The sequence below is a fragment of the Lygodium microphyllum genome, chromosome 12 (assembly GCF_053477565.2).
Source record: "Lygodium microphyllum isolate KBCC chromosome 12, Lygodium_microphyllum_v1.1.10, whole genome shotgun sequence".
NCBI lineage: Eukaryota > Viridiplantae > Streptophyta > Polypodiopsida > Schizaeales > Lygodiaceae > Lygodium > Lygodium microphyllum.
Window position 1 is genome coordinate 52,439,589 of NC_141146.1, and position 72,089 is coordinate 52,511,677.

The window sequence follows — 72,089 nt, forward strand, 5'->3', positions numbered from 1 at the left end:
ATATTACTATGCTATATTTATTGTAGCTTCTCAATTGTTGTTATTGATCTTTTACTACCAGTATACATTTCTTGCTCCTTAGGATGTAAGATCTTTTGGATCTCCTTTGATATTTGTACATTGCTCCTTGCAAGAGGATTTGCAATTTTCAAAATTTTAGGCCATGCAAAAGGATTTGGTAGATGCCAATCATCATTTTGTATTTTTGTAAGTATTTTCTTTTGGTCCTGGAAAAAATCATCCCACCAAGTCACATCTTGTGTGTTTGCATACTTTCTTGCTTTTTCAATTAACTACCTTCGTTCTTGTATACATTTGGTATGGTCAATCTCTCTTCCCTTCTTGGATGCTTCTTTGCCTTCTTTGATGGAATCCAAGGGCTCTTGTTTTGCTGCAAGCATTATAGTATCTGGGATATATCTCAAGAAATTAAGTCCCATTGAAGGCAACCACTTCTTATTGAAAGAGAATTGTCTTCCATATAGATGTATTCTACCACCTTCCTTTTTCTTCTTTATAGAAATGCATGTTAGAAGCTGATGTCATTTAACTTGTGTAAAGATTTTACATTTTTCTCCTTCGAGTCATATGCAAAAAGCTTGAAGTCATATGTTTCTCTTAGGTGCATGATAGCTTATTTTGGTGTATAAGTATCCTATATGATACACATCATTTCAGGTAAGCTAAAAGCATTGTGTCAAGATAGTCACTTAGCAAATGTGTTGAACATTTGATCAATATGATCATGTGTATGACCTAAGATCAACATGTACAATTAGAGACCAAAATATTAATTCCATAAGTGGCTCAAGGGACGTACCAAATCAATATCGTAGTATGCAAAAGTTGCTTATGTGAAAGTATTAGGTGTCAACATTTCCATCATGGCTGCATGACGAAAGACAGCAAGTCAAATCCTATAGCCAATAATATAAAATGACCTTTAATGTATCCCATTACCCATTGAAAGAGGGGAGTATGGAGGGTTAAATAACCATACACAACACGGTCCTAGAAGTCCTATACTCCTATAGGGATAGCGTGGATCTTCTCAGCATAAATGAGATTAGTGCTAAGATATTCCTATGATTGGAGCATTATTCTAGGAAGAAATAAGCGGTATCAAATGTATCCCTTGTGACAATACCATATCTTCGGTAATTTATGCCTCACACTAAACCTTGCCTCTTAAAATAATCAAAGGGAGAACGAGGGGAGTGTGTGTGCACTATTTGGGAGATCAACAAAGAGATGCATGATATAGGAAGAAAATCGATGAGGTATAGGATTTGGTCAATAATCATGCATGCCACTTCAATACTCATGTGTATAAGGTCTAAGTTGGGTTACTATTTTTCTACCAAACTAGTACAAATCTTAAGTAGAGAATCTAAATAAAGGGAACGAGGTTAGGAAAATATCCTCATGGTGATTAGCTTTAGCCAAAAACATTTTATACCGCCCTATTAACATGTGTAGGAAGCTTCAGAGGATAAGCCATATAATAATGTAATAATGCATATCAATACCCATTTTCAATAATAATGTAATAATGCATATCAATACCCATTATCAAAAAAACGAGAAGTGGATTGATACAATAGCTAGTTGCTTTCAATTTACACCAAGGGGCCTCTCCAATATATAGAATTGGGGGAAGAGAGGGAGGGAGGGATGTTTTCTAAAAATCATTATAGAGTTCCTAGGGAGGGTTGGTTATCTTCTAACATAAGAAAGAAATTTTAGATACCTAATGGCAAAGGTTGACTTAGTAAAGAGACGTATGTACCTACTTGAAGGTCTATTAGTTAGTACCATAACATGCAAAGAAACGTAATGTGTGTGTGTGTGCGTGCGCGCGCGTGCGCGTGTCACATTTCCCTTCAACAAATATTTGAATCATATAGATTATTGAAAGATTAATAGATTTCTTTAAATAAGTAATTTAATAAATCATATTACATTAAATATCATCACATATTTTTAAAATTTGCAATTTATACAATTAAGTAGTCATTAAGTTAAGTACAATAACACATGTTATTAAAATTTTAAAATAAAAATACATACAATTTTGAAGACATAATTAACTAGGCCAAACACATCAAATGATAAAAAGGATAAATGAATCTAAAACTTATTTGAAAATCATAATGTCCCAAGGCTCCTTGAAGGATAAATTACCAGTGAAATAACTATAAGTATACAAAATTGTGGTAATCCATTGAAGGTGGTCTCTAGGAGTAGCTTTTCTAGGCTTGAGTGGGTGAAGGGTCCAAATGTTGCATGCATCCATACAAAAGCATATGGTTAAGACCATCCATGCTAGTGCATCTTGCAGGTGTCGTCAGAGGACCGAATTGTCATCCTGGTCACACCCACTAAGACACAAGAAAAACCTAATCCAAATGACATGTACATCTAGCTATTTAAAAAATTAAGTCTGATCAACTAAAAAACGATTAGTTATTATTTGTCAATCCATAGTGGGAGCACTACACATGAGCATACTTTATTAAGAATAACAAAGTATATCCTTGTTTTATGTAAAGAGTAACCTAAAATAGCATCTTTCATTGTTGAGTTACTTGACCTCCACTTGAAAGAGTTATCTAAGCAACTCTTAGGACAAGACAGTACAGGCCTTCACCCAAATGGTCTTATCTAGAATTCAAAATTCCTATCTAAGGTAATCCCATTGTAAATACCAAGAATAAGTTTTTTCGTAGTATTTCTTAACTATATCTATAAAAACAATGTGAAAACTTTCCTTGAGGACCAAGTTCTTATGTCAAAGTGTGCATCCAATAAATTGTATGCCTCAATGGTCACAATTCAAACTATATAATGCCACTCAAATATAAAGACATTTAAACCAACAAACCTTTATGTTTAACTATTTTGAAGAATATAAGCTATAAATTCAAAGACCAAAGATGCAATTGCTAATTGATAAGAAAATAACCATTATCTAGGAGAATTCAAGGCAATCTTTCATAAATTTTGACCAATAGGACATCATGATGATAAGATCCTAAAACTTAAAGATATCCATTCTAAATCCATCAATTTAAGAGTAATCGATTAGGGTACGTTAGTAGCTAAATTATAAGTACATGTGTGTATGTATTGTGTGTGTGTGTGTGTGTGTGTGTGTGTGTGTGTGTGTGCGTGTGCGTGTGCGTGTGCGTGTGCGTGTGCGTGTGCGTGTGCGTGTGCGTGTGCGTGTGCGTGTGCGTGTGCGTGTGCGTGTGCGTGTGCGTGTGCGTGTGCGTGTGCGTGTGCGTGTGCGTGTGCGTGTGCGTGTGCGTGTGCGTGTGCGTGTGCGTGTGCGTGTGCGTGTGCGTGTGCGTGTGCGTGTGCGTGTGTGCGTGCGTGCGTGCGTGCGTGAAGATACACCATAAAAACGTATAAAGCACATCTTTAAAATACCCACAATTTTACTATTTGGATTAACCACCAATTTTCCTAGGGTAAAGAAACTTAAAAGGATTCTCAAATGCATTCACTATGCCAAATACATCAAGAAAATTGTAAATAAACTTTACAAACATATCTATAAAAGGCTATTATCATCAAGAGTATTCGAAAAACCTAACCTTGCAACCAATGTTTATCCACATGCTACTTAACTTTAAGTGCCCTATACGTGTACACCAAAGAAAAATTATGTGCCATGTTGGTCATGTAAAAATGCACTCTTCTATGAGAGGTCAAGTAAGAGACCAAGTGCTAGAATTTCATATCCTAGTTGTGTTACGCTAGAAAATTGCAAGTTTTTGAAAAAAGAACGGGAATTTAGAAGATTTAAGGGGGCTTAATAAGTTAAGCCTACTCGGGAAAGTAGTAGTAATCATATAACTCATCATACCTTAGTGTTTCCTTAGACCAAGTTTATCACTATTAAAAATAGCTATTACTATCAAACTATTATATTCTAGAGTTTCTACTACGAGGTCAATAGTAATAAGCACTAGTAGCATACAAGGGGTCAAGAAGCTCCATGCTTAGATGCATAGGAAATGTCTAAAGTTCGTATGTAGCCATATGCATGATAAGTATTTGGCCATCAATGTAGAAGGGCTCTTGCTCGTAGGATTGAAATGTGTAGAGGCAATTGCCTACAATAGCTAATGAGTCCCCATTACATTATCACACACTCACGCGCTATCATTGGAACCAATGTCAATGCTACCATACTTTATGACCATGGGTATTAATGAGGCAATACATGCATCGTGTGTCATGCATTTGTGACCAAATCAAACCCACTGCATTTATGCATTCTAAAGTACGTGCGCGCATGTGTGTGTGTGTGTGTGTGTGTGTGTGTGTGTGTGTGTGTGTGTGTGTGTGTGTGTGTGTGTGTGTGTGTGTGTGTGTGTGTGTGTGTGTGTGTGTGTGTGTGTGTGTGTGTGTGTGTGTGTGTGTGTGTGTGTGTGTGTGTGTGTGTGTGTGTGTGTGTGTGTGTGTGTGTGTGTGTGTGTGTGTGTGTGTGTGTGTGTGTGTGTGTGTGTGTGTGTGTGTGTGTGTGTGTGTGTGTGTGTGTGTGTGTGTGTGTGTGTGTGTGTGTGTGTGTGAGAAGTGAAGGATTCTCTTCTCAACCATCATGAATTTGAGATTGGAGAAATATTGTTGCCAATATATTTGTCTAGTGCAATATCAAGGCCAAAGTTAAAACTCATATGCTTCTTCTCAGAAGCCATCATGGATCTCTATCAATGTTTTATAGTAGTCTACGGACCAGGGAACACATAGTGTGCATAGAGGCCATCATGTATATTGGTACTTGTGCACTCAAAGATTCAAGGATATGATAGTAAGATACCCCACCCATAATATTAAACGATAATGAGTTCACACACAGGACAACACCTATTTTGAACATCTAATTGAACATGATTAATATAAGTTTTAAAAACCTAGCATGTTGAAATTGAACTTGAACTCCTAGCTACTCAATGAAGTACTTTCTTATTCATGTTATCATGATCATACGGGCGATTCAAGGCTCCATAAAGAGAGGCTTCTTTTGCTAATAGCAAAGAAGATGATGCATCTAGGCCGACTATATCTTCATCCTTGTGAAAACCTATCTTTGTGTACGAGACAAGTTGTGCTCCTATGAACTCCTATCACTGTGTATGTCACAAGTTGTGAAATGAAATATGTGAAATGCGGGAGTGGAAGATGTCCATCAAGAAGGAAATGCCATGTTTAGGTAACCCTAAATCAAGGGCATGCTTTGAGGTCAATTTAGCCCCGCCCATTAAAGTTGTAGCTATGAAAAGTAAGGAGGGTCTAGATTTGGGCAAATAGATTTGTATGAGTAGGGGACATGCCTATGTAGAAAGCCTTGAAATGGAGGTGCTAAAATTTGGCTATACTAAATCTATGCTATATTGATGTTCTATTTAAGAACCTTCCACTTATTGAAAAGGTAGAACAATCCTTACAGGCACATTGCATATCTATATTCTAGCCACAAACTTGAGTAAACTTAGGGGTGCATATTGGTCTACTTTGTCAAATATCATATTCTAGCTATCATAATTAGTAGTCTATCCACTAGTGTAAAATGGAATTGCAACATGAATCAAAATTGGCTAGGACCTTTGATTTCAATGCTTGAGAGAAGGTACAACACAATTATCTAGCCAAAGAATGTTGATGCCTTACTCATGGTGCTCAACTATCCCAAACAAGTGCTAAGGATTAGAGCTATCATTACTCATTGCTAGTTGGTGTTCTGGCACCCTATAGGTAAACAAGCAATTACGTATATGTTATGTGCAAGCACATGCATGTGTGCGTGCGTGCGTGTGCACGCACGCTCATGAAATATGTCAATGTAATACAAGGGCATGTGTGTACGCATGCACACGCCATGTGTAAGACTTCAAGGCAAAATAAGCCAAGAAGGTTTTGTGTGTGTGTGTGTGTGTGTGTGTGTGTGTGTGTGTGTGTGTGTGCGTGCGTGCGTGCGTGCGTGCGTGCGTGCGTGCGTGCGTGTGTTATCTAATATATGACATAAGTTTCTTATATGTAACATGTTTAGTATAAACATACCATCAAATGTTTATATATAACATATTATTAGAACATATCTAACGTATTGGTATGATATGTATAACATATTGTTATAAATATACATGAAAAATATTATATCAATAGATTGTCATTATAACCTATACGTTACATTACGTTGCAAATATTACATAACAATAACCTACATATCTGTGTATGATTGTAACATATTATTATAACAATGTTTTTATACTAGTACAAGATAGCACAACGGTAATGGTAGGCCATATTGATGGCGTCCATTAGGCAAGCCAAGGTCAGCTTGCATGTGGAAAAGAGGTAGATTGTGGGGATAAACTATCTATTATTTGTTGACAACGTTAATGCATTAAAAATACAAGCTTAAAAAGTTGCACCTAAGCAATCTAATAGAGGAAACAAGCTCCGTGTATTTTTCTCCAAATACAAGCCTTCTAAAAAAAGTTTGCTAATGTAATAACACATGGCCATAGGAGGTCTCTATTCTAAGAGTATTAAGGTTGTGACTTATTTTGAGTAACCAAAAAGGAGTCGAAATCCTTATTATATAGGTCGAGCCAATATCTAAATCTTGTTCAACAAATCTATTGTAAAGGGGCCCTTTGTAGAACAATAGCTTATTCTCAATACACACTCCAAAACTCAAGCATGTAACATCATAAATGTATTTAAAGGATGAACAAAGAATAGCAAAACAAAAATGTTTGCTTGTAATTAGAGTTGCCTAGTGAATTCCTCTTTCAAAAATGTGCATAAAATTTTTGACCCTCTAATTTAACACGCATGGGTGCCAAAGTTGAAACAGGTGCTCGACAATAATAAAGCACGTTTTGAACCACTATTCATGGGTGCTCAACCGCCATCTTGCCTTGTACCAACTATCCCTCTCCCACTTGTGTGTTATGACAATAAAATGATTTACTATTCAATCCCACTAGTACCCTAGCCCCTATTCTCCAATTGGCCCCTTTACCAGAGTCCTCAAACTTTAGAAGATAACCCATGCTCTCATCATTTGTGTTGCTTAGGTTGAGGTTTTCCCACTCTCTCCATTTCAAGCAAGACTTGCCACAAAACTTTTTAACTTGTTTTTGAACACACATCAAATCTTCTACCATCAAACACTTCGGCATTTCTCTCCAATCACAAAAACCAGAAGCCAATCCCATATCAAGGGTGATGCTTCCTTATAAGGAGCTCTTTCCAAGTAAAGTGCAAAGGTTGGCAAAACAAGACAAAGGTATTGAGCATGCTCAAGGTCCAACAATTAACTTCAGAATTGATGAAGAGATAAGAAAGGTCTTGACTTCTTTCCTGCATCTCTAACAAAAGCAATCTTTTATTCCTATCTTAGTTGCTCTATCTCTAGTCCAAAGAGCCTTGATGATGAGTCAAAGGAGGCAGCAAATTCTAGTTTGGATGATAGGGGACCATAGTCTATTTATATTTTCATTGCTTGTGAGTCCTTGTTTAGGATCTTATGAAGCTAGAAATTAGTTTGGAGGAATTGGAGATGGGCTAAAGGGGTCTTTCTTTGGGCTACTTGAAAGCTCTAATTTTATGAGGCCGCCATATTGGATATCCTTAGAGGTGGTCCATTAAGATTTCCTTTCTTTGATAAGCTATCATTGTTGGTTAGAAAGGTTATATCTATCTTGAAAGGGAAGCTAGGGTTTCAATTATTATCTTCACGTTTCCAAATCTCCTTCCAAAAGTTTAGTCCTTAAGCATTTGTCTAGCTATGGGAATTTCTTCTTCAAAGATGGAGTTCACTAGGATGGTCATCCACACATTATTAGAGGATATCCAAGGCAAGTAAATTTGGCTTGGTTTGTAAGTTGAAGGATGAGCTTACAATTTAACCTAGGCTTTCAAATGCCTTTGACTAAAGGGCTACAAACTAAAGAAATGCTCTCTTAGAGACGCAACTCTCCGAGGGGATTTCTAGGTATTGGCCCCCTTAAGCTTGATCTTATGGGCTTGATAGAGTAGAATGGACCAAGCATCATTATGAACCATAAAAATCTAGCAATCAACTTGCAAGCTAGTGTGTTAGCTAGGTTTTTCAAACCAAGTAGCCCAAGCCCTCCTTAACCTTTGAAGAGGCAACAAGCCTCTCAAGCTACTTTGGGGGTCCTAGGACTACTGATGTTCCCACTCCAAAATAAATTCTTGTAAATAGAATTCAACTTATTCATGGAAGGATTAGGATGTCTCCAACAAGCTAGAAACTACACAACACAAATAACTATGTTTTACCACCACTACCATGGCTTCTTGGTTGAATTGAAGTTGTTTAATTTATCAATCTTCTTCTTAATTTTTCCAATACCCAACATCCATCTTTGGTTCAAGATCACCCCTCAAAATCCAAATATACCAACTACCTAAAAATCCTCATTCCTTGATAGTTTTAAGTACCTAATCAATCAATCAATCTTTGTTTTGTGTGTGTGTGTGTGTGTGTTTTTTTTTTTTTTTTTGTGGTGGGGGGGTGGGGGGTCTCTTCTATCAAAGCCTATATCATAAAGGGGCCAAAGGGTACAATCTCGTTCCAATTTGCCATATTTTTTAGCCTTTGCCAAAATCTATTTAAATAACACAAAATCTTGGTTAGTCCTCTTACAAAAGTCCATGTATTCCAAAAGACAAATTATTGCATCTGAGATACATATTCCCTTCATAACACAAGCAACCCTATCTAATGGATCTTCGTTAAATGAAAAGACTCAAGAAGTGATATGATTGAATACTTCCCTCACTCCTGTATTCCCAACGTCCATAAAAATTTTATAAACCTTCCACCAAATCACATACCATAGAAGGGCCAAAAGATAAAATCTCATTCACATTTGTCGTATGTTTTAGCCTTTACCAAAACCTACTTAAAGAACAGAAAATCTTAATGTCCTGTTGGCAAGGGATTTAGCAAAAATCCTGCAAAGTGAAGTTAATCAAGTTATTGATCTCTAATTCGATCAATAGTATTTTCATCTTGATTTATGCCTTGTTTCATAAACACTCCTAGGGAGGGCACCATAACAAACAAATTCATTCCAACGTCGAATGAAGGAATCTCTTTTTCTTAATCAGGATGCAAACGAGGCCTTCCTCTTTTTCTTAATGAAGATTAATCTCTAATTTTATGGGTCTATTAATCATCTCAAACCACTAGTTTCTAGAAAACTTGAGCTTGAATGGCTGTATATTGATCCTCTTGTCATTAACTACTTGATCAATATTTTTAAGCCTCTTTTCAACTAACAGTTTTGGTACTTATGAATTCTTCTCTCTCCTATGATTTATGGCTCTCTTTTTTGTGTATGCAAGAAACTCCTAACTTCTCTTCATAGTCTCCACCTAGCCTTGAGTTGGCTTATTTAAAAGGGAAAAGCAATCAAAAAGCAATCATTCCAAATTTTACTTTTAGACTCTTTGCATGAATGATTCTTAAGAGATTGGTACCAACATGAAACTAACCAGCCCTAACAGTTTCATAACTGAACAAGCTTATGATCAGAGATTTAAGACTCAAATTTTGCATTATCAAAAAGATTTGAGAAATTTAAGAATTTTGTTGCTTGCAAAAAGATAGGCACCGCGCAAACCTAATGAGAAATGAAACATACCTAGTTTCTATTACCATCTTTTTAATTGTTGCTCCGATTAAGCATCGTATCCAACCTGACCTCCATAGGGTCAACATAACACTACATCTGTCACGCTCGTCTTTCTATCTCCTGAAGTAGATAAGTATGTATCTTTGATTTCTTCTCCCTATGTATCTTTGATTTCTTCTCCCATGTTACTATGGCATGCCTTGCATAGGGAGAAGCACTCATAGCAAATGATTCAAATGCCATTACCGACTTGCTTAAGTCAGTGCAAAAGTTTTGACACATATGCAGTGGTTTGAAGCAGCTGTCATTTGAAGCAGCTCCTCGTTGTTTGATGGTCCAACCCACAAGGCAGGCTAGCAATCAGACTAGTCTACAGCTGTAACATAAAACAATGTTTAAGCCAAAGATGAAATAACATGATTCATCCCTATCAGATTCATTCCTAACAGATCATACTTGAAGCCTTCATTTGAAGTTGTATCTTGAAACATCTTAAATATAGAACTGAATATGGAATTGCATAGCCTCTATAGAGCTCAAGTGTCAATGCATCTGCGAAACAAAATGATGGTACAGAGGCTGATAAATGCAGATGTTTTTAATTCACACAATTACAAAATGGGGAAGTCCGCAAGGTAGGTTGTTTTTCCTATCCTCTGCTTTTATCACTTGTATCAATATATATGGAGGCCAAATCTATTACGTACATGTCAAAAATCATCAGACATCTCATTATTATTTGAGTGGCTGCTTGACTGACATAAACTCACTCAGTCCCAGCAGCCCAAAAGGGGTGCCCTTACAAAAGCCAAGGTGGGGAAAAATGTGAAAAGAATGTTCACCATAGACCGCAGCATGTCTCATACATCCAGAAGTAGACGCCTTGGATCTTCCACTACATCTTTGATACGACGAAGAAAGTACACTGCTTCTCTTCCATCAATCAGTCGATGATCGTAAGTAAGAGCTACATACATCATGGGCCTGGCAACCACAGTGTCCTTCACAACCATTGGTCGCTTCTGAATTGTGTGCATTCCGAGTATTGCTGACTGCATGAGGCACAAGAAAAATAAGAAAACGTCCTAACAAAACTAGAACCTGACCAGACCCTTGCAGGGCCAAAAGGATATGCCCACCTGTGGAGGATTGATAATAGGCGTACTCAATAGACTTCCATATACACCACCATTGGAAATGGTGAAGGTCCCTCCAGCCATCTCATCTATTGAGATTGACCCATTGTTGGCTTTCATGGCCAGATCATTGATTGTTTTCTCAATTTCAGCAAAATTCATCCTTTCTGCACCTCGTATAACAGGTACCACAAGCCCCTAACAGCATTTCCGACGATCATAAGCATTAAAACATAGGAAAATTCCTAACAGCTTTGCCAACAATAATAAGCATTAAAACATAGGAAAATCATTCAATGTAGCATCTTGACAGCATTGAGAACAATAGCAAGCAGAAAAAACAGATATTCAACTTCATACCTTCTTTGTGCCCACAGCAATGCTTATATCAATATAGTCTCTGTAGATGATATCATCACCATCAATCACAGCATTCACAACTGGCTGTTGTTCAAGGGCACTGACAGCAGCCTGCAAGACAATTCAGAATTTATTTTGCAGGATTTTGCGATACCACATGATCCCTTGCCCAAACACGTTTTTCTTACTTTAACAAAACAAGACATGAACCCAAGCTTCAATCCATGCTTCTCTTGGAACTTCTCATTATATTGAGACCGCAGCTCCATTATGTTTGTCCTGAAACAAATTCAGGAAATGCATAAACGGGCAAGGTTCAGAACAGTAATCACAATGGACTTTGCACACTATCTGAAGAAACCAGCCTACCTTCAAACAACTGCAATGTACACTGAAATAGATTTAAAGACTAGTGTATGAATATGTCACTACACTAAGTATTGAAGGTGGATGGAGCATTTTCTAGACCAAACAACATAATATTGAATTCATAGTTTTATATATCTAGTGTTGAATGTCATTTTCAGGATGCATTGATCTTCTTTGATTTGGATTTGATAGTATTTTAAGTTAATCTTGAAAATGACTTTAGTATCCTAGAGATAGTCTAAGAGTTCACCAATCCTAGAAATAGGGTATTTATTTTGTTGGGGTAAAGATCAATGTGGCTGGCTGTAATTCATCTCATGCATTAACCCTAATTATGCATGCAAGGTAGTTCCATCATTGGTACGAGTAAGAACTTGTGCATAAGTTCACAGAGAAAGGATATCATCATTGCCTTATCCTTGGGTGAGAATAAGGATCACACATATAATGCTTTCAAGTACCTGGAGAATCAAAAATTTTCACAAATAACCACAACTAGGTATTATAACGTTCAGAATACCTACATGTCAATTTCATTAAAAGTGGTAAGAAGTGCAAAGGTATTTTGTGAATCCTTGAGGCGAGCAGCAACTCTCTTTCGCAGCCGTGTCATAGGCACCTGAGTTAGCATACAAGATTAAAAGAACATTATCTATGCAGTAGAACTTCTAGGAAGAGGGATAATCATCACACGTCAGGTAAAACCACATAAATTCATTGCCCCGTTATCATAATGATTCCCCAAGGAGCAAGCTTATTCAATTGTTACTTTTCCACAACATCGGCACCAATTCAGATAAGTACAAAAGCTTCATGAATCCAACCACTTTTGAAGACAAAGTACATAACGTCATCTGAACCCCACAGCATTCACCCTCAGAAACAAGTGCACATAACATACCCTGCGCTCCCTGTCCTTTGGTGGGAGCTTTGGCTCTCCAGCTTCTTTGGCAGGCTCAATTGGAGGAGGAGATGGAAGGGGCGACTGAGAAGGTTTAGAGGGGATAGCAGGAGCAGGTTTGGAAGCCTCTACGTTTTTTGGTACTTCAGCCTTCTCAACTTTTTCTTCTGCTTTTGGTTCTTCGGCCTTCTTGACTTCTACAGGAGCCTCTGCCCCTTCTGCCACCTTCGCAACTATGACTCCAGGAGAAACAGTGTCTCCCTCTTTCACTGTAAGCTGCATTCAACACAGCTATAAGTCTTGAAATCATTGATCAGAGCAAAGCTGCAGATCTGGCACAAATTAAGCATGCATGTCCAGGCAATCAACAATTAAAAGGCATTAAATTCAGAAGAAGTTAAAATTCTCCACACAACTAGAGAATCAACAGTTAAAAGGCATTAAATACAGAAAAAGTCCAAATTCTCCACACAACTAAGAATCAACAATTAAAAGGTATCAATACAAAGAAAAAGCCTGAATTCTCCACACAACCAAAGATTTACTTAAGACTTGAAATTTTAGGTTTGTGCAATCTCCTTTAGGCCAAAGATTAGCCCAAAATGCAAAACATGCTAGTGTATGAAGATTTACTCTTGTAGATGAGATCATAAGATATTCACATCAGTTACCATAGCCTTGTCTTGAGGGAGAAGTAGCACAAAGAATGTTGTGAGCTTTCAAAAATTTCAGATCACTTCCATTTTTCAAAGTTGTTTTCAATGACAAAGCAATACTTGTTATCCAGCCAGTATAACGGTCCATTAAAACCAGCCTGCCTTCTTGGAAAGGGTGGTAATTCCCTGGTCAAGCACTTAGTTACAACAATCAGTAAATGAAAACTTAAATTGCACAAATTGCCTTAATAATCTCAGACATTGGACACCATGTTGGCACCAAAACCGGCGCCCCTTTCAATATTTATTTAACTTGACTGATGGAATGAGTACAAGCTGGGATTCACAATCTCCTTTGTTGTTCCAAAAGCCCCTTTGCTATAGCAACAATCAGCAATCAATTCCGTCCAATTGCCCCTTGATTTTTCACCCAAGACTTGCACAAATGGAGCCTCCAACTGGCCAAATGCTACCCCAAATTACAATGAATGGGCTAGCATCCAATTCCCTCACAACTACACAAATTTCAGGTACTGAATTCAGTGCATAATGCCTTCACTAATTGGCATGTGTCTCGAGGTGGTTGTCAAACCCTAATTTCTGCAGAAATTCAGGGTTTACAACAGAGATCACTCTGCCGTCCACCAAATTTGACTGAAATCTGATCCAAAAGGTTGAGAAATGTTGAGATCGACTGAGCACAAGCTAGAGAAGGTGAGAGAATGCCAAAAGAGAGAAATTCAGGAATTCTTTACGAGAAAGGCCTTCAGATTGGCTGCAGGTCAAATATTGCCAATAGCTATCACTCCTCGAGCGCTTCTCTCTACATGTGATATCTTTGTGGATTGCCGCCTAACTACCATAATGAGATGCTCCACAATCCCCTTCATTCACTTGAGAATGTCTACAAGCATGTAAAAAATTTTGATAATACTTTTGCTACACGTAGGGGCAACCAATCAACTAGGGATTCCCATCAAGCTGTCTCAATCTCATTAGGATATGTATATGGATTACCTTTTAATCACATGGTTAGTAAATGTTGGACATGTGAGATATAACTAGGGTTAGAGTAATCAAAGGCAAAAGTTGCTATAAGTTATATTGCACAGGTACTTGGTGGCATCTGATGGCAATTACTAGCCTAGGTCATTCATTTGGCCATAAGTGTCAGTTGTTGGTGACACTAAAGAAGTCGTGTTTAGTGGTACCTAATGCTAATCTAATAGTCAAAGATGGCTCAAAGACATTCGAGAATGAAAGTTGCCTAGCCAATTTAATTATTAGTCAGTCATATTAATTTTTTGGGCAATGAGATAACATTAGATGAATTTTTTGTGTTTAAATATATAAAATTAATATTTAATAGGCTAGATAATGCTGAAAATGAAATTAGAAGACTACCGTTTGGCAAAACTTGCCCCTGAAAGTGGAAAAAACGTTTTTAAGGGCTGGTGGAGTCTATTCCAACCATTGTGAGAGACGAGGAGGTTGTTGAAGAGCAAGGAAAGGCTACTGCTGTGATTTGCAACCTCTACGGATCAATCCTACAACATGTGACAACAGTTTGGAGCTCTCTAGGAGCAAGTGACACTAGCCCAAAATCCTGGTGCAAATGATAGCATATACGATAGGACAATAGTTTCTGTCTAGTGGTCATAAGCTATAGGTGACAGCTTCCATGGCTGTTTAACAAAGAAGCATCAATAAATGACTAATTTTCTTCAATTCTTCGCGAAGAAAGTTTGAATTTTCTCTCTCCTTGGCATTCTCTCTCATCTTCTAGCCTTTCTACAATCTTGCTCCGAAGATTACAATATTAAGATCACCAAAGGCTCAGAAATTTCAGATTTCTCTGTTGTAAACCCTAATCTACAACAAAAATTAGGTCCTAGCAGCAACCTCCAAAAACGTGCCAAAAATTGAAAGCTTCAAGACTTGGATTCAACACGACTGAAACTGTTTTCAATCAAAGTTAAGTGGAGGGACTAGCAAATCAATGGATTCGGGGCATTTTCCATCTCCATCAAAGAAGGTGAAGGCTAGTTGACTGCTTGAATCAAGGGGCAAATTAAATTAAAGACTTACTGGTCATTTTGGACAACAAGGGAAGTTGAAATACCGAAAGGAATTAGGAAAATCCCATTGTACATCAACTACTTCTTTAATTAAGTTAAAGAAATATCGAAAGGGACACCTGTTTTGGGGCCAACAAGGTGTCCATTGTCCAAGGTTGTGAGTTAATTTGCATTTCTCATTTTGTAACAGATGTTGCTATTGTAACTAAGTTGTAATCAAGAAATTACCACCCACCCACGAAAGAAGGCTAGTTTCAAGGTTCCATTGCTGAGATACCATCAAATCCTTTGAATTGCTGGGCCGGTGGCACTTGATTGCAGCTTGGGACTATTGCATTAGTGCTGAAATTGCTCTCAGCAGTGAATTACACCAAGCATGTCTTCATATGGTGATATAGAATCAAGTGGAGAAAATGCATTACTCCTTGGTCAATCACGTGGTGAAGGAGAAAATTCAATGACCGATATTGGGCATGGTTCTCAACATGGACAGCAAGCTGAGAATGTGGAAAATGACCCAAATGTTGACACTTCAATGTATACCCAAATGTGAATGTTGATGACCAGCAATGGGCTGAAGAAATCGGCAATAGCTTCAAGGATCGAATACGTACAACAGCAAATCTTTTTGCTAAATTGGCAAAGGATCCCCAATTTTCTCGATTCATGAATGCCCCAATGAAGGACAGCAAAGGTAGAGAGAAGTACTGAAGACACCTTCTACAAATTCAGGATAGCCACAAGAACCCAAGGAAATCCTTAAGCCTTCTTTAGAAGAGTCGAAAATGCATGTTGACCAAAAACGGCTAGTACCCGTGGGGCAACAAGTGCAAATGCATGGCCAACTTGATAGTACCAATCCATGAGAACATGGGCAACAAGGTAATTATGCACATGCAAGCATGAGACAGCAAGGATACTTTTGTGGTGGTACCATTTTTCATACTATGGTTGGATAGGCACCGCATACGGGAATGAATAGCTCAAATCCCTATGGTATGCAGCAATCAACGCATGGCTCAAAACACCCAATGTATCTGTGTAATGCAAGTTGAATACCTAATCCCATGTATGGCAGCATAGACATGATGCCTAGGGCACAAAGCAGGCCATATGGATATGTATCTGCAACCACATGTATTGTTGAAGCACAAAGATTTGGTGTTGTTCATGTCGGAGCATCTCATAGTGCTAGTTATCATGTAAATACATCAAATGCACCCTTTTTGCAACAACCTATTTTAAGATAGACTGAAAGCATTTATTTTTATTTGGCAGTTTGATGCAACCTACTCTGGAGGCGACTTCACTGTTGCATCTAAGATATGCAAGGCAACCACATTTTAGAAGGGAAATGCATTGCAGTGGTGATCTACACTTCTTATTCAAGGAAAGTCACCTATCACTTGGGTCCAATTCAAGCAAATGTTTTCTTCAAATTGGTTAACAAATACCTTTGAAGTAGACATTATGATAGCTTGGAATTGGTTGAATTCCAAACATTGCAAAAACTTGGATCAGTATAATAAGAAGTTTTGGAATGCATTGCTACGAGTTAATTCTTAGAGCATAATACCCCTCCATGAGTAGGTGGAGGAGTATACTTGTGGTTTGCCAAAGTGTATTTGGGATTTTTGCATTAAGTCCATTGTTTACAGCATGTCTCAGCTTATAGAAACTGCTATTACAGCCAACAAATTGCTCCATGGAAAGGATGCAAGATTCCAAGATAGTGATGCCAAGCCACATGTGACTGAGAACAAGGTTGAGAAAAAAGGGCAAATCTGAAAATAAAGCTGAAAATCAAGGCAGTTGATCGTCATAGGCGTGCTTCGCACTTTGCGAATGTAATTATGTACTACTATATTTTGAAAAGGCACGGAAAAAGATGAAGAGCAAAGAGCAATTATATCCCAAGCTGTCTATGAGATATTAAGAACCATTTAAAGTAAGATGGAGGGCAAAGAGCGATTATATCCCAAGCTGTCTATGAGATATTATGGACCATTTCAAGTGTTGGAGAGGATCACTGATGCATGCTATAGGCTGAAATTGGCTCCACGTTGGCACATACACAATGCCTTTCATGTGAGCTTGCTTCGGTCTTTTCATGGTCATAGCAGCCAAAAACATCAAAAACGTTTAAAAACGAAACGTCAAAGATGTGTTTCGTAAGTTTCAAACATGGGGTTTTTTATATAGGGATTTTTAATAGTTTTGATTAGGGAAAGAGGTTCTAAACCTCTATGGAACTCTCTCTTAAACAAAGAATGGCTAATTGAGCTTGAGTGATAATAGAGTCAATTGAGAATAATACATTATACGTTACATATCTATGATCCATTACTAACTTGTCACTTATGTCAAAGTTAGTCTTTGGGCAAAGCTATACTATGGTTTAGAACTCAAACATTATGATTCATACATATCATACAAAGAAAATTGAAATTAACATGTAAATAGCCTATCTATAATATAGATTGAATCAAGTTACAATATCATGATTCTTATTTCAAAACAAACTGACAAAATGTCGAAATCAAGAATGAATCGTAATATATCATAAATAACTCATAAATGAGACTAAAGTCGTATAATATTCAAATCTCAAGACAAGAATAGATACTAGATTGGCAAAGTCCAATAACTAAACAAAATCATTAAAAAATCACTCTCTCATTCAAATCTTAAGCCCTCACGAGTCATTACACATCATCATCATCATATTTAACATTGCCCATTAGTTTTTGTCAAAAAAAAATCATGTTTTGGGTTCCAACTCACCAAAAAAATAAAAAATGTTAAAAACACCAACTTTTTTACTCTCAGAAACGTTTCGTACTTTCAAAAGCGTTTCATAAGTTTCAAATTCAAACGTGTTTCTTAGCTACTATGTTCATGGTGATGTGTCAAAGGATGTATCTGCTGAAATTCAACCTGAGGTTGAAGAGCTTGATGAAATAATGGTACCAGAGTAAACTCTGGCACACAAAGAGCGGGAAAAATCAAGGGTAAGGTTTCCAAAAGATACTTGGTGAAGTTTCACAATTACTCACCAACGGATACCAAGTGGATGGAGGAGGATGGCTTGGTAGACCATTCTCAATTGTTGCAACTTTTCCTTGATGCTTTACAGTTAGAGCCGACTTTAGTTCGGGCTCAACCAGGTTCAACAAAGCAAGGATCTAGAGTATCACCTAATAATCGTGAGGGAGCTAGCACCCCCGCTCCTCAGTGATGGACAGCTCTAGATGTAGTGGATCTCACATGTATTCAGCATACATTCAGAGTATTGTAGCTGACACTATATTTGCCAGGAGATCACTATTCAACATACTAGTCACTAAGTTCGGTATGCAGATGGGTATGATTCTCACTAAAACTCTAAAACTATATATTTGCATTGATTAATGATCATCGAGGACTAATTAATGAATGTTGCTTTTCAGTGTATGATTATTAATATTTAGTGGTATTCAACCAATTTTGTGGACAGCAGCATATGTTATGATGCCATTGATGTTTTAGCCATGGTTTATGCTATGCTATAGTTTGGTTTTGCTAGATGAGTTGTACTCATGAAAAATAGACATGTCCCATAATAATCTAACAATGTTTTTGAGATTCTTTGTGAGTCTTATGTTATGTTATGTTGGCTAGTAATTTTCAGCATGTGTTGGACATACAGAATGGTTGAGCAATAGTGCGCAATGTTGTGCTAACTATCATGCCTTACGGAAATTCCAATCCACTATTTTGCTTTTGATGCATCTAGGAATACAATTGAGACCAATTGCAACAATTTTAGGATGGAGGGTTGTCATGAGGACATGTATTTTTAAAACCTCACTTAACATGTAGATTAATCTTTAATCACATGGTTAAGTAAATGTCACACAATAAGGTGTAACTGGGATTAGAGTAAATTTACGAGCACGAGACCCAAGGAAATCAAGGAATGTCAAAGGCAAAAATTGCTATAAGTTATGCTACATAGGTACTTGGTGGTATCTAATTCCAGTTGTTGTCCTAGGTCAATCATTTGGCCACAGGTGTCAGTTAGTGACACTAGAGAAGTGACATTTAATAGTACCTAACACCAATCCAATGGTCAAAGATGGCACAAAGACAATCGAGAATGGAAGTCGCCTAGTCAATTTAATTATTGGTCAATTAGATTATTTTTCTAAGCACCAAAATAATTATTAGATTGATTTTTAGTATTTAAAGACTAATAATTAATCTTTAATTAAGAATAATGCTGAAAAACTATTTGAAAAGGCTACCACTTATTTAACATACCAGGCGACCACTTATTTAACATACCCGTCCAAGACTAAAAAATGTCTTTAGAGGTTGGAGAGAGGCATTTTTAGTGCATTCAACTTGCAAAAGAGAGAGAAAAGATGGTGTTGGTTTGACCTATAACCATTGCAAGACCTTTTGAGGCAGCCAAGGGCAAGAAAAGACCAATCAACATCAAATGGTAGCATCTACAAGCTGTTGAGATAGGGCAGCAACAATAAATGACTGATTTTCTTCAATTATTTGTAAAGAAAGCCCGAATTTTCTCTCTCCTCAGCATTTTCTCTCTCATCTCCCAACCTTTCTACAACTTTGCTCTAAAGAATACAACATTGAGGTCACCAAACGCTAAGAAATTTCAGATTTCTCTACTATAGACTCTAATCTGCAACAGAAATTAGGGTTTACCAGCAAACTCGATAAGCATGCCAAAAATAGGAAGCTCCAAGACTTGGATTCAACAAGGCTAAAGTTGTTTTCAATCAAATTCAAGTGGAGCAGCAAATCAATGAATTTGGGGCATTTTCCATCTCCATCAAAGCGGATGAAGGCCAATTGACTGCTCGAATCAAGGAACAAATCAAATTGGTCAAAGTAGAATCCTCAAGCCCCAAATAAAGCTCTCTAAATATTTGCTCCTTCTCCAAGTCCCTCTCACGAGTCACTTTTAAGTGTACTTGCGAACAGCTAGGGTAGATCTACATTAACCTATACATTTAAAGGATAAATAACTTAGACTAAATAAATAAAACATCTCTAAATATGTTACGTGATTCGGTTTCATATGGTATACCTGTCTTGCCATAGATATCTCATGAATACTACATAGCATATGTAAATTGGAGCGATAATAAACTAGTCGCTCCAATTGTCACATACTAAGCTTGTTGCAAATTTTTGTAAACACGAGAGAATAAGAAAACCAATTTCTCTTACATGCACTCGATAAACAATCCTAAAGCACATAGAAAAAAGAAAACAGATTTCAACTTCAAAATACAAACTTGCAACTAAAATCAATTTTTAAAAAATACAATTTAAGAGATTAGAGATTTTATCACAAACTTGTGCAAGGATGCGTAAAGCCACTTTTTAAAGGTGAAGCAATTAATAGTCAAACAACTACCACCAAAAAAAAGACTTCACCAATGAATCCCTCTTCCAACAAGTCGTAGAAGCGAAGCGATGCCTCTTTGATCACTATAGTTCATGAGCTCTTGAAGGAGGGACCGTGGTACTCTTCCACCAAAGCCTTTGAAAAAAGGGCATCAAGATCAGCAAGGACATTTGCATCCACAAATAGTGAGGGCTTCTGAAATGTGAAATTCAAGAGTGCCACAAACCCATGGATGGGTCACTTCATCCACTTCTATCTCTCCTTCATCAAAGAGATAATATCATCTCTTTCTAGCATGGTATCTAAGATGTCACTACAAAGGGATAAAAGAGAAATCTCGAGAAAGAGGATATACATCATTCTCGAGACTTGGATGGTGGGAAGAGAGAGAGACAATGTGAATTCTAAAAGTTAAAAAAACCTTGAATCGTGATAAAAATTCCAAAGAAAAAAAAGATATTACCATGAAGAAGAAGCCCCCTCATCCAAGATGGTCAATACTTCTCTCTGTTATTTCCTCTGCCATAAGATAATAGAGCTGATAATGGATCCGTCCACATCAGTCATGTGAAGCGTCTTGTATATGGGCGTGACAGCAATGACAATACCCCTCATATCCATCCAAGATTCTTCCTTCAAGCAAAACCGTTGAACGGTCTTCCTTCTACTTGACTCGATGAGGACTCTCTTTCAAGCCACTCCTTGAACTCCTCCGACATGACCACCTTTTGGAGCTTGTTGCGAACGTCATAGAGATACTGGAGGAGAAGCCACATGGCAGCAAAGCACGCCTTTGAAGACTTCTTTAACTCCAAGTTCGAGTATGAGCGATAAATCACAAAAACTCGAACCTTGCTACTAATGAAAGTGACGATTGTGCAAGCATCGTCCACAATCCTCTTCACCCACTTCAACTTGCCTATATCTTCCATAAGATCATCTAGGCAATGTGCAGCACATGGTATCCATGCTACGGAGGAAAACTCGGCCTCAAGTTTCTATCTCATAGAGGTACAATTACAAGCATTGTCCGTGACAACTCGCACCAACCTACAAGAATCAAGATCACACATAATGAAGTTAAAATCAATATGTTTGAAAATTTTCAAATAAATTAATTAATAATTTTGAAAAGTTGTAACTTGCAACTAAACAAATCAATTACCTCAATGATGACTTGATATATGTGCAATACATAAAGGAGCCCGTGGTTCTCCTTTCCCTTATATTGACACCCACCGCTCATAGAAAGTATGTAGCAAGCGGACGAGAGACAAGGATATTGATCAACCCTCTTTTTTTAAGTCGCTCCATCCATCAAATAGAATAGAGCGCCCATACTTTGCTCAACCAGTATACACAACCTCAAGTGACTTATCAATCCTCTCTCTCTCCTCATCAAGCTTTCTTGTACGCATGTCATGGAATGTGACACCGTATTATCTCTCACATCAACCTACAGTGGTAATGTCTTTCGCCGTCTGCTTTCACTGATCCACTTTAAGGATGTAAAAAGAGAGATTGCACTCAATTATCATACATGCAATCTCTATTTCGGCTTGTCTTTGCTCTCTTTGAGAGAAGAGAAAGGACCGGATACACGTTGCTTAGATAAGTGTGGCTTGCCTTTTTGGCATAGGTGTCACCAATTGAATGACTCCTTGTTGATGGGATAGAGGAGACCCCTCCAACTGAGCAAACGGAGACAGTTGAAGAGGGATCTTGTTCATGATCCGAGGCCCCATGCTCCAGAGACACCACCTCCTTGCTTGCCTTTGAAATACCTTCAATGGCAAGTATTATCAACAATATTCTTGGTGGATATCGTTGGGAATGACGGAGCATGGTATGGCCTCCCCTCCCAATTTGCATATGTGAATGAGAAAGCGGATGATAGATCATGTTTGAATCTTGAAATAATAATTGCAATACCACTTCCAAGTGTTGGATTTCTCCTTCACTCGCTCGAGATAGATACAATGCAAGCAAAAGGCCTCATGAAGAGGAGGCGCCACTGATGATTGGGTGCATAGAGAGAGAGAGAGAGAGAGAGAGAGAGAGAGAGATACACACACAGAGGGAAAGGAAGAGCTTAAGAGTAGAGGATGGAGACTAAAGAACATGGATTTTGAGACTCAAGGGTGGAGGGTGGAGTGACTGAGGGAGTAGAAAGGTAGATAGGTTGAGAAAGTAGAGATAGCTTGAGGTAAAAAGATAAGAGAGATTAAGGAAGTAGAGAGAGCTTGAGGTAGAAAGGTGGAGAGCTTGAAATGGCAAGAGTGCTTGAGGGAATAGAGAATGCTTAAAGGATGAAGGAGATGGGGGAGAGAGATTTTTATAGAGGGAGAGTGTTTTAGGGTTTAGAGTTGGCAAGAAAAAAGAAGAGAAAATGAGAGAATGAGTATATGTACTATGGGCAATAGATATGGGCCATGACCCTTCATGATTAATCCATGCCACATGGCCATATTCTATTGAATCTTAATGATTCTGGGAAGAGAGAGACAGGGACACAAAGAGAGAGGGGGGGAGGAGATTTTGTCATGTCACATCAACATGTGTAAGAGAGAGGGGAGGAAAAAGAGAATGAATGAGAGAGAATGTGATAGATAATTAGTAATAAGAGCTATTGGAGAGTGCCTTTAGAACCTCTACATACCCGTTTTCGGATGGTGTACCAATGACGGAGGCTCAACCTTCCATACGCACACCTTCAAGTTACACCTCTGGGAATGCATCCCAAACATACTTGAGTGTGGATCATTCGGTATTGCAATTTGCCTCTATGGCATGACTTAATGGACCATCCGGTCATTATATTATGCCTCCAACTAACATTTGGATAGGGCTTTCGTGTTCTAATGCCTCCACCTCAATCTATGGTATTTGGATGGACCTATGTCCGTTTCAATACCTCCACAACAATTGGCACTCATTGGACATTAGTAGTTTATTTCTAGCTATCCACCTTTACCCCCTCCTCCTCCTTATCCACCACCAACTTACCCTCCATCCTACCCCACCTATCCATCTGCATAGACACCTCATGGTTCAAGCTTCTCATCTACCAAGCATGCATTTACTGAGAAGGCTTGTTTCAACCATCAAACTACACCACTTGGTTAAATTTGTTGAGACCTATCTTAGACTCTCAAAACCTATGAAATTCAGTGCAAGGGTTAGAACTCCAACTTGATCTCGCACATGCTTTCTACAAGATTGTTGGCTCATGAAAAACTTGCGGACACCTCTGCTTTTGTCGAGCTTAAGCAAGTCTTATAGCCTGAGTTTCACTCGTAGTTTCAGCATTTTAACTTAGCATCCAAGCATTGGGCACACTTGACTAACCGCTAAGCAGCTTGAGATAAGACTCATTCCTTCAATTTGGATCATGAGCTCCCAAACATTAGAATCACAAACAAGGATGACTTGAAAGTCAAGTTAGGTGAGTATTGGCATCTCCTTGCTGAGTTCACAACCACAAGGGATAGATTTTCAGACAATCAAGTTACCCTCTTCCTTAACAAGCTGCCAAGAAAATATTTCCCTTTTGTGCAACAAGTAATTTCACACCCTCAAATGCCCACATTTTATGAGTTTAGAGTGTCAGCTGGTACGTTACGCACAATTGTTCGATCAATGTATCATAACACATCCTCAATAGTAGGGCTCTTCTCAAGGGAGACAACAAGGCAAGGGCAAACAAAACTCAAATTAAAATCAAAATCAAAACAAAGCTAGTGAATCCCAAGGAACCACTCAATCTACTCTTAGATCTCGATGGTAAAATGTACCTAAGAAGAATAGGTATTGTCAATATCGTCAAAAGGCTAGCCATGTCATTTTAAGGCAAGAGACACACGGCAAATATCCAAGAATCTAACCTCTGCACCCCAATCGTGTAACCCCTACTAGGGAAAGCAAGGTGGTGGCAACCCCCAATAGGGGCAGTGACAAGCCTAAATCTACACTGCCACCTGTCAATCATCACAGTCACTGAACTCTAACTCCAGAGGGTTTGTCTGACTGGTCTACAAAGGCCCACAATGTCTCCTTAGAGACATCGGATGCAAGTCTTGTTCGCATCTGCGAGTTGCCTCCTAATTAGGTGCCTGCAAAGGCCCACCTACCCGTCATACCCAAGCACCTCAACACTTGTTTGGCTTATGGACAGTGAAGCTACCCATCACATGAGTCCTATAGCAGAAATTTTCATTTCTCAAGCCCTTGCAACCGAGAGAGTTCGCATAGAAAACAACTCTTCTGTCAAGATTCACGTCAAAGGCCACATTAGTTTTCCTACTCACTAGGGTCTGGATCTCGCTTCACTGGAAGATGTCTATCATATCCCCCAGCTTAGAGTGAACTTGTTGTTCATTCAATAGCTTTGCCAATCGGGACAAGCAATTTTCTTCACCGCAACCACAATCGAGGTCCTAGACTCTCAAATTGGTTTAGTGATTGCTCAAGGCAAGGCATAGCCTAATAGCCTTTACCACATGACACATTTTCTTACCGAGCCGACTACCGATGATTTAGAGTTCCATCACTTCCAAGCCTTGGTCACTACAAGAGAGCCCACAAACTCTAAGTGTCTAGCATTTTTGCTTAAGATATCTTGGTTATAACTCTCTTTATGAGTTGTGTCATGAGATGGTTGAGGGCCTTCCAAGCCTAAACTATCTCAAGGGGTCTGTAAAGCATGTCAGCTAGGTAAGCAGAATTGTACACCCTTTCCTCAGCAATTTGTCACTCATATTGTTGAACCCCTTAGGCTCATTCATGTAGATCTTTGTGGTCCCACATGCACTGCTACCTTGAATAGCGCACTATATTTCTTTTTAATAGGGGATGACTTCTCCATATACATGTGGGTGTGCTTCCTAAAGCACAAGTCAGATGCCTTCACTTAATTCAGTGCTTGGATACTACTAGTCCATAACCAGACTAGTCGTCATGTGGGTACTATGAAGAGTAATTATGATGGCAAGTTTACCCCCCACGAGTTTTCTGGGTCTCCACAAGAGCAAGGCACTGCATGCCAACTCACCTTTACCAACTCCTCCGTACAAAATGGAGTCGTAGAGCTTAGGAACCGAATAGTCATCATAAATATAACATGCTCTTATATTGTTTGCAACAGAGCTTTCTAAACGCATTTGGGTTGAGTCTGTTAACACTTTTGTGTATGTCCTTAACCAATGTCCAATTGCGGCAATCCCTAAAAAGACTCCATACAAGGCATTCTTTGGCTCTCGTTCTGTTATTTCTCACTTCAAAGTTTTCGGTAGTCGTACTTATACACACACTCCTCATGACAAGATAGAAAAACTCACCCGTCGAGCAGATCTCTTGATCTTTGTGGCCTATTCTTCCTAAGTGAAAGCCTAGCATTTGTTTGATCCTCAAACAAACTACATGATCATTAGAAGGACTGTCGTCTTTGATGAGGGAGACAATGTATAGTCCTCTCCAATGGACACTTCCTTCTCAAATCCACTCACATCATCTTGAGATTGTGCCTATTGTGCCAGATCTACTTCCTACTCCTAGCCTTCCTACAATTATTTCAGCTTCCAAGTCTCCTCACAAGACCCGTAACCTTGTTGGTACCAACTAACCATGCAGGATTCTTGAATCCTTCCACCGAATTTCTCTTTGAAGGGCCCTAGAAGGTTTACTCAGCTCACCCCTCAAGCTTCATAAGTGTCATCATTTACAGCTGATTACATTGCACATTCCGAGCCAAACAATTGACAAGAGACTCTTCATTGCCTCTCACATAGAGCTTAGAGAGCTCGAGTATGATGACGAGGGCAATGTTATTAGTGAGGGTGATTTTGTTGAGGAAGGTGATGGCTCCTCAGGTGGCAACAAGGATGCTTCCACCTTTGATGCCGAGAGTGATATGAACACCTAGAGTAATCATGTATCTTGATTCAAATTGAGCCATGGATGATGGCTTTTATCTCAATCCATTTTTATATACTTTTTGTGTGAGATTGCACATCTGGCTCATAATAACGTTGTCGGTTTCACTATTTACACTATGCTCTTGAGTCTTGACTCTCGAGTCTTGTTCTCTCTTTTGCACTTACTTTTGACTTGAATCTCTAAGTTTATGTTTTAACTTTTAAGTCCAAACATTAAGCATAGACTTAAATTTATATGTATTTTTTCTTTCATTGAACGTAACATTGAACGTAGGTCCAAATTTATTAGTCTAATTAATACCGTCCTAGCATCGAATTATACTAATCGGATGCCATCAGACATGACAACCCTACTCCACAATCATCAAGATTCAATGGAATATGACCATGTGGCATGGATTAATCATGAAGGGCCATGACCCATATCTACTGCCCATAGTACACACACACGCGCGCGCACACGCGCACCCACACATTCTCTCTCTCTCTCTCTCTCTCTCTCTCTCTCTCTCTCTCTCTCTCTCTCTCTCTCTCTCTCTCTCTCTCTCTCTCTCTCTCTCTCTCTCCAACTCTAAACCCAAAATGAAGGGCCATGACCCATATCTACTGCCCATAGTACATACACACACGCGTACATTCATTCTCTCTCTCTCTCTCTCTCTCTCTCTCTCTCTCTCTCTCTCTCTCTCTCTCTCTCTCTCTCTCTCTCTCTCCAACTCTCTCTCCAACTCTCTCTCTCTCTCTCTCTCTCTCTCTCTTTCTCTCTCTCCTTTCCTCTTCTTTATCACCAACTCTAAACCCAAAAACACTCTCCCTCTCCCCCATCTCTTTCATCCTTCAAGCATTCTCTACACCCTCAAGCACTCTTGCCATCTCAAGCTCTCTACTCCCTTAAGCTATCTCTACTTCCCCAACCTCTCTACCCTTTCTACTCCCTCAATTACTCCACCCTTCACCCTTGAGTCTCCAAACCTACCTAGTTGAGTCTCTATCTTGTACTCTCTCTCTCTCTCTCTCTCTCTCTCTCTCTCTCTCTCTCTCTCTCTCTCTCTCTCTCCACACACCCAATCATCAATGGCACCTCCTCTTCACAAGGCCGTTTGCTTGCATTCTGCCTATTTCGAGTGAGTGAAGGCGAAATCCAACACTTGTAAGTGTCATGGCAATTATTGCCCCAAGATTCAAACCCCATCTGTCACCCGCTTTCTCATTCACATATGCAAAATGGGAGGAAAGGCCATACCATGCCCCGCCATTCCCAACGATGTCCACCAAGAATGTTATTGAGAATATTTTCCATTGAAGCAGTACAAAGGTGTTTCAAAGGCAAGCAAGAAGGTAGTGTCTCCCAATCATGGGGCCTCGAATCATGAACAAGATCCCTCTCCAATCGTCTCTGTTTGCTCAGTTGGAAGGGTCTCCTCTATCCCATCAACAAGGAGCCATTCAATTGGGACACCTATGCCAAAAAGGCAAGCCACACTTATCCAAGCAAAAGGCCAAGTATCTAGTCCTCTCTCTTCTCTTAAAGAGAGGCAAAGGCAAGCCCAAAAAGAGATTGCACACACCATAATTAAGTCCAATCTCTCTTTCCACATCATTAAAGTGGATCGATAGAAGTGCATGGTGAAAGACATTGCTACGGTAGGTCCACACAAGGGATGGTACGGTGTCACATACCATGATATGCATACAAGGAAGCTTGATGAGGGGGGAGAGAGAGAGAGAGAGAGTGAGAGAGTGAGAGAGAGGATTGATAAGTCGCTTTAGTTGATGCGTGCCAACAATTGGGAAAAGTATGGATGCTCTATCCTATCACATGGATGGAGCAACCATAAAAAAATAGGGGTTATTAATATCCTTGTCTCTTGCCCACTTGGTACGTACTTCCTACGAGCGGTGGATGTTGGCACAAGGGGAAGGAGAACCACAGGCTCCTATTTGTATCAACACATACGACAAGCCATCATCGAGGTAATTGATTTGTTTAGTTGCAAGTTATAACTTTCCAAATTTATTAATTTATTTACTTGAAATTTTTCAAACATATTGATTCTAACAGAGCATTATACATACCTTGATTCTTGTAGGTTGATGCGCAAAACATTGTGCAAGTTGTCATGGACAACGCCTCTAATTGTGCCTCAATGGAGTGGAAACTTGAGGGCAAGTTTCCCTCCATAGTATGGACACCATACGCCAAACATTGCCTAGACTTTCTTATGGAAGATATAGGCAAGTTGGAGTGGGTGAAGAGGATTGTGGACGATACTTGCACAATGGTCACTTTCAACAATGGCAAGGTCCGAGTTTTTGCGATTTATCGCTTGTACTCGGACTTAGAGTTAAAGAAGCCTTTAAAGACACGCTTAGCAATCATGTGGCTTCTCCTCTAGCACCTCTACAACATTCACAACAAGCTCCAAAAGACGGTCATGTCCGAAGAGTTCAAGAAGTGGCTTGAAGGAGAGTCTTTATCAAGTTAAGTAGAAGTGAAGGTTGTTCAATGGCTTTGCTTCAAGGAGGAATTTTAGATGGATATGAGGAGTTAAAATTTCAAGCTTCTACCAACGCGCCGCTGCCTCACCCCCAAACCCCATCGAACTACACCCCCGCTGACTGGTCATCACGCCTCCCCTGTCCCTCTTACCTGCCTCCTCACCATCGCGATGTCTCCCCCCCCTCTTAGTAGGGAAGTGCAATGGAAACCTCTGATCAAACACCGATGCATTCTGCGAGTGCCCCCCAATCAAACACCTTGCACATTGTCCTCTCTGAGGAACAGCTCTTAGCCGTCTACGCCACAACACTGGAGCTTAAAGAAACGTGGATTTTTAGTCAGGTAATAGGACACTCTCCAGCCAAGGCCCAACTTCGGGATTGGCTCCACTCCACATTGCACATTGGCACGGCATAGATCGTGGAGGTAGTCCTCATGGGCCGTGGGATTTTCATGGTTCGTCTCACCTCTGTGGACACAACTCGTGAATTAATGGAGAGCTCGCCCTATGCTTCCACGAAGGGAGTCATTCACATGGTTCCCTCGTACAACGGTTTCACAATGAAGTCATTTGAGCTCCACAACAGATTTCTCAGACGCCTAGTCACTTTACTTTTCCCCGGACTGGTAGTAGAGTATCGAGAGTTAGTGGTGGACTTTGGTCGGCTCTTTGGCACAGAGCTTCCTGCCTCCTTCGCGGATGTTGTGACAGTTGCAGGAGTCCCGAAGGTACGAGTGGCCGTAAAAGACACAAAGTGTATACCCAAGTTCTTGGAGATAGAGGCACAAGGTCACTCCTTTAGGCAACAGGTCACAGTGACCGGGCAACCAAGCCAGTGCCTGCACTACCATGACTTTGGGCACCAGGCAACAAACTATACGCGCTTTGGAGCCAAGGCAACTCCATCAACAGGCCCACAGGTGGACGTTGACGGCTTCACACGGGTCCAGAGACGACAAAGAGGGATACAATAGGGGGGGCCGCAGCCAACTCCGCAGACGTAACCTCAACAGCAGGGAGCAAGAGGGTGAGTGACCCCCCCCTCGGCAGAGCACTCCGTAGCCCCCCACATTCACCACCTGCGCCACAGACTACCTCACCTAAGATCCCACACCCCCCACACCCACCTCCCACACCCCCCCCCCTTCCAGCGCCACCAGCCCCCCCCCCCCCCCCCCCCCCCACAACCGCCATGTACCTCTGACCATCCCACCATCCCTCAATCTTTTCCCCCCCAACCACATCCCTTGCCGAGCACCCCCCCCCCCTTGATCCGCCCCGGATTCAAGTAATCCCCCCCAAACCCACCCCCCCTCCTCCCACAAGAGGTGATGAGCCACACACGCCTACATCCTCCTCGCACTAGCAGTTCTTCCCCTCCCACAGAGCCACCAGCTCATGTACCCCTGCGGCCCGTCGCACTTTCTCGAGATAGGCACAACTGTTGCCACAAGAGTTCTTCTGCAGTGGCCCATAGTCCTACCTTAGAGTTGCAAAGCGCAGAGAGTTCCCACTACCTCTAGAGGTGGGGATCTTCGTGGTTCGTAAGTCAAGGAGGGGCAAGATCCATCTACTAGCACCACCGGATGGACCAAACTACGTTTTTTTTCTTTCAGTCCTCTCACTCAAGGAATTGGACATTAACTAGTGGGTTGGTGCCAAGATCCCACACTTGAGCATCATCTTTCGAGCCCCTCCACAATGGAGAGCTCCGCAGGATGTGATCGACTATCCCCTAGCACAGACGGCCTGTTTCTACCAGTGTACAGAGTCATGACTCTCAGCATAGCTGATAGATGCATTGATAGTACCACCTGGAGCATCTATCACCCCTATGGTTGGCCGAGGGTCACCATGGGGGATTGGAGTTCACCATCCAAACCTGTGGCAAAGCACACTTGCCTGCCCCATAGTTTCTCCTCCTCTTCAGGAGCTTCCACACCGAATAGATGCTTGTTCGGTCAGTCATAGGTTTCCCCATAAGCTTACACCTTGCATCCTAGAATGTGAATAGTCTCCACTACAGTGGGGCATGTGGTTCTAGAAAGTTGATTGCTCGGCAAGAACTGCAGTCTGCCCTTGTCAGACAGATCGACATCCTGCTTCTACAGGAGCACAAGCTCACGCCCACCCAAGCCCAGCACGTTCGAAAGGTACTCCCGGGCAGCTCCCGCACTTACTGGGAGCGCGCCAAAGGTGCCCACGGCAAGAGTGGAGACATCTGCACCTCTATCAGCCCGAGTCTCACCGCCTCTATACGAGACCATGGGACGATAGTGGCAGAGAGGGTTCTATGGATCAGATTGGATATTGGGGACTCGTGCCTTGGAGTCCTCAACGTCTATGTCCCTACCGAGGATAGGGTACGCAATAGGTTCAGGGTGGAGATCGTGGATGGACTCATAGAGGTGGACTCCTGGATCGTTGAAGGAGACTTCAACAACCTGGAGGCTTTGGAGGACCAGTAGGACACAGGCAAAAACTACTAGGGCATGCATGGCTGGGGAGAAGCAGTAGGCATGGGAGATCTTTCCACTAGCAGTAGAAGCACGCGATGCCTGGAGAGACCCTGCCTTCCACGAGAGGGAGAGATCGTTGGACTTCTCTTGGGAATACAGACAGCTAGGTGGAGTCCTACTCTAGCCGTTGGACAAGTTTTATATGGGAGAGAGGTGGCTCTCGTGGAGGCCAGATTGGGCAATTGGCAGGTGCCACGTTCTCCAACCGTTGCCCGGTTCTCCTGACACTTGATCCCCCAGCATCTGCCCTAGATACACGATCATGTTGGATCCCTAACTCGATCTATAGGAGGGAGGAGGTGACGAGACAGATAGAGAAGATTTGGAACAGGGAGTGGAGCTTGCAGAGGAGGTTGCAAAGGTCCTAACCGAGTAGAACATTATCTACCAAGAGACAACCATACAGGCCAGGTAGCAGAGCTGGGAGGAGGAGAGAGCATTGAGGCGGAACCTCACAGCCACGTGGAGACTATTACAGGAGGCACCAGGGGACCCCACCCTCCACACACAAGGCGTGCGCGCGAGCAGCCATTGCTGGGTTAGAGAACAGGCACTCGGGGTTCTCTTTCCGTACCTCCGTAGCTTTTTGGGCACGGAAGGGGGATACGATATGCAAGGAGTTTTTCCAAGTGCACCAGCCTCGCACCTCAAGAGAGTAGATACACAGCCTTCGAGATCAGTATGGGAGGATTCGTTCTAGCCGAAACGAGGTGATGGAGATTGCCACCGACTACTAGAAGCGCCTTTTCCAGCATGAGACAGCTGCAGTTAGAGGACAGCGATGTAGGTAGCAGGTCTGGGATCACATCCCGTCCCTCGTCACAGAGGAGATGGGATGCTCCCTTCTAGCCCCCTTCATAGAGAAGGAACTAGAGGCTTTCCATACGCAAGACGGGAAGAAATGCCCGGGAGTGAATGGCCTCTCTAAGGCATTTTTCACCACCTGGGAGGTGGTGAAGGATCCCCTACTGATGGCCTTCCAGAGATTTTCACTTCAGGAAAGATACCAAGGAGTCTTTCAACAGACCTTATCAATCTTCTCCCCAAAGGGGGAGACCGATTGAAGCTTTCCCAGTGGAGACCGATCATCTTATTGTCAGTGGCCTATAAGGCATTGGCAAAGATGATTGGTAGGCAACTACGCCCCATACTTCCAAATATCATCCATGACACAAAGACAAGCTTTGTCTAGGATAGGAGCATCCTAGACAATATATTCACCTTCTTTGAGGCGACAGAGTGGGCGCAACACAGTGGGCAGAGATTGGCCATATTACTCTTGGATTTCGAGAAAGCTTATGACAGGGTGGACTGGGATTTCCTCGAGGGCACCATGGTGAGGTTGGGTTTCCCCCAGACTTGGATTCGTGGGGTCTCTGCACTTTACAGATCGGCCACCAGCAAGGTTCTCATAGGTGGTAGGCGAGGGGTGGAGTTTCGACTAGAGAGATCGGTCCGATGCGGCTGCCCCCTGGCCTCATACCTGTTTCTACTCTTTGCAAAAGCGATGTCTCATTTTCTCAAGTCATGTGTAAGCGGATTATGCAGCCTCCGACTTCCCGTGAGGGAGGCGACTGAGTTGTTAGACTCAAAGTATGCAGATGATACAGTATTCTGCATAGAGGACGATGAGTTGATACAGAAGAGAGTGAAGCTGGCTCTTGAGGTGTTCTGTTCTGCAGCAAGAGCAAAAATCAACTGGCGAAAGTAAGTTGGTTTCTTCACAGACCCGGACTCTAGCACGGAGTGGGGCATCCACCTGGGATTTAGATGGATGAGCACAGGGCAGACCATCCGTTACCTAGGGTTCCAGGTGAGACTCAACATCACTCCCACCCAGAAGTTTCTTCAAGTCCTCAATTCTATTCAGAGAAAGATAACCTACTGGAGTACGGCTCGCCTCTCACTCGCAGGCCAAGCCCTGGTGGTTAACCAGGTCGTCCTAGCAACGGCCTAGTGCATCGCCTCGTGTTGGTGCTTCTCCTCATCCTGCATAGTGCAGCTTTGCCGCCTAGTGTGGAATTTCCTTTGATCCAGGTCATACGATTCCAAGGATTCCAAGGCCAAGGTAACATGGGTGACCATCATACTACATCGGTCAGAGGGAGGCCTGGGGATCATAGATCCAGAGTATCAGAGTATGGCCCTCTTGGGCAAACTAGTTGTCCACAGCCTCATACCAAGAGAGCAGACATGCAAGGCCCTATTGCAAGAGGATCTTCAGGATTGTAGATCGAGGCTTGCCAGTGAGTGGAGGCCGTCCTTGAGATGGATCTTCACTTCAGCTCAGATCACCCCGCCTAAATCACCCTTCCTACGCAGCTTGACCCGCGTGTGGCAGAGCCTCCACAAGCCCTAATCCAGAGCCCCCCAAGTTGCTAGGAGAAGATAGATCATCGGTCATTAATCTGGAACCCCCAGGTCAAAGATCCAGAAGGAGCACAGCTTGGTGAGCACCCCCACATCCAATGGGCTAGCTGGGAGGCTAGCCCGGCTCGTACTATCGAGACATGGTGGGAGGTTTACAGCATGGTGGATGAGGAGGTGCTACAACGAGTATCAGGCTACTAGAGAGAAGTGGAGTTGAGGAGAAGAGAGATAGACGCAACAATACCTAAGGAGTGGCTTGCTCCCCCGTGACGAGAGCCGATAGAGCCCGGGGAGGTATGGGCTGCTAGGTTCTCACCAACAAGCATCCCCCTACAAGTGGCAGGTAGAGTAGGCGATGCTCCACCTGGGACCTTCTTCATCGTACAGGAGGGAGGGCATCTGGCCCTTGACATAGGCAGCACGATGAGGGGTTAGTTGTCCTCTCATGGAAGAGAATCCGGGTGATTAGCCTTCAAGGGAAGACATGACTGTTGGACCCTTTTGTCTTCTAGCAAGAGCTCAGAGAGTGGCACCTTTGGATCTGGGAGGGCAGGCCGCTTGATGAGCTAGAGTGGGACCCGATAGAGTGGCTATGGCCGGCCACAACGATCGCGAAGAAGCCACCGAGGTTCTTAGAGGTACAATGCCAAGATTGGAAGACACGTACTGATGCACGAGGATATGGATTGGGCGTCGTCATGTAGCAAGCAATTGGGTGGAGTATGACATCACGGAGCCTTTCTAACAGACCTTCTGGCGCCGCCTATGGGATAGTTGGTGGCCGAGGAGGGTATCGTATTTCTTATGGCTGGTGGCACATGGAGGCTTGGCGGTGGGAAGTTGGCTTGTCCAAATGCAAAAGAAGAGAGGTTGTAAGCACTGCACACAACAGCCTCTCGAAACACCAAAGCACTGCCTTTGGCCGTGTGAGGCGGCCCAACTCGTGTGGAGAGGTACATGACGCATCCTTCGTCGTATAGCACCCAGCCTTGGATGTATCTCATGGGGAGCTTTGTGCTAGCAAGCAATCAACCAGGGCCGCTACCTTCTGTATGAGGCCAATAGCAGGACACGATATTCATTATCGAGGCAGAGTCGTGCGCAATGGTCGGTTGCTCTACCAATCCGCCAAGTTCTGGAACCCACAGCAGACCGCTCTGAGGTTTGGGAGATCATAGGGAGTCTTACTGGTTGGCATATCTGAAAGACACGGTGTCAAGAGGCTTTCGGCGGAGAGACTTTCAGTACAGGCGACTTTAACAGAACTCTAAACCTCCATCATCCACTCCCTCCGCGGCCGATGGGATCATGCGCAGGGCGAATCCAGGGCTCGTCAGGAGCTCCGATGTCATTTCATGCGCACTTCGGGCGGCCAAGACCTGTTTTTCGTGATGCACGCAGGCAGCCTCAGATGGCGATACACCCCCCCTCCATGGCTTCTTGCTTCCATCCCCCCCAGACCGCCTTGAGAGGCTTGTATACATGATGGACTTATGACTTTCATCAGCTCCAGGTAGTCTGTTGAGCATGAGCACTCCATTGTAATCAATTTTTTTGAGTAATATAATCAACCACATTTTATTTGCCAAAAAAAAAAGATGGATATGAGGGCATTATTATTGTTGTCACACCAATATACAAGGTTCTTCGGATAACCAATATGAAGGGATCCACTATCGGCCTACTCTATCATCTTATGGTATGAGGCAGTAGCAAAGATAGAAGCATCGACCATCTTGGATGAGAAGGCTTTTACTTCGCGGTAATCTTTTTTTTTGAATTTTTATAACGATTCAAAGTTTTTTTAAATTTTAGAATTCACATTATCTTTTTCTCTTTCCACCATCCAAGTCTCAAGAATGATATGCCCTCTCTCTCCCTCTAAATTTCTCTTTTATCCCTTTGTAGTGGTATCTTGGACACTACGTCAATTCTCTTTTTAATGAAGACGAGATAGGAATGGATGAAGCGACGCATACATGGGTTGGCAGCACTCTTGCATCCCGCATTTAAAAAGCCCTCCCTATTTATGGATGCAAATGTCCTTGCAAATCATGATACCCTTCTTTCAAAGGCTTTGGTGAAAGAGTACCATTGTGCCTTCCACCAAGAGCTCATAAACTATAGTGATCAAAAGGGCACCGCTTTCTCTTCCAAAATTTGTTGAAAGAGGGATTCATTAGTCAAGTCTCGTTTCTTGTGGTAATTATTTGGCTACCAATTACTCCACCTTCAAAAAGCGGCTTTACACATCCTTGCACACGTTTGCAACAAAATCTCTTAAATTGTAGTTTTTTTAAATTGATTTTAGTTGCAAGTATAATTTTTGAAGTTTAAATCTATTTTCTTTTCCTATATACTTTAGGATTGCTCATCAAGTACATGTGAAAGGAACTAATCTATATATTTCCTTGTACACACACAAATTCACAACAAGCTTAGCACACAACAAATGAAGCAACTTATTTATTATCACCCAATTTTATGCATGCTACGTAGTATGCACAAGATGCCTATGGCAAGATAGATATACTATATGATATAGAATCATGTAACATATTTAGATATGTTTTATTTATTTAGTCTAAGTTATTTATCCTTTAAATGTATAGGTTAATGTAGACGCGCCCAAGCTCTCCACAAGCACACTTAAAAGTGTGACTTGTGAGAGAGACTTGGAGAAGGAGCAAATATTTAGAGAGCTTTATTTGGAGCTCAAGAAGATTGACCGGCAAACTCTCGCACTCGTGCACACAGACATATTGTTTGCTCTTGCACTGCTGGTAGTTGAGCTTCTACTTCGACATTGACACTGTCTACCAATAGTGATCATGGGACCCTTAAGTGTTATACAAGGCGTAGGAGTGGCTTGAGAGACACTCCTAGTGCGGCACATGAAGATACACCTATCAATACCTCTTGTATAGAGCTTAGAGAGCCTAAGTATAATGAGAAGTGCAATGTACTTAGCAAAGGTTATTTTGTAAAGCAAGAAAATGACTCCTCAAGTATCGACGAGGATGCTTCTAGCTCCGATGTTGAGAGTAATATGAGTACTTAGACTGTAGATCTTATGTCATGACTCATATGAGATTGATCATCTTTATCACACCATACATGATCCATTTTGTAAATCTTTCTTGTATGAGATTGCCATTTGGCTCATAATAAATTTATTGGTTTACCATTTTCCATTTCATACTATATTCTTGAGTCTTCAAAATTAAGTCTTGTTTCAACTCTCTTTTACACTTAGTTTTGAGTAAAGTCTCTAAATGCATAATTTAATTCCAAACATTAAGTATAGACTTTAAATTATATGTTAAGAAATTTTTCATCAAAGGTAGATCCAAGATTTATTTAGCTGATTAGTACCGTACTAGTATCGAACAGTACTAATGGGATGTCATCAGACGTGACAACCTTGCTCATGTGCAAGTTGGATCCTAGGGGGACGTTTCAACCATTCTTACTTTGTGCACAGGTTACCATCACCCAACCTCTAACTATTGCTAGTGATCAGCTACCATCATCTCCATGCAGTTACGTTGATGCATTTACCAATTCCAACCCCAAAGATTGTCGTGTTCTAGTGTCCAGCCTCCTGCCCTTCCATTTCCAACATCCACTTGATTTATATTTGTATCTACAGCAAGTCGTTTTTGTGTTTTCAACACTTTTCTTCATCAACCTCTACTTTGTTGAGCTAAGTTACCCGTAACATTTATTAAGCAATCCAAAACTAAACTCAATTAATGAATTTTAATCATTTTTTAAACTGGGAGTGGTTTGAGAGAGTTTCAATGTCCCACATGTAAACCCTAATTTGGGAGGCCTCAAACTTTCTATAAATAGACAACTTCCTCTCCCATTCACCAATCTTGTTTTTGCAGTTTGCAAACCAAAGCTTTGCTGCTCACACCCCATTCGTGGAGGACATATCAACCGAAGCTGCTCCAACATGTCTACCGTCAATTGGTGCCTATTTCTCAGCCTCTCCACGGAGATTTGGACTGTTTCAGCCATCAACCACAACTATCCAGCCATGCTGCTGCACTCTCTCCTTGATGTCGCAGCGTAGACACACCATTGTGTACCTCCCTTATTGTAGTACAATCCACCAAGCAGAAGATTCAATAGACTCATGATCCATTCGTACACTCCTCAAATGCTCTACAAAGCCACAAGCATCCTCTCTTCAACCACCACTACCAATACAAGTAAGAGAGGAAAATGAGAAACAAGTTAGGGGATTAAGAGAAGAAGATATGGGAAGTCGCACACACTCACACACAGCAACACCTGCTGGCTGCCACCTTGGCCACTATTATTGCAGCAACTACTACATTTTGGTCTGCTGGCTGTCGTACAACCTCCCACATCATCAAAAATCACAGCTGCTGCTAGAAGTCTCAAAGGCTTCCTTGTTGCATTTCGGGATCCATCAAGAGTACGACACTCTCTCCAACTCATTACCTCTATCTTGGTCCTCAACACATGAGAATAGTGTGTTTGCTACACAAGCATTGTCTCTTATAGATTCATTCATTTATGATCTTTAGTATGTTCATTGTCTTTGTGTTACCCTATGTCACAAGACTGTGACAACTATTACCTTTTTGCTGATTTCTTTATTACTACTTTATTTGGTTTTTCTTTTTGGAAGGATCCCTCTTGAAATCTAAACGCTTGAGTTGCATTGCCAGTATGTGAAACCGATAGGAATGTCTAGTGAGTCAAGACTGGACAGTTAAGGTCCAGTACAAGTCTGGAAGAGACTGATGGCATTGTAGATTGACAAGCCTGGAAGAGACTTGTGAAAGTGTATATGAACAAGTGTGTTGAAGAACTAGCCTGGAAGAGACTAGTTCAAAGTGAAGATGGACAAATCTCCAAGAGATTAGTCCATGTGGGGTCATCGGTGGAAATTCACTTTCAGTTGAGCTACATTACAAATTTGGATGTAGCCATAGTCTGCAAAGATGGTCAGAAGACTAGTGGGGATGCAATGGAAGCAACTCCTAAAATTTAGGGAGTTACTATTTTTGGACCCCAGAATCTGTTACCGTCATTATCTTCGTTTTTGCACGAGGATTAATCCTCTAGTCTATGCCGAGGTCAAATTTTGCACTGAGCATGGAGAATTTTAGACCGGAAGGCTAGAACGGGAAATACCTTCCCTTGCTGCCATTTGGCACAAATTGGTGCACTTTTCTCTTTAAAGAGGGGCTAGCATGCAGTTTCTTGGGCCTTTGGGGGCTCATTTGAAGAGGGAAAAAAAAAATGGACAGTTGCTGATGGAGAGTATTTGAGAGCTTGCCTACCTTGTCTATGATGTACAGAGGGTTGAGCTTCCTTCCTACTCTCTCTCTCTCTCTCTCTCTCTCTCTCTCTCTCTCTCTCTCTAACAGTTATGGTTATGCCCCAGTCGAGGGCCTTTCTTCTGATTCATGTACAGTTGTGTGGGAATATGCTGTTTTTGCATGAGGCAAGAGCCTCCTTTCTCCAGGAACAGGAGTAATTGTTTGCTGCCCCCAAGTAGGAACAGGTGAGGGTGGTAACCTCACCAAGCAAGTGACCGAAACAGCACTAAATCAGTACTGATTCTAGACTATTCAGAGGTTATTTCAGAGCCCAATTGATGTCAGAATCAAGGGGCACTTGGCACAGATGATGGAGAACAATGCAGGGAACAATATGAGCTGAAAACAGGTTTCAAAACAGGTCTGAACCAGTAATTATAGAGGGCTGAAATGGTCAATTCTGTACTCCAACCAGAAGTTTAAGACTTGGGCAGATTTTCCCCTCTTGGTCAACTTGTTTTGGGTCAGTAATTGTACTGTTATGCTGCCAAATTTCACCCAGAATAGGTGAAAGACAGCCCATTGTACTTTCTCTCTTTCTAAAAATAAAGAAATACCGCAAGGGGCACCTGACTTAGGGGCCAACACGGTGTCTGTGTGGCAACAAGAGCATTCTAGCTTCTTGTATTTCTTCTTGATTCTGTGTCTTTAAGTTCAGGTAAAGTGGGCGATTGTGAATTGGGTGAAAGCATTTATATATTTTGGTTGTACACTACCACCTTTCCAGTGAACAGGCTGGTTACACCCTAACCCTAATTGTGTTCTATTTAATTTATATTTTATTGTACGCTTGTATTTGTGTTTCTGCATTAGGGCATTTCTTTACATGGTATCAAAGCTAGGATCTCTTCAAAGAAACCTAGGCCTTTGATTGAAAAGCCTATAGCAAGAAGCAAGAACAAGAGGGCAAGATGACTTCAAACACGACATCATGACTTCATTCTCCCTAGCCGAATCCATCGAGAAACGAGTGGAAGTGGGCCACATAGCTTGTGTTGCCATCTTCCGACATGGCTAAAGAGACTTCGGACTACCCATGGAGTCCAAAGACCATACGAGATTTCAAGAGCCACATACAATATCATCCTCATGTATCGGGCTCAACAACAAATTGAAGGTAGATCTGAGCTTTTCCCTTTACATTGTGGAAGCTCCATAAAGGACTAGCTATCCTGACGTGAAAACTAGCACGGAGTATAAACCCTTCATCTCTATACCACTATCATCTCCATCTCTACCACTTTCATCTATTCCATTTACATCTCCATCTTCATTCACTCCTATGTTAGGTACGCAAAATAACACTTCTCCATCTTTTGAGCTTACTTCCTTTTTTCAACAAGATATAGCTGATTCTCATGAAGAAGGAACTATAAAAACATGGTACTGGTTCCTAAGCCCTAAAGAGTATAGATTTTTGTTTTGGAACACAAAGAAAGATAATAAGTACAAAATTTTAAACTCAACCACCTATAAGTTATCTCTCTTCTTTTCCTTCAATTTTTCCTTCTCAAAGTTATTTTGAAGTAGATAAGCAAAAACATCTTCACCTTCATTCAATGCATTTAATGAACAAAAAGAATCAAAGTTATTTTCAACAACTAATCCATTTAATCTCCCACCCATCCCACCCTCTACTTTCGCTACACCTTCCTTTACGTCTCCATTAAGTGCACATCATATGTCTTCTTAGATCACATCGAGTCGTCCACCCTTCGACAACCTTTAGGACCTCATCTTTTCCTCAACCATGTGATGTTCCTATGATGGAGACCGTCCTCCCTACCCCACACTTCTAGGATTTACACTGCATGGGAATGCCACCCACCCATTCCTGAGTGTGCATCAATCGGTGCCACAGTTTACCTCCATGGCATTACCTATAGGCCTTCTAGTCATTTTGTTTGTGCCCCAACCGACTTTTGGACAAGGCTTGCGTGTCCTGACTTTTGGACACGTGTCCCGGTGCCTCCACCCCCATCAACACTCTATGCAAACATTCATATTCTAGTGCCTCCATATCAATCGACACCCATTGGACACTTCCAACCTATTTCTACATACTCATCTCCTCTTCTTCCTAGTTATCCCCCTCCATTACCTCCTTATCCACCTTATCACACCTCAGATCCTCATGGTTCTTTGTCCTCATCAGCCAAACAAGCCTTTAAGACTCATTTTAATGTGTTGAGCTTCGCTACTTGGTCAAATTTGATAAGACATGTACTTGGGAGTCCAAGTCTATGGGATATTGTGCAAGGGTTGAAACCCCAACCTGATCTTGCACTTGTTCCATACAAGGTCGTCCACTCATAGAGGCTAGGAATACCTCCGCTATTGTCTAGATGATGCAAGGCTTATTATCTAAGTTTCATTCTCAGCTTCAATAGTTTGATTTAGTGTTTGAGCATTGGGCATACTTAACTAACTGCTATGCAGCTCAAGATAGGTCCCGTTGTAACCAGCCTTCCTTCTATGGATGGGTGGTAATTGCCAAAGTGAAGCAGTGCGGAAGTGTATGACCAAGACAAAGAGTAAACACAAGGAGAGAGAGACAATAGAATGCAGAAAAATCTACAATGAAGAATGTTGTATAAGGATGCAGATACAATGAAGAATGTTGTATAAGGATGTAGATACGTACATGGGTGCAAAGTGTATGTCTGCGTATATCTCCACCTCGAAGATCTCACTCTCTATGAACCCCGAGGGCAATCTTCACAATCAATAGTCTAGAAACCTGAGATCTGAATTGTAGGAGTATGTGGAGTCTGGGCCAAATAAATAGCCCATAAAAAATACCGTAAATAATGCAAGTCAACTGCATTAATTGCAATCGACTGCCCAGCAACTGACCGGATCTCCTCCTTCAACTCCCCATTCAAGAAGGCAAACTTCACATCCACCTTATAGACCGGCCATCTCCTATGGCTAGCCAAGGCAAGAACAGCACGAATAGTAGCCATCGAAGCTATAGGGCCAAAAGTATCATGGAAATCAATGCCTGGGCACTGTGCAAAACCTTTAGCAACAAGGCGAGCCTTGTGCCTGTCCAACGTGCCATCATTGCGGTACTTGGTTTTGAAGACCCAATCGACTCCAATGATCTTCTTATAAGAAGGCTTTGGCACAAGGTACCAAGTGACATTCCTCTTAATCGACTCCAACTCTTGCTCCATCGCTCTCTGCCAATGATCATGCCGTAAAGTCTCATTCACGGTGATGGGCTCTTGATCTTGCATGGCACAAGTCATCAAACAATAATTAGTATACACAAGCTCAATGAGGTGTGCATGGTTCCTCCAAGAATCTTGTGTGTCATCTTATGGCTGCCACTCCTCAAGGACCCCCTCAATCCCTACATCACAAGGAGTGTCACATGCCCAACAAGGAGGAGGCTGAATCTCACCTCATCGCTCTCCAACAGTTGAAGTCTCTAGATAATCCACCATCTGTTGGGGCTCAATCGATGAGTCCGGTGGCTGAGAACTAAGCTCCTCATTTGAAGAAGAGTCCTCAAGAGACACAAGCTCCGAAGGGCCAATCAATGGCACCTAGCTATCACCGGGATCTCCAAGAACGAGGTGTTCCTCACCCCTTTAAGACTAAAACTTTCACAAACTAAACATCACGGTTCGTGTAGACATTAGACATCCTGCTTAACGAGATCATATAATCGCTAACCTTGAGACTGTGAGTTATAGCCTACAAACACCTATCTTTTGAAAGCTACTTCAAATTTGTCATGTTGTTTTTCAAGACGTGAATATAGGCGTCACACCCAAAAACCCTAAAATAAGAAAGATTTGGCTTAGACCCAAAATATGCCTCATAATAAGTCATACCAACAACAACAAAAGTAGGGGATCCATTAAGAATGTGGACTGCAATAGCCACAATCTCAGTCCATAGACATTGAGGTGTCTATCGATGCTTCATCATGGTACGAGCCATCTCGATCACACTGCGATTCTTCTACTCCAATATGTCATTCTCCTAAGGGATATTTGTATTGGCAAACTCCACGTAGATACCATGATCTACACAAAAACAAGCAAGCTCATTAGAAACAAATTCTACACCCTTATCCGATAATAAGGTCTTTGGTTTCTGGCCAGATCAGTTTTATTTAAAGAGTAACCAATCTGTTAAGTAGGAGGAAGGCTCTGACTTTAGCTTCAAGAAATAATCCCATGTCATTTTGCTGTAATCATCCACAATTAGCATGAAATACAAGCTCTCTCTAAGGGACTCTATCCTCATCGGTCCACAAAGATCGGTAGAAACAAGCTTCAAGAGTGCTGAAGACTACCTCGCAACCTTGCTGGGAATAGCATCACAAGTTTGCTTCACACAGATGCAAGATACACAAGGCTGTTGGCTCACCACTATCTAGTAAACATTGAACAAGTTGTCCCTTAAAAGCCATCCGAAGGTAATCATAGTTGAGGTGGCCAAACCGAGCGTGCCAAAGCTCGGACTGAGTTTAAGAGGTAAGACAAGAAGTCAACGCAAAAGAAGACCACAACTTAGAGAATCCATTCTCCTCATAACTTGAAACAAGGACTTGACTTGATCCACAATCAAGAATTCGAAAAGAATCCACATAAAACTCGACCAAGAGGCCAAGGGCACAAATCTTGTGTACCAAAAGTAGATGGTATCCCAAGGCCAACAAATAAAGCACCTCGAATGTATGGACATCACCTTGCCCATTTGGAATAAGCTACATGTGACCCCATCCCTAAATAGAGAGAGAAGAACTATCACCAACGAGAATCTAGCCATGCAAAGGCTGCAAATGAGCAACACCTACTAAAGAAGGAGTCACATGCCATGAGGCACCACTGCCAACAATCCACTCCCGAGTGTATGGGGTTGTCAGTACAACATCAAAGACCTTCAAGGTCAATGCCTCAACTACCTCCAAGTAGAGGAAAGTAGCTAATGAGGGAGTAGCCACCGCTCTAGAATCCTTTGAACATTTCTCCTTCTTATTTTTCTTCTTCTCCTTATCAAGGCAATCCTTCTTCCAATGACCTATCTTATCATAGATGTGACAAGTGGACTCTTTTTCCTTGTCCTTCTTTGATTAGTTCCCCTCCTCCTTTTAGTCATTCCCCTTCTCCAAGAGGACAGACCTACCAATGCCTCAAATTTTGAACCATTGGTCCCCTTCAACTACTCCTCTTGATCCCAGACCATAGAAACTACCGAAGAGTCTTAGACCCCCTTGAGGTCTTCAAGGCAGAATAAAAACCATTGAAACGAAGCGATAACTGTGAAAGAAAAGTTACAGCATGTCTTTAGAAGTAATCACCTTCCCAATGTTTTGTACCATCATCTGAAGCTGCCTCACCTTATTAATATGCTCCCGCATAGAAGATAACTTGTTGACACTCATGGTCCTCATTTGTACTTCCAAAGAAACTCGTTTCATGGCGATCATGCGATTATACATCTGATCAAGCTCCAACCATATCTCACGAGCCAATGTCAAATGCTCAATATGACACATCACAGTTGTAGCATATGAGATAAATAAAAACAAGCGGATGCGAGCATTTAGTTTGTCCCAATGTGCCTAAGCCTTTGGCAACTCCAACTTATCACTTGAAGAGAGTTTGGACTCGTCTCGCAAAGAAGGACAATGAATAGTCTCCATAACAAGCTTCGCCAAATCATAGGGCTTTAAAAGGGCAAGTATCATAACCCGCCAAATGCAGTAGTTCTCACCATCCAACTTTTGATCTAATGGAAGCACAAGTAACACAAGCACCTTTCAGTCCATGATCACCTGAAACTTTGTCTCGCCCTCAAAAGGCATCTCCACCTATAATACCTGCACAAAATACACAAAGCCACCCCCTTTGACTACATGAATGAGATAGGGCTCTTCATTGCTCATCCCGCTCCGTCACCTATAGGAGGCGATGAAAATGTAAAATCTATACTTGAAGGCCCAAAATGAGCCTTCTCCCTTCTCAAACAGCAAAAATCAATAGCAGCTTCAGCAAATCCAGTCCTTTCCTGCACGCCCTCACTCGCCTCAACCTTGTTCTAATACCAACTCTCTTATTCGCCCTTGAACGCTGAAAACACAACCTTGTGTCACGCTGAAATCTCCTCTTCACATAGGTCCATCCTTGGTCAATTCTTCAATGCTCTGATACCATGTCAGAGTGAAGCAATACGGAAGCGTATGACCAAGATAAAGAGCATACGGAGAAAGAAGAGAGAGAGAGAGAGAGAAGAGAGTGAAATGCAAAAAAAATCTACAATGAAGAATGTTGTATGAGGATGTAGATATGTGTACACGCATAAAGTATATGTCTACGTATGTCTCCACCTTGAAGATCTCACTCTCTGTGAATGCCAAGGGCAGTCTCCATGATTAGCTATCTTGAAATCTGAGATCTAAACTATACGAGTGTATGGAGGTTGGGCCAAATAACCCACAAAAATGCCATAAATAATGCAAGTCAACTGCATTAAATGCAGCCAATTGTCCAACAGTTGACCAATTGTATCTACCGTGTCACATCGCACCTATGTTGCCTACCACTTGTTGCTAACGTCACCTGTACGATCAATCTGCAATGTGTCCTACCTATTGAAACTACAAAAAATTGCTTACAAATAAAACTACATGTCTAAGGAATGCCAATCTCTAACAATAATTCCCTAATTACAACTTGGTTATAGTAGCAACATTTATTATAAAATTAAGAAATGCAAATTAACTTACAATCTTGGACAATGGACATCCTATTGGCCCCAAAACTAGCATCCCTTTTGGTATTTCTTTCACTTAATTGAAGAAAAAGTTGATGTACAATGGGATTCTCTCAATCCCTTTCGGTATTCCAACTCCTCTAGCTATCCAAAATGACCAGCAAGTCTTCAATCTAATTTGCCCCTTCATTCGGGCAATCAATTGGCCTTCACCTACTTTGATAGAGATGGAAAATGCCCCAAATTCAATGATTTGCTAGTCACTCCACTTGAATTTGACTGAAAACAACTTCAGCCCTGTTGAACCTAAGTCTTGGAGCTTTCAATTTTTGGCATGCGTTTCGAGGCTGTTACTAAATCCTAAATTTTGCTATTGCAGATTAGGTTTTACAATAGAGAAATTTGAAATTTCTCACCTTTGGTTATCTCAATGACGTAATCTATGAAGCACGGCTGTAGAAAGGCTAGAAAATGAGAGAGAATGTTGAAGAGAGAGAAAACTCGGACTTTTTCGCGAAGAACTGAAGAAAAACAGCCATTTACTGCTACTACCATGTCTCAACAAAGAAAACTCCGACTTTTTTGCGAAGAACTGAAGAAAATCAATCATTTACTGCTACTATCCTATCTCAACAGCTTGTAGATGCAAAGAATTGAAAAAAATCAGTCATTTACTGCTACTGCCTTGTCTCAACAGCCTGTAGATGCTATCACCTATTGTTGATTGGTCTTCTCTAGCCCTTAGCTACCTCAAAAGGTCCTCCAATGGCTGCAAATCAGAGCAACAGCATCTCCTCCCTCTCTTGTAGGCTGAATGCACTAAAATGCCTCTCTCTAGCCTCTAAATAAGTTTTTTAGTCTTGCATGGACACTTTTGACAAGTGGCACCCTTCCCAAATCGTTTTTCAGCATTATCTATAATTAAATATTAATCTTTAGTCTTTAAATACTAAAATTTAATTTAATAATTATTTTGATGTCCAAAAAAATAATCTGACTAGCCAATAATTAAATCGGCTAGGCAACTTCCATTCTCGAGTGTCCCTGCGTCATCTTTGACCATCAAATTGGTGTAAGGTACCATTAAACACCACTTCTCTAGTGCCACCAACTAACACTTGTAGCCAAATAAATGACCTAAGCCAACAACTGGCACCAAATACTACCAAGTTCATGTGCGGCATAACTTATAGTAACTTTTTCCATTGATATCCCATGATTTCCTCGAATCCCTAACTCGTAAATTTACTCTAACCCCAGTTACACCTCACATGTATAACATTTAATTAAACATGTGATTAAAAACTAAAAATCTACATATTAAGTGAGGTTTTGAGAATACATGTCCTCATGACACCCATCACATAAATCTAGATCATGAGCTTCAAAAAATTTTAATCACTGACTATCCCGAAAGTAAAATTGCAAGAGTATTGGCAACTTCTTGCCGAGTTCTCTACCATGGGGGCTCCAAAGTTCTCAAATAATCAGGTCACATTGTTCCTTAACAAGCTGCTGCAAAAATCCTTCTAGTGTGTGCAACAAGTGATCTCACTAACCACCATGCTCACATTCTATGAAATTGAGTCTCAGCTACTGCATTATGCTTCATTATTCCATCAATTTCATAGTATGACCTCTACAAAGGAACTCATGTTGCTACTTCTCCGAAGGGGTAGCAAGGGAAGGATAAACAAAACCAAAACTCTAATCAAAATCAAAAGCAAAAGCAAAATCAAAACCAAGCTAGTAAGACCTAAGAAAACACATTGTCATCTCTTAAACCAGGGTGGCAGAATGTGTTTAAAAAGAATAGATATTGTTAGCATTGTCAAATGACTAGCAACTTTGACAATGAGTGCCAATCAAAGGCAAGAGTCACAACACCTAAATTCAAGTCTCAGATCCCCGCTCCCCAATCGAACCCCCAATAGAGGAAACATGGTTGTGGAAACTATCAATAGGGATACTTACAAGGCAAGACCCACGCTACCACCAATCAGCCATCACAATCTACATTGTTCTCAACACCAAACAACATATCAAATTGGTTTGCAAATTCCCACGTTATCTCCATAGAGACAATTGAGGATGCAAGTCTCATCCACATTTGCGAGTTGCCTCCCGATGAGGTGATTGCAGAGACCCACTCATCATAGCCAAGTACTTCAATTACTCCTTGGATTATGGACAATGGAGCTACTCATCGTATAACCCTTGGCTCATAAATTTTCATCTCCCAAGCCCCTACAACCGGGATAGTTTGTGTCAGAAATAACTCCTTGGTCAAGATTCAAGCTCATAGTCACATCAATTTTGCCACTGACAAGGGCTCAAATAACGCTATATTGGACGATATATACTATGTCCCCTGGCTTTTATTATCCATTCAACAACTTTGCCGGTTAAGATAAGTAGTCTTCTTTACAAGGACCACGATCGAAGTCCTTGACTCTTAGATTGATTTAGTGATTGCTCACACTAAGGCACAACCTAGTGGCCTGTACCATGACTCAATTTCTTTCTACACCAACAACCGAGGGCTATGAGTTCCACCGCTTTCAGCTTTTAGCCACTCCATGGCAACCTACAAACATTGAGCGTCTCTCACATTTTCGTCTAAGATATCTCGGATACAACTCTTTATGAGTTGTCGCGCCGTCAAATGGTTGAGGGCCTTTCACGCCTAAAGCTATCTCGAGATATCTATAAAGCATGTAAACTCCGAAAACAACATTGTACCCCATTTCCTCAATAGTCCACATAGAGCTAAGACGCCTCTTAGATTGATTCATCTTGATCTTTGTGGGTTGTCATCCACTGCTACCTTGAACAGCGCGTTGTACTTTTTTTTATAGTGGATGATCATTCTAGATCTACTTTCTCAATCGTAAGCCCGACACATGTACCTATTTTTTTGCTTGGGAGCTACTAGTACATAACCAAACTGGTTGACGTGTAGAATACAAGAGGAGTAATAGTAGTGGCAAATTAACCTCCCATGAGTTTTTCGAGTTTCTACAGGAGCATGGCATCTCTCGCCATCTTACCTCTAGCAACTTCTCCTCCCAAAATGGAGTTGTAGAGCATAAGAACTAGACCATCATGAGCATGGCGCCCTCTATGTTGACCACCAAAGCTTCCTAAGCACCTTTGGGTAGAGGCTATTAACACTCCAATATATATCCTCAACTAGTGTCCGACTACAACTATCCCTCAGAGGACTTCGTATGAGGTATTCTTTGGCTCTCCTATCATTTTCCACTTTAGAGTCTTTGGGAGTCCTACATACATACACACCCTTGATAATAATGTTAGATTTATTTATTATTGTGTGTAAACACATTATTTTGTAAAAGTGCATGTACATCACTTAGAATTAAATAAGAGTCAAAGATGTAGGTGGATACCTTAGCCTATATATTCAGGCCCTATCAATTTACTTTCATTTCACTTATCTCACCTATCACTATCAATCTATTTTCTTCAATTTGTATAGCATTAAATAAGGGTCAAAGGTGTAGTTGAATACCTTAGCCTATATATCCATGCCCTATAACTTGTACTTTCATCTCACTTATCTCACCTATCGTTATCAATCTATTTCCTTCAATTTGTATATATGCAATACTCTAAAGAAGAACAACAAGAAGAAGAAGAAGAAAAGGGAGATGAAAATGGAAATGGAAATGGAAATGGCCAACTTCTGTCCTGTCAACTCAATCTGCACACAACTCAGGACACTACTACCACAAAGCAGTGAGGAGGAGAAGAAAAAGAAGGAGAAAGAGCAAGCAGAGAAGGAGCACTCTATCTGCATCCCATCTCATGTACATTAGTATCTTATCCTATGTATGACCTATTTTAATTCGTCGCCTTGCCAAAAGCTCACCACCCTAATCATCTTGCACTTTGTCCTACCCTACGACTTATGCCCAAGCTGCTTGCCAATCAATGTTAATTCTTCACCTACAGCCGAGCATCAATCTCCAGTCCATTGCATGCGCTTGCCTAGTGACACCCTCCAACTACCCGCTTGGAACGGTCTCCCAGTACACCTCTGGCTCATCTAGAAGTGCCAACAACCCAGAAATGAAGTTTAATTAAACTTTGCTTAGCTAAAGTTCAAAACATTAGATTGTTAAGAGATATTCATATACAATTTGGGGCTTTTCCAATCTGAGTCCAACTTCTATAAATTTATTCATTGAAATTTGAGACTCTTAATTTTGGAGTCCTCCACCACTAAATTAAGGCCTCGGATAATGTATTGGAGATTGCTCGCCTTTGACATCACATGAAAAAAAGGACCCGCCAAACATCCAATGCTTGGCAATGCCATCACAAGCTATCAACATTGATCATGATATTCTCCAAATCAACATCGAGGGGAGATTTTTATCTCAGCAAAAAAAAATTAATTCAAAAAATAAAACTAAAATTAGAATATATAAACATGGTTGAAATTAGACACTAGTCATGCTTATGTATTCACTAAGCCCTTTCCATCATTTGTTTGGATCCAGTGCCCATATTTAAATCCAAAAAAAATAAGTTATATTTCTTTTAATTTCATTTTCTTTCGATTCACAAAAGAGCTATATTTCAAGGAAGGTTATAACCACTTTTTGCATGACCTCTTAAGTTGAGCCCAAAAGCTATACTCATATATTTGACCTCTAGTCATCTGCCTAGTGCCTCTGAGCCACACTCGCTTTTGATCAATCTATGAGCCACGCACAAACCTCTGAACCATGTCTTCTATCAAGTCCTTGAGCTTGTCGGTAGACCATATCATGACCTGCCTTGTGTTACATCTCTTTGTATCTCCTTTTCCAAAATCATTGTACAGGATTATGCAATACCTCTTCGAGGTAAGACCTTACCTTTTCTTTTATATATGTTTCATGTTACGAGTTTAGTCACCCATGACCTTAAGTGGATTTTGTTAGATTTATTTATTCTCATGTGTAGACACACATTATTGTGTATAAAATTACGTATCTAGGTGTGAATACCCTTTATACCACTTAGCATTAAATAAGGATCAAAGGTGTAAGTGAATACCTTAGCCTATATATTCAAGCCCTATCACTTGTCCTTTCATCTCACTTCTCACATGTTATTATCAATCAATTTCCTTCGATTTGTATACGTGCAAGATTCCCTCTCTCTCTCTCTCTCTCTCTCTCTCTCTCTCTCTCTCTCTCTCTCTCATGGAGTTCCATCCGCCATAACCTACTGGTCGCACACACAAACTTCATTACCCAACAGCTAAGATGAAAAAGCTCACTCCCTGAGCTGATCTCATTTTTGAAGAATATTTCTCCAAAGCAAAAATCTATCGTCTATTCAATCCTCAAACAAACAATACAACAGATGTAGTTTTATTATGAAAAAAATATTGTGCAATCTTCTACACCAAACTCTGCATTGTTTCTTGAGATTATTCCATCGGAGATAATGTCTTATGAGTTGTGTCTATTGCTTGCTCTTGATCTTCTCATAGATTCTTGGGCTCACAAGTCCTCTGTGAGACCCATTACCTCACTAGTACCAATGGACTATGCGAGATTCGAGAATCCTTCCACCAGATTCCAATATAGAGAGCCCTAGAAGATCTGTCCGACTTGCAACTCAAGCTTCATTTGCATCACTGTTTGCGATTGATTACATAGCGCATTCTAAGCCGGACAATTGGTAAAAGCTCTTCAACACCCCCAATTGTGAGAGGCCATGGAGCTAGGAAGTATTAATCACAATCAGACTCGGACATTAGTTGATTATCCAAGTCAAACGAAAGTCATCAAGATGAAGGGGAGCTTTAAGACTAAGCTAAAGGCTAATAGGGACTTTCAACAAGCATAAGGCTCACCTTACAGTGCAAGGATTTCGATAAAAGCAAGGCATTGACTATGAAGAGACCTTTGCTCCGACCATGCAGTTTACATCATTCTATTTGTTGGTTGCGCTAGCCGCTCATCACGGTTGGCCAATCTATCAAATTGATGTCAAAAGTGCCTTTCTGAAAGGTTATCTAGAGAAAGAGGTCTATGTGGAGCAACCACGTGGATTTTTTTCTACTAATCGAAAAGATAAGGTCTTTTGCTTGTAGAAAGCTCTTCATTGGCTAAAGCAAGTACCGCAGCCTTGGTTCCAAAGGATGGATGGGTTCCTTCAAACTCATGGGTACCATTCAATCCCTTATGACCTAAACTTATATATCCACATTACTTCACAAGGGATCAACTATATCTTATTGTATAACAATCACATACTTATCATTGGCTCAAATTCTGTTGTCATAACAGATGTTCAAGCCAAGCTCTGTAATACATTTGAGATGACAAAGCTCAATTTATTGTCTTACTTTTAGGAATAGATGTAGTTTGATTTGAGGAATATACTTTTATGTAACAACAGAAATACACTCTTCAATTGATGGATCAATATTACTAGGATTAGACAAGGCCTCTGGCTATGCCTCTCAATCCAACTATCCACTTATCTAAGGATACTTTGGTTCAGCCCTTTGACGAGCACACCTATTAAACTGTAGTAAAAAAATCGCTTTGGCTAATTTATACTAGGCCAAATTTAGCATACTCAGTTAGTTTGCTCAATTAGTATTTCACTGCATCTAGGATATCACATTGGATTGGATGCCTTAAGAACAGCTTGGCAAAGAATACAAAAAACAAAAGCCTGTCCTCTTTCTTCTAGTATTCATGTGTTTCAACGCACACGCATCATTAGAATACATTGAACAATCGCGTAGCCTGGTCCTTGCTGAGAATTTGAACAGCCTCACGTAGAACAAAAGTGTCTAGACTAAAATTCGGATGCACCTTTTCAATAACCCCCGACGCAGTGCTCCGAACATCAATTGTCACCTGAAATTAAAACCTGAATTTCATCAAGTCTCTGACAGCACCAGAATAGATCAAGATTAAAACAGAGAGAAAAACGTAATAAACCTTGTCTGTCTCAATTTGTGCTATAACTTCATCAACTTTGACAGGATCACCAGGTTCTTCACACAACACAAAAGGTTAGCTAGTTCTCATGCAAACCAGCACAATGCTAGAAGCTTATTAATCTCAAACTTTACTGCACCATTGAAGATAACCAATTCCTAATGGTATTAGCAGGCAAAAGGCATGCATAAGCACTCATGCTAAACTAATAAACAAGAGCTTAACGCACTTTTCAAGAAGGTCGAAATAGATCCATCGTTTACAGATTCACCCATAAATGGTACTGTAATGTCAACGGTTTTGGCTGAAACACCAATAAGAACAGTAAGCTAAGATTGAAATTGTTCTGCAAGTAATGTTTGCTGGATCTATGCTGAGCCTAGATTATTACCAGGACCAGAAGCAAAAGCCCTGACCGAGCCTTGCCTCATAGGTATCATCCATCGGTCCCCTCTGAAACCACACGATTTCATATGTCAGTATACTGCATAAGGGAAAAGGGAAGAGGTAAATCCAGCCAGCTACAAGTCAATGTGCCAGGTGAAATCACACCGCAACACAATCTTCTCAGCATGAAGACCTGCAGCAGACTTCAACTTGTAAGACATAAAACAAACAGCTGTTTCAAGACATAAGAGAGAGAAAGTCTCAATAACCTAAATTATTTTGAAATTTGATTAAAAGGAAGGTAACACAACATACCAGTATTAACTGACTGGTTTTGTGTCCCAACATTTTGAAGAACCTGCATTGATAAGTCACAAAGATGTATATTCAGCAGATCCCTTGTAAGGTACCAATTCAAAGAGGAAGTACTGAAATGTCTAATAGAGAATGAAACTAGAAACATAGAAAACACAAAATGTATTATTTATAAGACAATGTAAGAGAGATGTCATGAGAAGAAATCTGGTTCGCCAGACCCATGATGACAAATATGACAGGCACAGACCCTCTTTCCCACTTAATACACTGCAGCAGCGTGAATCCAAGCAGGCAACCAGGACCAGTAAACAAGGCAGAAGCAGGTTCATGTGATGACATGTCAGTTGGTCACATGGCCATCCAACTGTCAGTCCGACAGGATACTATGGTCCCTTGCACTCCACTGGGCAGACATCCACATGAATTGGTAGCCTGTCATTTCAGGCTAACCAATAGAATGCCAGTGTAAGAACACAAAGAAAACTGCATCAAATCCCATCTCTTTAACATGGGCTAAACACTTTCTGTGTGAGTTGCTGGAATGTGCTAGACGACTTTTAGTCCACCACATTTGGTTCGAGTGGCCCTGCTTCAGACACACATCCCACAGACGTTTGCAGATATCCATGTTGTGTGTAGGGGGCCAATGATCAGGTTGGCTAGTCACTGCCAAATATCACTAATATAAATATAAGTTGTCTTCTGGCAGTATAATTTGTCGCTGTTCTCAGGAATTGTAGCGTGTACAAAGGCTTATGGGTACTTTGTACAATGTGTGATCAGATATGAGCATTCTCTTCTCTCTTTGGCCTCTATGAATTCTTTGCCAGTCTTTGAATATCACCTGCACCAACATTGGTAGATTCATCTTGTGAAAAGATCGACATGGTGCTACTCTTAGAGCTATATTTTGTTTGCCTTTTCTCTCTGTCCTTCACACATGGGAAGACCCCTAATCAACTTGCACACCTCGACTTAAAATGTCTGACCTCAGGACTGCAGCAGACTTTTAAAACCTGAGAGTGAGCAAAAGTACTACTCACTTTCTCACTGATCGTGCAATGATGTAAACATGCACTGATGCTCACTAAGCAATTCTTTGCAATTCAAACTGTAAGGGAGAAGGAGAGAGTGAACAAAAGTACTACTTACTCTCACTGAGAATGCAATGATGTAAACATGCACACATGCTCAAACTGTAGGAAAGGAGAGAGTGAGCAAAAGTACTACTCACTCTCACCAAACATGCAGCAATTCAAAAGGTAAGAGGGAAAGGAAAGCCATCATTTTTTTGTGGCCAATACACTGTACATCAGCACAGCTTCCTTCTAGATGAAAAAAGTGGAAGGAAAGAAGTTGAATGCTCAAAGGAGTGCCTGGAATTGAATTTACAGGTCTGATTTGTGAAGAACTGTGTGTAGATGCAAAAGTGCTCACTAGGTCTTTGTTTTGAGTCTATACAAAAATATGGGTTGCCTTCCAAGGAGCAACTTTGCATTATTACTGCACACCTTATTCAACCATTTCCCTGTAGGAGATACATGACACGTCAGTCCAGCTCGAGGGCATTGAAGGTGCCGCCTCAAAAAGTTTCTTCCGGCGCTTGTTTCAGCCTAAGATGAAGCAACATACTCACCATCATGTGAGTGACTTCCAAGCATGGCATACCTCAAGTAGACCTAACAGAAGGTAGCAAGTAAGTTACATCTCTGATCTATTCTAGGTTTGCCTCGGGAGGACATCTGAAAGGGCTCTTTGACCAGCCTTCCAAGGAGTAGATTGTGGTCTGGACAAGCTTACATAGTAGATGGGCTGTTTGCATGCAAGTCCCACATGGATGTGGCAGACATTGCTACACTCTTCATCAAGTCATCTTCACAAGACATATCTTGCCCAAGGAATTGTCTAATAGACATCTTTCAACACTAGATTTAAGAAGGCATTGGCTTATGGCCTTGTCACACCACAAACTATTGGCTAGACAAAAAAACACCAGCGGAAACATCTTTACTATGCCCTAATACAATCATCAAGCAAAATGTGCAGAGTGCTCACTTCTGGTCCAACATGAAATGAATGGATGATATGGTTCATGCTTTTACCAGACGCACGCCTTGTTACATAGAATAGGGTATCCATTAAAACAAGGGCAACTTATGTCTTATTTTTTATGGAGTTCGTGCATCTTCCTCAAGAGTAATATATAACTAAGAAATCTTCACACTCGTGGATCCTACTACGAGTTGCAAAGCTGAAACATATAACAGATGCAGAAGATTTGAAACTCCACAAATGCTAGACTAATACAACTAAAAAAATGGCCCAACTGGTGAAGACGAGCTAACAGCACCGACTGCAGCCTGGACACGCTGACTAGAGTCTTACCAATCTTCCGTGCCTGCTTTCTTAATGCATAACAACTCGATCTCATGATAAGACTAGACGTTCACAATCGATCATATCTTAGCATCAAATAAAAACTAAGGATGATTGTCATAGTCCTAAGCGTCTAAAATAACAAGAAACCAAGCGCATAACTAATGCATACAGAATTTACTATCCTATCTTCCCCGTTCAGTCACCACAAAAAAGCAACATTCCATTTGCTAAGTGCGATTTAATAAGAGCAAGCGACTGCAAAATAATGCTCAGAAGAGCGAACCCGCAGAAAGGAGGAAGCAGGTCGCTGCACGGAGGCCTGAAGATGAAGAGATCTGACGGGCCGTATAAGCGGCGAGAGCCTTCTACTAGCAGACCTCCACATCTCCTCCTCTAGGGTTTCACTGTCTGCGTATTGTCCTCTCTTCTTGCTTTCTTCTTTTCTTTCTGCTTCTTTCTGCTTCTTTCTCCTCTTCCGTCTGCAGACTCTTTCCTTCTTGGTTTCCTGGAAGTGTGCGTGAGAAACTTTTCTTCTAAAAGCCTACACTAGGCAACTAGGTATGGTTGTGGACTGTGATGAGTTCTGGTCAATCCCGGCTTCCCTTCATGCAATGTGTTTTGCCCACATAGCCTCCTCATGATTCGAAGCCACCATAGCTACGTGGCACAGCTATTCCTCTCTTTCCAAACCTATCGTTTTCCCTCGGGAATAAATAAAAGTAACTTCTTTGCGGGGACTCCTCCCTTAAGTTGCATCATCATACTGGACTCGCATGTGTCTCCTCTCATCTTTGGAAATTGCATGTTTCCACGAAATTGAGAGTGTCTCTCCATTCTTCTCTCACCATGGATGGGAGAATTTCCTCAAACATGAGGAAGATTAAGGAGAATGAGAGCCGAAAGTAGCACAAAACTTTGACTTTGAACTTGCTATCATATCCCATGCATGTCAACTCTACATGCACGGTAAGCATGTGAGGGAAGTTGCACATGGTCTTAATGCATGGTTAAGATCCCATGAAACAATGATTCAATGGACTTACAGTCCTATGTCACATAGGTTGATGATTCGGTTTATTCTAGGGTTCCACAAGCAACAATCACATAGGTGAGTTTATAGGTAATGGTCAACCTTCCATAAAAGTTTTTCTGGGCTCCACATCTTGCTAGAGTCTAAAATTGAAAATATTGTTCACCTGATGTGTAAGGTGTTATATGGTACTCCCTTCTCAATTAACCCTATAGAGGAGAGAAGAATGTATATCTTGTGGAGTAGGCGTACATCCTGTGAACTATCTAATAGAAATTGAATGCTTTGTCATTTGATGAGTTGGTTTCTCTTTTGCTCTACAAGAAGAACAAATCTAAGTAAAATAGGCCCATTATGCATTCTACAAACCAAGCTGTTATAACTAGTCAGAAAGGTAAAGGTAAAGCTTCCTCTTTTGCTAGTAAGTAGAAATCTACAAATGCTACTCAAACAAAGAAGACTAGTTGTGCAAGGTTTATGGAGCATTGTTATACCCATCAGCCTTGCCTATCTATCTATGTCCCTGCTTGTTCACAGAATCGAGTACATCTGAATTGTCAACAGGGAGGGACCCGAGGGGGCCAAGATACAGAGTCATACCCTTAAGCAAATAGTCACGAGCGTGGGATGCTTTTCTATTATGCTACCCAATAATGATGTTCTTTACCTAATAGTCTATATACTTTTTTTCTTTAGCATTTTTCACTATCAGTTTTATAGTGTTGTTATTTAGGTATACCAACAGGCCTTAAAGTGCTAAGTTAATTAATAACATCCCTCTTTAACACTTGACCTTGCAGACCAATGTTGAAAGAATGATGGTGTATCCTTGTACACGAATAAAGGTAGTTTAACATTTGACGATGAACTGTACTTTCAGGCACACAGGGGGGGTGGGGGGAGGTATTTATGATGCCTCATAATACAAACGAGAGGAATGCCTCTAATAATATGCCCTTAAATTGTAACCATCTTAGACTAGAATCTTTTTCAAAAAATGGCACCTGCTGAGTGTTGGATTAATACTTTTATACTAGAAGAATTAGCTGTTGTAATGCCTTTAAAAGACGGCCTATTTATTATATAAATAACAATGTGTAACGTCTAATATTCCATACATACACATTCAAGTGTTCAATCGCCTTATTAAGAATGGTTTGGTATCACGCTAGCCCAAGGCACGCGACTATCGAGGGGCAAAGGGCATATATTATGAAAATTTCACAATTCGCGGATGGGTCCCTCATATAGATTTTAATTCACAATGATATGAGGGCCCCCCCTCTAATTTCTCTTCTATGTTCTCCTAATAAAGGTGTGCATGAAAGTATTTCTAGCACCAATCTATGAGAAAAAGGGAGGGTCGAATGAATAATCCTAACACTAGAAAGGGACTCTTTGAATTTAAGCAGCCTCTTGATATAGCTAGATAGCAGAAGACAAAAATGAGTCAAACTCTAAAGAGGGAAAAATGACTGCCAGTAAAGGAAGATCCACCCACACGTATTAGTGATAATCCACTTTATTTGGCTAGCCATATAGACCTACCAAACGATTATTCAACAAATATTCTATTTTCTAATAATTAAAGGGATAAGCCTAAGTTGCCCTTCAGTGGGTCAGGACCTTATTACTATGGTACCCCTGGGGGTACACCTCCTATGCTCTCGTAAAGTAAAATTGAAGAGGTTAACAGCATGCCACAAGAGGACTATCTTGCCCCCATTCACATGGAGAGTCTAAATATTATAGATTCCCACCCTGTAGGGTATCACGAGAAAGAGGATCCTCCCCATTGGTGATTTATCAAGGAAGTCCAATGATAATGGTTGGAACCTACATTAGCTGGGTTACCAGCATGGCTTAAACACTAAGGGGCCTTAGGGATAACTCATTAGAACCCTCAACAAGTGAGTCTCTCTCCACTAAAATAGATGCGTTTGTTTTTTTCTTCCTCCTAATAAGCTTTGTTATATACCTTTGGCGTGAGCACTTAAAAAGAGAAAATGAAGTTATACTAGAAGATAGCCAGTACAACTTTGACGGCGGCCACATGGTTACACTTAAAAAGAGAAAATGAAGTTATACTAGAAGATAGCCAATACAACTTTGACGGCAGCCACATGGTTCACAAGTCCCAAAGAGGAGGTATATGAAGATGCAAGCCATCCTTCCTCATTCAAAGCAAAGCAATAATGAAAATTTTGTAAAATAGATGAACGAAAAGGATGCAGTGCCTGTACGTTTCTTTCATCTTGCATCAAAGCCATACGTTATAGAAATGAAAAAAATGTGGTGGTAGCCTAATATGCCCATTGTTGGATTCCATGAAGTACCCCTTAAGGCCCACTGGGGTGATTTAATAACGGTAACGTACTATTACGGCTCTCAGGCTCTGCGAGCAGTAGATACCCACTTCAAATAGACCATGAGGTGGAAAAGTGGCCCTCATTGATAAATCTTAAGGTATTTTCTTCGTATTTTGGCTTGATATGGCTATACCATATTCTTTTACCCTTGTAGATATCCAATATAAAGTGCCACAAAATGATAGTGCACCTAGCAGGGCAATATTATCACGTCCCTCTTGTTGGAAAATATGGGCTCATGGAAGGCGCTTAATTGTCAAACTTTTTTTTTGTTGCTAGTCTTATACCCAAAGACTTTCCCAAGGCAACAAAATTCTTTTGGTTGCTCAGGTGGCCAACATCTATGAAAATTTTTACCAACCTGCTCATAAGGACTTGTTCTTTCTACTAGTCCCCGAATGCTAGAGAACGCGCAAGTCTCACCCTTTTCTCTCTTTGTTGGGGGAGCTCCAAGCACCCCTCCTGATGAGGAGGCCATCCTAAGATATGTGCACATACCTATCGATCGCTCAAAAGGGGCCTCCTTGAGAGAGTTAACTTCAAAGAATAAGATTATCCCGACAAGATTTACAACTGCATTTTGTATTGGCTTTCAAACCAATATCTGTTGGGTGTCTATAACCTACTCAATTGATTTATTTGTAGCTTCTATAGAGGAAATAATTATGACATTAATGGACCGAGTAGGTTCATTATATGCAATCTATTTGTCAGATATCGAGTGGTCTGCCATTATCATCCTCCTTGCACCAGGGTTGTAAGTTACATTATCAGAATGGTAAGAAGCGCCTAAGTTCTAATGGCCAAGTTCTGTCATCGCCCTTCTTGCCCAATGAGAGCGTGCTTTGGCCCCTATGCTTGTGATTTGGTGGGCCTGGACGTTGGATCGGTTACTTGAGGGAACGTGCCTAATTGATATAGATAAGCTTAGTTTATCCATCCAAATAAGACAAGCCCTTGAAGAAGAGACAAGACTAGCCTAGAGAGTACGCCATCTAACGGTTTACACATATGTGGGAAAAAGAGAGGGATATATCTACAAATAGGCCTTTGTTTAGCTGGATTTAGCGTGGAATACTTTTGGTAAGGAAGAATTACTATACTAGCTCTTGGAAGAAACCTACCGAAATGGACCCCCCTCGGTCAATTGAGGGACATTCTGTCACCGCTGCAGCCCGCAAAGAAGAATAACGCTCTTGAAATATGGGATATCATTCCCTTAGGCCAAAGATGGAATTCCCTCTATGAGTAGATAAAGGGAAATAAAGGCCTTACTAAAGAAATCATGTTGTTTCAATCCCGCTTTCTTTGCTACCCACCATTGGAAGCTAATGAAGAGGAGGATCTATTACAAATACTAGAGAGGCAAGGAGAGAGAAAGGCAACTTAATAGAGCTAATCGATGAGGAGTCCTTGGAAGAAAGAGCATGTAAGGAATTGACCACAAGACTTTAAAAACTTCAAAAATAGGTGGATATATAGGCTTCCTGAAAAGGAGTGGTATAGTTACTCAGACAGGAGATAGCCATAACCCACAAGGGGATTGACTACAGCATCATTATAGAGATACAAAAGGAGCTTGTTGAAATAAAAAAGAAGGTATCCCTAGAGAATAGAAAGAGAATGGGCACCTTGCAATTTAGAAAGCTTATGGAAGAGTGCCTAAGGATAGAGCTGCACAAAGTCGTTCATTCCTTAAGGGGGGTACATTTTACTAATGGTATCTTAGTCGTAAAAAATGGGCATAAGATATTGCAACCCCCCAATCCAAGTTTATGGTTATTCCATTGAGGGGGCATAAAGCTAGACCTATGTACACCCTTTTCTGAAACACATAAAACAATCGTGAGAAAAAAAAAGAGAGTCGAACACCCTTGTTTAAAACACAAAACAATCATGAAAAAAAAAGAGAGTTAAATGTTTTGCATGTATAGCATGACAAAAATATCATATCATTAAGGATTGTCTAAATTAGTTACAAAATAGGCTAGTATAGCTATTGCAGATGCCTCCCCTTCTAAGTTAGAATCTATAAATGTTGTGCAAGATATAGAATGGATATGTTTCTCTATGCAGTTTGTTCACTTCTCTTGAGTCTAAGAGGCACCTGTGCCTACGTCACTTGTGTATTATTACATTGATAGTATCTACGCACCTTATACGCTTGTAGAGGCGAGCAGAAGCTCAACTACCAAGACGCACAGACCGCTTATTGTTCAAGTGTTTTGAGGGAGCACTAATGGCTACCTCTCACATAGTCGACGCGCTATCCCTCTACAATTGTAGTGAGCTTACCTTGATGCTCGATTGAGATGCTTCCTCTCTCAAGCACTCCGATAGCTCCATTATTCGTGATGCAAGCTCAAGAATCCTCAAGCCCCTTCCCCCAAGCTCCATCCTCCATAGCCATGTGAGGGATAAGAGAAGAGAAGAGAAGAAGAAGAGAGGAGAAGGTGGAGGGCTTTACCTCCAAGATCCCTCACTCTCACAAGCTCACTCCCTCACTCCCTCAAGCACTCACAAGCAAGCAAGAGAAGAGAAAGGAAGAAGAAGAAGAATCCACTTTGCCACACACCAAAGAATGAGCTCTCATTCACTTTTTGAACTTTATATACACAAAGCCCTAAATCCCTTTTGGGCGGTCATCCCCTTATTCCCTTTTCTATATGACCAGCCATGGACTAGGCCCTTTTTTTCTTTTGTCCTCCTATCTTCTTAACTTCCTTCCTACTGCCCATCTACCTTTACAATTTGCATGGGTGAGAGCATGGCACTCTGAAAATAAATCACGATGCACCTTGCTCTCTTTTACAAAAGTATTGACTTGTGCTTTTTCTTGAGTGCCTCTCCTTGTTTTAAGACTTTTTCACACTTCTTGTGTTTCCCGATTTTTCATGGCGTGCCTTCGTTCTCCATTCCACTTTTGCCTTGACTATGTCTTCTGCTTTAGATTTTCCTGATTTTCCACCTTGTTCGCTTGTTCTTTTGAGGGTTAACATTGCCCCCCTCCTAGCTAAGTTTCAGTCCCATGGCACTTGTTGGGGGATGAATCGGACTCTGTTGCTGGAGTAGCCAAGTAGCTCTTTGAGTTTGTATACAAGTCGAGTTGGAAGGTGTATTGGAGGGATTTATGGAACTGTGAGGCCCTTGAGTTTGAGATGATCCCTTGTCTAGGATGGATTTATGGACCTACTGGAGGGATTTTTGGAATTGAAAGGCCCTTGTGTTGGAGATGATCCCTTGTCTTGGAGGGATTTATGGACCTGAAAGGCCCTTGAGGTTGGAGATGATCCGTAGTCATGGAGAGAGGCTGGTGGGCAGATTTGGCATTGAAATTTAATATTGTGTTGGATGGATTCATCACTTGTCCCTCTGCGTGGTGACCTTCTTATGCATTGTTCGAAATGAGCTTCTTCATTCACATTTTGATTAGGGTTGTTGCGTCTGCCTCTTGGTTTGTTGGGTCGGCATGGTAGGATGTTTTATAAGATGGGGAGCACATTGCATGGATGATGGGGTCATTGAAGTTGGTTGGGGGGGGGGGGGGGGGGGGGGCTGCTTCGGTTGTACTTGGAAAGAAAAGAAAGGTGCATTACCTGTGGGTGTGTGCTATTGTCGGGGGTGCATTGTGCGCTTGCTAGTGGGATGGAGCTTAGGGTGACATGTCTAACCACAAGCGAGTGTTACCTCCTTGGGTGTATCTTGCCCTTGATGTGCCCTAAATGGGAAATGGGGGATCAAAATGAGGCTAGGGGGTTAGGAACGGAGCCAATCGGCCGGGGCCACCGAGCGCACCTAACTTAAGAACCCCTAGGGGATCAATGTGCAGCTTGTATTTTTTTCTTATAAGATGTGTTTTTTTTTATAAGATGGCAGATTCATTTTCTGGGTTCGCGGGCGCAGGATGGGGAAGTTGGGGGCTTTAATGATTTGCTAAGGAAGTACATGCTTAGTATATGCCCTTTTTGGCCTATTCTAACATGGAGAGGTGTGGTGGACAAGAATGGATGGCTACATTTGGTAAATTGGCTATCGTTTATGTCCTCAAGAAGGGCCATGCAAAAGGATGGGAGTAAAGTAGCGTGCAGCATTAGCCAAATCATGGTGCACCCATCTATTCCCGCATTAATGTCAAAAAAGAGTGGCGGAAGATGGTACTTTGCCAGTGCGGGGGATTACTTGAGGAGAGTCCTGAGTAATCTTATATAGTTACATGTTATTACAAAGGCAGGGTTCGGGCAAGAGGATAGTTCCATTAGGAAATGGGCCATGGAGTCCCATAGATCTTGTTCTGTGAAGGCAAGTGCCTTCTCTGGTTTTGTGGTGTTGACATTGTAGATCCTTGAGAAGTTGTATCGGTCATGGATGTCTGGGTCAAAATCTACTCCCACCCTTCAAGGATATGGTAGATAGGTTGGGTTGTTCCATTCGAAGGATAGGGAGTCACAAAACGACATCCACGCATCCACGTTGCCGTTCCAGACTCTTCTCCTCCACTTAGGTTGGGATTCGTAGCCTTTCACCATGTGGAGTACCTCCTCAACCTTGTTTTCCCAGTAATATGGGGATTCTATCCCCTAAGCTGCTAGATTTTTCTCTCTTTCAGTGAGCCATCTTTCACCAAGCCTTTTTCCCATGGTGATTATCTCCGTTATTGCTTCAGTGGATAATACTTTGCTCAAACTCGTTGGATATTGGAAGGTGAAGTCGAAGGGTTGGCGATGATTTTTCCACTGCTCCCACATCGACAGCTCTATATTCCAATTCATGGGTAAGCAATCCCTTTCTAGTGAGATGGGCAGCTGTGAAATTGCAAGTGGTTGTGCTTGAGCTCTTTTGCGTGATTGAACATTCAAGCCCTCTTCTTTTTTGCTTATGCCTTCCTTTCCACTGTGACATCTTGTTCTCGAGGGGGCTCTGGTTGTGGTGAGGGGGGTGGTGGGATCCACTCCTCATCTTGTTGCTTTCCTTCACGGCTTGACCTTACCCCTGTCTCATGGGGTTGTCATTCCTAAAGTTCCAAGGCGTCAATCTCCTCTAGTGTCAAGCGTGCTCCTAACCATTTCTCTTACTAATCTTGACTGATCGGGTTGAGACTTGAATCTTGGACCTGGGAGCACAGCCCTTTTTTGATCGCCTTCCCGGCTATTTCTAGTTTCCTTTTAAGCACATCAACTACCTCCTCCTCCTCAGAGAGTATGACATCTAAGATTGTGCTGAGGAAGGCATGTTGTTGGATTTCGAGGCTAGCTTGAGCAGCGCCTACCCTGCCTTTTGCTAATGTTCGGCCTCCCTCTACGAGGGCCAAGTGGCTCGCTAAATCCTTCAGTTGCTTCTCACTCTTGGCTTCCCATTCCCTTGCCTTCCTTCTCATTTCTTCCAGGCCCTCACTTTGCCTTTGTGATAGTGCCACTATCACCGACTCTTGCCTTTTCCATTTTTGTACAAGGTCCTCTTTTTCTTCTATTAGGCGCCCAATCTTCTCCTCTAGTGTTGCTTGTTCTTCCCTTTGTCATTACATTCCGCATTCTACTTCTTCTCTCTCTCTTTTCCATTCTTTCTGCTCTTGTTCTCTCTCTGCTTCTGCTTCCAGTGTGGCGAGCTCTTTCATGTAGTCTTGAAGTTTTCTCACCTTGAGCTCCACATGTTGTAGAATCGAGAGCTTGTATTCCCTTTGCATTGCGACCAACTCCTCGTTCTCTTCCTTCAGTCTTTTTTGCCACTATTCTTTGTCGTCTTCCTTGGCCCTTAGCTTTGCTTTTAGCACATGGATTTCTTTGTGTTGCAAGGTCACTTAGTGAGTCTTTTCTAGTTGGGAGGCATTTGCCATTTCCCTTTCCGTTTCCAGCATCATCATTGTCACTCTCTTCTTCTCCTTTGCCCTTTCCAACTAAGTATAGAGCTCCCTAGCATGCTCGTCCTAGTCTCTGGCCTGCGGCTCTGTGGTGATAGCATCTACCTTTGGTCGCTTGGGTCCCTATTGAGATTTGGTATCTGCAGCAATCGATCTTTTCACTCCTATAGTTGGGGCTCCCGCACTGGAGGTGGGCATTGGGGTATATGCCTAATTGACTAAGAACAGCACCCATGCCTTGAGGTTGTTGGCGTCCACTGTGGTTGGGGTGCTTGGAGTTGCAGTAATGGTTGGGGTAGTGGGCAAGAAGGTAGGCGAGGTCGGGTAGAGTGCGGCTTTGCCATTTCCTTTAGGGACAAGTGGAGGCAAGTCTTTTGCCGCTTGGGCACTGGTTCCCGGCCTGTCTTGCCCAGGCGAGCTCATTGCTGCTAGTTCCTTCTACTTGCATTGTTGTTTAATGGACATGTACACAACTTGTGCCAAGTCCTCCTCTTCTTTCCTTCTCAACTCCTCTTCTTGTTTCGTAGCTCTTTTTGACTCAGCCTTGGCTTTAAGTAGATCCGCTTTCTTTTTTTTATTCCTCTCTTCCTTCTACTTCTTCTTCGTTGCCTTCTTTTTAGGCGTCTTCACCTTCTGTTTGCTGGATTGAGCTTCTTGCTCTCCATCTTCTTCATTAATCGTCCTCTCACTTGATGGCTCTTTGTCGTGATGAGGACGTGACTTCCCAGGCGTTTCATCTGATCCCTCTTCTCCTTCTTGTGCCTCTTTTATAGCCTCTCGGGATAAGGGCAGTCAAGACTCCTCCGTACCCTCTGAATGCGGCCTTGGACGAGGGCTTCTTCCTGTCAATTCCCTTTGATGCTACGGATTCTCCACCTGCCGTGGTCTACTTCCAAGGTCGAGTGTCTTGGTTGATATGGTTTTCCTAATATAACCGTTCCAATCCACTTCATGCAATGAATGAGCCGCCACGCTCTCCAGCACGGGCACACCAATCCTATGCATGAGCGAATTATACCTTAGGCTCGAGAAAAGTGTTAACCGTCAGACGAACAAGGTGGAAAATCTAAAGCAAAAGACAAAGCCCAAGGCAAAAGTAAACAGAAGACGAAGGCGTGACATGAAAAATATGGAAACACAAGAAGTGCATAAAAGTTCTAAATAAAGGAAAAATGCGCACAAGAAAAATTACAAGTCAATACTTTTGTAAAAGAGCGCAAGCGCATCATGATTTAATTTAAAGAGCACAGGGCTATCACCCGTGCAATTTGTAAGGTAGATGGGCAGTAGGAAGGAATCTAGGAAGATAGGAGGACAATGGGAAAAATGGCCTAGACCACGGTCGGCCATGTAAAAAAGGGGGATAAGGGGATGACTATCCAAAAGAGATTTAGGGTTTTGTATATAAAGTGGAAAAGTGAATGAGAAGCTCATTCTTGTGTGTGGCCAAAAGGGGCTCTTTTCTTCTTCTTCTTCTTCTTCTTCTTCTTGCTTGCTTGCTTGAACTAGTGCTTGAGAGAGGGAGTGTGAGAGTGTGAGGGTGAGGGACTATTAACCCCAACACAAAGAAAGCAAAAGGAAATAAAAAAGATGCAGGGCAAAGGCGAAAAAAAGGTAGCCCGACTGAAGAAAGAAGAGGAGAAAAGGGCCAAAAGTGCAAGGGCAACCTTAAAAGTCCAAGGCAAATGCAAAAGGGGAAAGGTGCATTTTAAAATACAAAGGCGCACCCTGAAATCTTGTAAAAGAGTGTCAGACTCTCTCATGTGCAAATTGTAAAGATAGACGGGCAGTGGAGAAGAAGCAAGAAGGATAGGAAGGAAAATGAAAAGAGGACCTAGGCCAATGGTCTGTCATGTAAAAAGGGGATGACCGCCCAAGGAGGAGTAGGGCATGTATAAAAGCCAAAAAGTGGAATGAGAAGCTCATTCTTGTGTGTGGCAAAAAGTAGCTCTCTTCTTCTTCTTCTTCTTCTTCTTCTTCTTCTTCTTGCTTGCTTGAGCTTGTGCTTAAGAGAGGGAGTGTGAGAGTGTGAGGGAGTGAGTGTGTGAGGGTGAGGGACCGTGGTGTGGAGACGCTCTCCATCTTCTCCTCTCTTCTTCTCTTCTATTCTCTTATCTTATCTTGCTTGCGACAATGGAGATTGGAGCGTGGAGCGGGAGGATCGAGCTTGCTTGAAGCTTGCACTTAGATCGTGGAGCTACCGGAGTGTGAGGGAGAGGAGGCAACTAGATCGGCATGAAGGTAAGCTCACTATACCCAGTAGACATGAGAGCGCGTAGGCTATGTGAGAGGTAGCCATTAGCATTCGGCTTGAAACACTTGAAGCAATAAGCAGTCCATGGGTCTTGGCGGTTGAGCGAAGGCTCCCAAATTTTGGTTTTGTTTGCTGGGACCAACGGATTCAAGCCTTGAGTGCTTGCCTGCTCCACATCGAGCATTGAAGTAGGGTTTTCCCCGAACCGGTGCTTGAGATAGGTAGGAAGTGAAGGGGTTGAAGATGGTATTCGATCTCCTTGGCAAGTAGGTTTTTTGCTTTTTTGAGGTTTTTGTTGTGAGATGGAGTAGAGTAGGTATTTACTTTGTGATTTGGATGCATTAGAGTAGGAGAAAACAAAGAAAAACAAAGAAAATAAGCATTAGGGTTTCTGCTGTCAAAACAGGAAAAGAGGGTTTGATTGGCTTGCCGATTTGTGCTTTGGAGGATAATTGCTATCCCAGGGGTATAGAATCCTTCATTCATGTCTATTCTTGCATTCTGGAAGTTTGTGTGATCCCTCAAGACCAAAATCATAAAAAACGAAGCATTATTAATCAAATCTGCCAAAACTGCACCACGTTCGGCCCGTCCGAGTGATGGCCATTCTGGGCCGAACCCTGCAATCGACACTCGGCCTGGCTGACTCGGCCCAAAGACTCATTCGGCCCGACCGACTGACTCGGCCCATTCACATTCGACCCTCAGTCCAAACAACTCGGCCCTAACATCGACTCGGCCTGTCCGAGAGATCCACTCGGCCCTTTTGGCCCACTCCGCCGGCCGAATTTGGGACTCGGTCGGACTCGGCCCAAATTTTTTCCAGAATTCCATTTTGGCCAGAAACAAAGTTGCCACCACCAAAATAGACTCCAAAAATCGTATAGAGCCAAAGGCACATCATAGATTTATCATTAGGCTAAAATCCACAGCAAATAATTCAAAAATTAGCTACCAGAGGTCCTCCCAATCATGCATGGTATTTATTGTAACGGCCCTTCGGGCCGGGGGGGGACTGCCCCCCCCGGGACCCTTGTAGAGGGGGCTCTCTCCGCACCTCCCCCGGTAGGCTAGAGAGAAAACGTGCGCCGCAACAGGTCCTCCGGATTGGGCCCTAGTGTAGTAATGGCTCTACACAAGCATAGATCTTCACTTGCAAAGCAGCAAACAGAAGCCCATACCCAAACAAAGACAAACAAAGCCAATCTAACCATCAAGGGCAAAAAGGCCACACCACAAGAACACATGTACATTGTGTTCAAACTGCGTCTAGTCGAAGCAGAATGCAACATTATCAAGCTATCAATGCGAGGATGACTAGACATGACAGTCCTGACGATAGATGTATCTTGAGCAGCGCTGCACAGACGACCCAAGACCTCAGTAGAGAATCCACGTCTGACTGTGCAGTTAGGGACTCAAAGGGATGTATTAGAAGGCTTGAAGCTATAAACCAAGACCCGGAAGATGAAGACATAGTGCCACCTGCTTATCTTAGGGTCAAACTCACTGCAAAAAGAGAGCATAGTGTTGTTCAAAGAGGAGAGAGAGACATGGAAAACACCATATCCATGAGCCTTCAGGCTCTCAAGCTCATTCCTTCATGTTCCACACACTCAAACTGAAAAGCACACATTATACAATAATAAAGTGACCTAGTGTAAATGTAGACTAGACAGACTAACTCTAGTCAGGTCACTAACTGACTACTAACCCAACTTATTTAATGTAGTCACATGTAGACAGCTGCACACACTAGCTGTCATAGAGATCGGTCATAGATAAAGACACACTGACGGTGAGCTTGATTTCTAACACTCCCCCTCAAGCTCAAACACAAAACTCAAATCATCTGCATCACTCCAAGTAGCTGTCTAAAGTGAATGAACTTATCTTTACCAAGTGATTTGGTAAAGATGTCTGCTACCTGGTCTTCAGTCTTCACATGCTCCAAGTTAATCTGGTCTACTAAAACCATTTCCCTGATGAAATGGTAGTGAACCTCAATGTGTTTTGATCTTTATGATAAATATGATTGCTTGCTAACATAACACTGCTCAAATTGTCACAGTATAGCTTGACTTTGCTGTCCAAGTGTAGTCCCAAGTCATTCAGCAACTTCTGTAACCACTTAGCTTCACAGGCCGCTAAGGCCGCACTATGATACTCTACTTCTGTACTAGACAATGCAACTGTAGGCTGTTTCTTACTCTGCCAACTGATCATGCTACTACCCAATCCAAATGCATAGCCACTGGTTGACCTCCTGTCATACGTGCAACCAGCCCAGTCAGCATCAGTGTACCCCATCAAGTTAAGGGGTTTCCCATATGCATAAAATAGCCCATGATCTGTGGTACTCTTTACATATCTCAGAATTCTCCTGACTACATCCAAGTGTGCTTTGCGAGGCTTCTGCATGAACTGACTGATCAGCCCCACAGCATAACTCAAGTCAGGTCTAGTGATCGTGAGATAGATCAAGCTGCCTACCATCTGTCTGTACATAGTAACGTTCTCAATCTCTGTCCCAACATCAATCTGTAGCTTGACATTCTGCTCCAAAGGTGTATCCATAGGCTTGCAATCAGCCATACCATATTTCTGTAACATGTCATGAGCATATTGCTTCTGTAGCAGTCATATGCCTTGAGGTGTAGAGACAACTTCAATCCCCAAAAAATATTTTAGCTCTCCAAGGTCCTTGACCTTAAACTCAGCCTGTAAACATGTATTTATTTCAGTAATCCCATTTTCATCATCTCCTGTAATGATTAAGTCATCAACATAGACAACTAGGAAAACATAGCCATTATCTATCTTCTTTACAAACACACTATGATCAGCATCACCCAATCGGAAACCATGTTGCTGCAAATAACAGCTTATGTGAGCATTCCATGCTTTGGGTGCCTGTTTCAGCCCATATAATGCCTTTTTCAACCGACATACATGTGCTGGAAATTCTGGATGTACATAGCCTTCAGGCTGTTCCATGTAAACCTCTTCCTGTAATTCTCCATTGAGAAATGCATTCTTTACGTCCATCTGCCATAGTTTCCAACCTCTAGCTGCTGCCAAAGCAATCATAGTTCTAACTGTAGCCATCTTTGCTACAGGGCTGAAGGTCTCCTCATAATCAAGACCATACTGATGCGCATACCCTTTTGCAATCAACCTGGCCTTATATCTTTCCAATGATCCATCTGATTTACATTTTACCTTATACACCTACTTGCATCCAATAGGTGTTTTGCCCTCAGGCAATTGTACCAAATCCCATGTACCATTTTCAACCAAAGCTGAATATTCCTCATCCATAGCAGCACGCCAATTCTCATCTGCAACTGCCTCATCAAACTTACTTGGTTCTCTAAAACCTGTTACTTTCGTCATATAAGCATAATGACGGGCTGAATATCCAGTATAAGTATACATGTCAACAGGTCGTCTGACCCTCTCTGATCTCCTGAGATGTGGCTCACTGTGAGCTTGCCTCTCATGAGGCGGCACATAACGGCTCTGCCTAGCACCTGGCATCATAATAGACGAAATCCCCAATTCACTGTCTAAGCTGTCACTGCTAGATGAATCATAACCTGCAGTGAGTGGACCTGTTACATCTTCAAAAACCTTTTCTTTTCCCTTATCTGTTCTCCCCCTCACTGACATATCCGTGTCAGTGGATGCAGTAGTGCGACTCCGTAATCATCTTGTCCAAGGACTCACTGTAGATGATACATCACCTGTCTGACCACTCATGGAAGTACTCTCTGCAGGAGTATTTTCAGCATGACTCATACTAGGTGAGCCATCAATAGGCACTGCAAACAGGATTCCCATACCAGGATGCTAACTCATCAAATACCACATCTCTGCTTATGAGTGTCTCATGCGTAGAAGGTACATAACACTTATAAGCTTTCCGTTCTTGTGTATATCCTATAAACACACTTTTCACTGCCTTAGGATTCAATTTCTTCCTCTTCTCATCCGGTATATGCACATATGCAATGCTGCCAAATACCTTCAAGTGTGAAATATCAGGTTTATGACCATACAGTCTTTCATACGGAGTGACATCATGAATCCCTGTTATAGGGGTTCGATTCAACACATAGACAGCAGTCACCACTACTTTAGTCCAATAGCCATTTGGCAGACATTTTTCATTCAGCATAGCTCTAGCTGACTCCATCAAATCCCTGTTTTTCCTCTCTGCAACACCGTTTTGCTGCGGTGTATAACTGCATGTGAGCTATCTTCTGATCCCATGTTTAGCAAGATACCTGTCAAAGTAGTTTGAGACATATTCACCTTCTCCATCTGATCTCAAGCATGATATGTAACAGTCCAATTCATTTTCAGCATGTTTCTTGAAGTCTTTGAATGCATCAAGCACATCATCCTTATGCTTCAAAATATAAAGCCAAGTGTACCTGCTGAAATCATCAATAAATGAGACATAATACCGTGCACTGCCAAAAGAAGC

At 41.5% G+C, this 72,089-nt stretch overlaps 1 protein-coding gene across 2 annotated transcripts; it reads right to left on the reverse strand.

The window, feature by feature from the left end:
* Window positions 1-9,619: 9,619 nt before the first annotated feature.
* Window positions 9,620-56,790, reverse strand: LOC148027770 (dihydrolipoyllysine-residue succinyltransferase component of 2-oxoglutarate dehydrogenase complex 1, mitochondrial-like). 2 transcript variants are annotated; one of them, XM_087689477.1, is made up of 14 exons: window positions 56,374-56,790; window positions 53,709-53,751; window positions 53,559-53,586; window positions 53,398-53,459; window positions 53,236-53,310; window positions 53,007-53,062; window positions 52,878-52,922; window positions 12,453-12,728; window positions 12,076-12,170; window positions 11,371-11,461; window positions 11,183-11,293; window positions 10,826-11,020; window positions 10,529-10,738; window positions 9,620-10,062 (listed from the first exon to the last, which is right to left on the reverse strand). In XM_087689477.1, the coding sequence occupies exons 1-13, from the start codon at window positions 56,473-56,475 to the stop codon at window positions 10,547-10,549; spliced, it is 1,371 nt and encodes a 456-aa protein (XP_087545603.1). In that variant the 5' UTR covers window positions 56,476-56,790; the 3' UTR covers window positions 9,620-10,062; window positions 10,529-10,546. The 2 variants fall into 2 exon arrangements, with proteins under 2 accessions (XP_087545603.1, XP_087545602.1); XM_087689476.1 differs by lacking the exon at window positions 9,620-10,062 and having other exon boundaries at window positions 10,282-10,738.
* Window positions 56,791-72,089: the final 15,299 nt, after the last annotated feature.

Bases quoted from the DNA above. Each gene is read 5' to 3' on its own strand.
- LOC148027770 (XM_087689477.1), bottom strand. From the start codon at position 56,475: ATGTGGAGGTCTGCTAGTAGAAGGCTCTCGCCGCTTATACGGCCCGTC. The intron at 53,311-53,397 runs GTAATAATCTAG...TTGGTGTTTCAG, and splicing joins GGCTTTTGCTTCTGGTCCTG to CCAAAACCGTTGACATTACA. The intron at 11,462-12,075 runs GTAGGTATTCTG...AATTTGTTTCAG, and splicing joins ACTTTTAATGAAATTGACAT to GACAAACATAATGGAGCTGC.